At 35.8% G+C, this 72,089-nt stretch overlaps 1 long non-coding RNA gene across 1 annotated transcript; it reads left to right on the top strand.

Moving 5' to 3' along the window:
• The first annotated feature begins 42,464 nt into the window (after positions 1–42,464).
• LOC123610753 lies at positions 42,465–63,248 on the top strand. Its single transcript, XR_006718284.1, has 3 exons — positions 42,465–42,852; positions 43,068–43,130; positions 63,210–63,248. It is a non-coding gene; the product is annotated as an uncharacterized LOC123610753 (long non-coding RNA).
• Positions 63,249–72,089: the final 8,841 nt, after the last annotated feature.

Here is a 72,089-nt window from a genome sequence, read left to right as displayed (position 1 = left end):
TTAATGATATTATAAAGATAAAATATCAACATGAAGGAGGATAAACCAGCTTACTAAATATCTACCATGCTAGGCATTATGTTTGGTGCATTATTCAAGAAATATAAGTACCCTCATTTCTTACTAGCTTATAAGCATACAATTAGAGCCATAGTAACCATTAAATCTAATGCCACAAATTCCTTGTCATGCAGGAACTCAAGCCCCATGAAAAATGCCCCTTTGAGTTTCCAATAAATATTTTGGAAATATCCAAAGACTGTCTTTGTTATGTTTATAAATTAGTCCTACCTATTATGGGAAAAATCTTGCCATCTCTACTGAGCTAAGATTCTGCTGAGCAAAGGTTCTGCACACCTGGAAATCCACAACCATAACTGTAATTTAAGCTACAGATTTGCCAATGCTAGGGGGGTGGAACGCCCTGTCAGTAGCTTTCCCTTACCATTAATGCACTTGACCTTTATAGCACACAAGATAAAAAAAATCAAAAGAGGTGTCTTATACAAAAAATTCTTGAACCTGAGAAATTTTCTGGTTTACACATAGGCCATGTTAAACCAGATGACACAGAGCGGCACCAAGATGGGTCAGACCAGATTCAAGTGTGAGTCCTTTAACTGGAACCTCTACATCCTTCTGACCTATTGGCCTTCTGGCTTAGTATAGCTCATTATAAGAGAATTATTTCTTGTGACTGTATAGGTCTGTGGCATTCCATATCATATGAAAGCTTACTTCTTTGCCGACATCTTAGTGCCCCATCAGTCCACCAACCATGTGTTTGTATATTTTAATCAATCCTATGAGTGAACGTCCTTTTTGTTCCTTTACAAACATAAAGATATTCCAAGCCACCATATAAATCAAGAGAAAGAAAGAAAGAATTGATCTGTGCTTAAGAGGTTTAGGGAGAGCATTGGCAAAGAATATCACCTAAGCAAACACACCAAATGTATCTGTATCTCAAATCTCACTTAAGTGTGCTTTTTCCAATTTTATTAGCATAATAGACTTGATAGGTCTACTATAATTAATATGATAAAGGAAATGAAACTGAAGCACAAAAAGCTATAAATCATATGTTCATAGTTACATCTTATAAGAGTTAAGATTCTAACTCAGGCCAATGTAAGTTCAATGCCTGTGTTTATTACATTAGAAAATTAGAACATTATATGTACCATTTACACGTTACATACAGATGTACATATAACATTAGGCATATATCAGTTTTATTACTAGATAATTTAGGGAGCTCTAAGATTGTCTGCTCCCACTCCCCTGATTTTCCTGAGTGTTTTGAAGAGAGCGAGAGACAGAAAGAGAGAGAGAGAGCATGTGTGTATCTCCTTGGCTGTGTGTGCTCATTTGCAGCAAGGTGAGATGAGAGAGGGATGGTACCAAGGAATAGATGCTAACTCTTCAGGGAAGAGGAGAGAACATAGAGAACAGCATGGAGTGGCTCACTGCTATTCTTAGTATCTCTGACCCTCTCCCCCCACAGCCTAACTACATTAGGCAGGAGTTCAATTTAAAGCTTCTTCTCTGAAAGCTTTAACCTGAAAACATGTTACCATTTGATTTTTAAAAAGTACCTGGCCTATTTTTAAACGCACAATGTGTACTATAATAAAATTTCTTCTGAAATATGAATTTTCCCTAAAATAAAATTATTTAAAGAGAAAATAAAAAAGAATAAAGTGTTGGAGACATCTTCAAATTCAAGGGAGCCGTCAGATTATCAGTGAGACCTGTACAAATGTCTTCATTGAATCCTCAGCAGCAGAATGCAAAATTGCACAGGGTTTACATGATGTCATGATATGCGGGACCCACATCATAATAGCTGCTAAGGAGGTTTGTTACATGTGGGTCAGGGACAGTATTTGTCATAATGTTATGCCACATGTTTTTAAATAGTCAAGTGCTATACTGACTCCACATATCTAGGCTTTGACAGGCTCAGAATCCAAGCATTCCAGTGGATAATGTGATTCCCGTGGACAAACAACATAAACCCTTCTTCCTTTCAAATCTTAAGCAAGTAGACTCCATCACTCAGAGAACCAGTGACCTCTGGTTCAAAATTGGCAAGAGTGCTGTCAAACCTATTAACATATTACCATAATTTTTTCCTTTCAAGAGGCTCTGTTGTAAAGAACACTCATTCACTTTTGGACAGCTCTTTCTCCCAGTGGTCTTCAATCTTACAATTTCTACAATTATACACAACCTCAGAAATATGAAAGTAAATTTATCTGCCCAAAAGATATTTTCCCTATGTATGCTTCTTCATTAAAAATAAAATAGAACACAAAAACAATTTTAAAAAACCTAAAAATGGCTCCTGGTAATTATAAACAATATTGATTTTGTTATACTAATCAGAAAAAAAACTGAAAAAAAATTATGTCGATAGTCAAAAGACTGTTGTTCAAACAGAAATGTCCTTCCAAAGAAAAATAAATGCCACTCTCTTACGGGTCTTTCTAATTTTATATTCCTTTGTTTTTTACAAAAGTAGGATATTGGTGACAATGTACACTTTAGATTAGCAAATTCAAATCACCTGGGAACCTGTTGAAATGCTGTCCTGGTGTGAGACGTGATAATTTACATGATGTCACGCCCTTGGCCCCAGGATCGTACTTTAAGTAGTGAAATTCTAATCAAGAGTATAGAAATTGCACCTGCTCCAGACAAACAGTATCTGTCAGATCATAAATCCATGCAATTGAGATGTCTGGAAAACAGAGTTATTCTTAATCAAGAAGTACAAAATATAAAATCTTAGATTGAGGAGCAGTTTCATTACATCATGGATTTATGAAAAAAGTAGTGAAATCTCTACCCTATTCATTCTACTCCATTCATTTAATAACTCCTTACATAATATGTGTATAATTACATAATGCTTATTTATAATATAGTCCTTATATAAACTTATATAATTATTTATGCATATGTCAGGCCCTATTCCATATACTTTATGGTTATAAGCCTCTTTTCTTCCTTATAATAACCCTATAAGGTAGGCACTATTTTTTTCATTTTTTTTTTTTAACATTTATTTTTGAGAGACAGAGCATGAGTGGGGAGAGGAAGAGAGAGAGGGAGACACAGAATCCGAAGCAGGCTCCAGCCTCTGAGCTGTCAGCACAGAGTTCGATGTGGGGCTTGAACTCATGAACTGCGAGATCATGACCTGAGCTGAAGTAGGACGCTTAACCAACTGAGCCACTCAGGCGCCCCTAGGCACTATTTTTATCTTCACTTTCCTTTAGAAGAAACTGAGTGGTCAGGTGACTTATTTAATGTCACAGCCTATTAACTGTAGCATCTCAGTGGCTAAAATATTTTTAGATTTTCTTTATAAGAATGAAAATTCCACTATGCTAAAGTTTTCTTACATCATTTGCTAAAAAGTCATATTCAACTATTTTTTATTTAGTACCTACTATGTGCCTAGTGCTATGCTAGGTTTTTTCCCCTCTTTTCTTAATAACACTATGAAATATATACTGTCATCACCAGTTTGCAGGTAAAGCCAAAAGACCAAAATGAGTAAAGTAACAACAGTAGTTAGAAGTCATTGAAAGCACTGCATTCATGTCTGTAGAATCAAGCAGGCTTCTTTTTTAATGTATGTTATGTTGCCCCTTAAGTAAAAATCACCCAAGAATTCTACCAAATAATGTAAAAAATAATAGAATTCCTCCCAGGAACAGTGAAAATTTATTTAAATATATGCAATGTATGATTTAACATTTTGTATCTTACAGAATATAATTAACTTGATATTTTAACTTACACTAGTTAAATACTACATACTTCAAAGCCCAATAATTAATCTGCTGATGTTTTTTTAAAAGATAATTATTTTCTATGAATTATAAAAGATTTTAAAAATAATTTGAAAATAAAGATATTTCAAATTATTAATACAGTGGTTTGTAATAGCTAAACTAATTTTAAGTTTAACAAAATTAGGCCATTGGGAGTTAAATGGATGTTTGCTGTTTTAGGGCTCTATTCTGAATGCACTTGATATTTAGTTAATTAAATCCAGTAATATATAGCTGTATTCCTTATTAGTTATTTAATTTATCAAAGCTTTCTGGGAATTTTGAGGGGCAAGAGACACCAGGAAAAAGCAACTAAAGAAAACATGACTGGTTTGTTCTAAAAATGTAATGGAAATAAAACTGTATTCATAAACACACAAGGTAAGAGGGGACAAAATCCTGGGGAGGTCAGTGACATTAATGGATTAGCCAGAATGAGGAAGTACAGCTGCTAGATGTCTTTTACTCTGGGATAGTATTACTGGAGACAAACCAATCTGCAACTGTCAGTCAAAGACATAACCTTCACACTCACCTTTTGCAAGTTATCAGGACCACATCTTCCTAATAACGGGCACTCATGCCCACGGATAGGTGCCAGGAGTGACACCTGACTTAAAAGGTTAATCCACATTCTAAAATAAATGTCTCATACTGACATTATAAACAATGAATCGTTTTGGCTGTTACTTTTCCCTTTTTTATACTTTTTCCCAACATAGATATTGGAATTTTATCGCATTCCTTCATTTCCTTTCCTCCTCTCTCCTCCTTGTCTTTGCCACTTCTTTTTCTTTTCCCTTTTCTTTTCGTTTACCTTCCCCCAGGGCCTCGAGGCAGGAGGCAGGATTAGACCAAGACAGGAGGACACCCAAGCAAACCCATAATGTTACAGCTTCTGCGAACAGATGAACTGTCTATATTTTCCCACATTTCTGGAAATGTTGGACTTCGGAACAATTGATATTTTCTACATAAAAATTAAAAACTTTTTATTTGGGGTAGCCCATATACAGCTTGCCTCCTTATGTCCTGGATCCACCCTCCCCACCACCACCACCACCACAAAATTCTTTTAGAGAACTCAAAGAGGGAGTTTACTGAGGCTCAGTTGGTTAAGCATCTGACTTAAGCCCAGGTCATGATCTCACAGTTTGTGGGTTCAAGCCCCCATTGGGCTCTGTGCTGGCAGCTCAGAGCCTGAAACCTGGAGCTTGCTTCGGATTCTGTGTCTCCTCTCTCTGCTCCTTCCCTGCTCGTGCTCTGTCTCTATCGAAAATAAATAAACATTAAAAAAATTTTTAACTGGGTGTGTACACGCACCACTTAATATTGTTTTTAGGTATATATGCAAGCCAGTAGAGAAGAATGAAGATAAACACTGATGTAAATTCTATCAAACCATCTGGAGTACGTGTTCAGGAGGGGGTAGAGGAAGATGGAGACATTCTGGCTCCCCAAGTCTTCAAATTTTAGGAGAAGTGGTGGAATATTCTAGGTCAAATGATTTCTTTTGCAATACTCATGTTTCTGAGTACCGCATACAAGACTGCTTCTGTAATTACTGCACCTATTGGATTAAACGTCTATGTATGTATATACATACATATATCAATCCAAGTAAATGGCAAGGCTAATCTCATATTCAGTAATAAATACTGCATTTCTTTAACTGCTTTGAAGTTAGCAAGATGCACTCCCTTCTAGTGGCATCAGTGAGTCCTATTCTTATGCCAAATGTATTTGGATATCTCCTACTTTTTGAGGGAGGACTACTAGAAAAGAGAAAAGCACTCTATCACCTTTCAGTGTTTGCTCTTTTTTTTGTTTGTTTGTTTACAACAGGAAGGACTCTGGTTTGCAAATCTTAGTAAGGACTTTAAGCAATTTTTGTTGGTTATAGTCTCCAGTCTGTTGATGTGTGGGAGGGGTAGGGTGCAATGAAGGGACAGAGTGACCAATTAGTCTAATTATTTAGGCAAAATATGGCTCTATTGTTTAAATTAATATTTTTAAATTTTTATTTAAAAAAAGAGAGAGTGTGTGTGTGCAAGTGTGAGTGGGGGATGGGTCAGAGAGAGAGGGAGAGAGAGTCCCAAGCAGACTGTGCTATCAGTACAGAGCCCTGCTTGGAGCTGGAACCCACAAATTGCAAGATCATGACCTAAGCCAAAATCAAGAGTTGGACACTTAACCAACTGCGCCACCCAGGCGCCTTTAATGTTTTTAACTATAGATTATTACCAATTTTATTTTCAGTTGTGAATTTTCTCGTCATGAATTTTGCTCACCTACATATTGAGGCATTAATAATTTTCTTATCTGAGTGAATAAAATATTATATTCAGTGCATAAATTTAACCTCTCTTTTGTAGTACTTGCTACTGATCTATGTTCCTGTGCATTGATGGTCTTTGTTTTGATTTTTTTTCCCAATATATAGGCTTTTACAATTTTATAGAATCAACTCATGCCTTTACTTTGTGAATAATTCTATCATTTGTAAATTAACATAGAAAGGCAATTTAGGCTTCAGGAGAGGAGCCAAGATGGCAGAACAGCATGGAAGCTTTTTGTGTGTCTCGTGTCCATGAAATACAGCCAGACCAACACTAAACCATCTTACACACCTAGAAAACCGATTAGAAGATTAACACAACAATCTGCACAACCTGAACCACAGAATTCAGCAGGTACATGACACGAAGCGCTGAACTTGGGGAGCAAGACGGGAGCATACGGGAGCATACAGGAAAAGCACCCCTCCCAAAAGCAGCTGGAGAGAAGGTGGAAAATTGGAAACAGCCGCAGGGACTAAAATAAAAAAGGGAGAAAGGAGAAAGCAGAGGGTTTGAGTTCCATTAAGACTGTAAACAAGGGGAGTGCAAAGGCTGCAACTCTGCAGCTCCATACCTGGCGGTGCTCTGGTGGGAAGGGTGAATCCCCAGGAGCAGAGTGGGGTCCGGAAGGTTCTCGGGCCACACGGGGAAAAGCGGTTCCACTGCTGGAAGGACATTTGGTAGAGACTGTTGAAGCCACCTGGTCCCAGCAGACCCCAGAGAAGGGCCACATTCGCTGGTGCTGGAACAAGGTCATTAACTGTGAAGCCTGGTGCCAGACGGGTGTTGTGATTTTTCCATAATCCCTGAAACGCTGCTGCTACACTATCTTGTGAACTTTTTCTGGTGAGGGCTGGCACCTGGCCGCAGTCTCGGCACCAGCAGCAGCAGGGTCCAGCAAGCGTTCCTGAGTGCAGCCGACATTCAGCCATTGCTCGTTCAGCCATTGCTCGGTGAGACCCTCCTGCAGAGGGGCGGAGCGGGTCAAAGCCGCAGTCCTTTGGAAGTAAGGGGCCGTGGAAAACAGCCGCATCTGAGTCAAAACTTGGGAGAGAGGTACTGCCTGGGGCCTGGTCACGGAGAGTGGAAAAGCTGGGAGTGGATGAGAACTGAAGACAGAGGACTGGTGCGCAATTGATGATCCGGGAGAACAGACTGGGTGGCTGAGTAGCGCCATTTTTTCACCGCTCCCACGCATGCGCATGGCACCTACAAGAACCGCAACAATCCACCCCAGTAGGCTAGCAGCGCCATCTAGGGGAGAGCGGTGCTGTTACACCCAGTCCTGCACAACTGGGCCAAATTTGCTCTTCAAGAGCACAAACCTCACCTCCGGCTTAATTTCTGGACTACAAAGAGCTACATGGACTGACCTCTAGGGGGAAAACGAAGCAATTTCAGTCCTACTTCAATCTATTGAAGGTTCATTTATTCATTTTTTTTCTCTCTCTTTTTCCTTTTCTCTTTTACAATTATTTTCTTTTTCTTGAATACAGAAAAAGAAAAAACTCATTTTTATTTTCAATTTTTATTAAAAATATCTCTTTAATTTTTATTACTATATTTTTTACTTTTGTGTAAATTTTTTGAAATTCTACCTTACTTCCATCATTTTATTTTAGTCTACGTCAGTGTACTCACCTTTTCAAATTTTCAAGCAATTTTTTTTTCTTTTTCTTTTTTCTTTTTCATTTCTTTTCTTTTTCTTGAATGCAGAAAGAGAAAAACTTCATTTTTCACTTCAATTTCTTTTAAAAATATTTTTATTTAATTTTTATTACTATATTTTTTGCTTTTATGTAAATCTTTCAAATTCTCTTACTCCCATAATTTTATTTCAGTCTACTACAGTGTATTCACTTTTTCAAATTTTCAAATGATTTCTCTTTTTTTTGTCTTTTCTTTTTTCTTTTTTTTAAACCTTTTTTTCTCTTTTTTGTTTCTTTTCTTTTTTCATAAATACAGAAAATGAGGGGCGCCTGGGTGGCTCACTCGGTTAAGCAGCCGACTTCGGCTCAGGTCATGATCTCACCATCCATGAGTTCAAGCCCCACGTTGGGCTCTGTGCTGACAGCTCAGAGCCTGGAGCCTGTTTCAGATTCTGTGTCTTCCTCTCTCACCCTCCCCCGTTCATGCTCTGTCTCTCTCTGTCTCAAAAATAAATAAACGTTAAAAAAAATATTTAAATACAGAAAATGAAAAAATTCATATTTCTTTTTAATTTTTATTAAAAATATTTTTCTATAATTTTCTACTATATTCCCTACTTTTGTGTATTTTAGTCTACTTTAGTGTATTCATTTCTCCAATTTCTCAAATGATTTCCTTTTTTTCCTCTCCCCCCTTTTCTTTTGTTTTTTTGTTTTGTTTTGTTTTGTTTTTGTTTGTTTGTTTCTCTAATCTGTCAAACCACTTTTTACACCCAGACCAAAACACACATAGGATCTAGCATCACCTATTCAATTTTTTTGTGTGTATGTTTTTAATTTTTATTTTTAATATTTTTTAATTTTACTTTTTTTAATTTCAATTTTTCTACCTCATTAATTCCTTTCCTCCCTTCAAAATGACACAACGAAGGAATTCACCCCCAAAAAAGAGCATGAAGAAATGCAAGCCAGGCATTTAACCAACACAGACACAACAAGATGTCTGAACCAGAATTTAGAATCACGATAATAAAAATACTAGCTGGAGTTGAAAATAGATTAGAATCGCTTTCTGCAGATATAAAATAAGTAAAAAATAGCCAGAATGAAATTAAAAATGCTATAACTGAGCTGCAATCACAGATGGATGCAGCGGCGGCAAGGATTATTTTCAATTTTCCTTGAAAATTGAGGCAGAACAGAGAATCGGCGATATAGAGGACAAACTTATAGAGAATACAAAGTAGAAAAAAAGAGGGAGATTAAGGCAAAATAGCATGATTTAAGAATTAGAGAAATCAGTGACTCATTAAAAAGGAACAACATCAGAATCATAGGGGTCCCAGAAAAGGAAGAGAGAGAAATAGGGGTAGAAGGGTTATGTGAGCATATCATAGCAAAAAACTTTCCTAACCTGGGGAAAGACACAGACATCAAAATCCAGGAAGCATAGAGGACTCCCATTAGATTCAACAAAAACCAGCCATCAACAAGGCATATCATAGTCAAATTCACAAAATACTCAGGCAAGGAGAGCATCATGAAAGCATCAAGGGATTCCCTAACCTACAAGGGAAGACAGATCAGATTTGCAACAGACCTATCCACAGAAACTTGGTAGGCCAGAAAGGAGTGGCAGGATATATTCAGTGTGCTGAATCAGAAAAATATTCAGCCAAGAATTCTTTATCCTGCAAGGCTGTCATTCAAAATAGAAGGAGAGATAAAAAGTGTCCCAGACAAACAAAAATTAAAGGAGTTTGTGACCATTAAACCAGCCCTGCAAGAATTTTAAGGGGGACTCTCTGAGGGGACAAAAAATGAATATATATGTGTGTGTGTATATATATATACATACACATATACATATACATATATATATATATACCAAAAGCAACAAAAAATTAGAAAGGACCAGAGAACACCACCAGAAACTCCAACTGTACAAGCATCATAATGGCAATAAATTCATATCTTTCAGTACTCTAAATGTCAATGGACTCAATGCTCCAATCAAAAGACATAGGGTAACAGAATGGATAAGAAAACAAGATCCATCTATATGCTGTTTACAAAAGACCCACTTTAGACCTAAAGACACCTACAGATTGAAAATAAGGGGATGGAGAACCATCTATCATGCTAATGGTCAACAAAAGAAAGCTGGAGTAGCCATACTTATATCAGACAATCTAGACTTTAAAATAAAGACTGTATCAAGAGATGCAGAAGGGCATTATATCATAATCAAGGGGTCTATAAACCAAGACCTAACAATTGTAAACATTTATGGGCCAAATGTGGAAGAACCCAAATATATAAATCAATTAATCGCAAACATCAAGAAGCTCATTGATAGTAATACCATAATAGTAGGAGACTTCAACACTCCACTCACAGCAATGGACAGATCATCTAATCAAAAAATCAACAAGGAAACAATGGCTTTGAATGACACATTGGACCAGATGGACTTAATAGATATATTCAGAACATATCATCCTAATGCAGAATATACATTCTTCTCCAGTGCACATGGAATGTTCTCCAGAATAGAACTGTCCCATATGCTGGGACACAAATCAGCCCTAAGTAAGTACAAAAAGATAGAGATCATACCGTGCATATTTTCAGACCACAATGCTATGAAACTCGAAATCAACCACAAGAGTAAATTTGGAAAGGTAACAAATACTTGGAGACTGAAGAACATCCTACTAAAGAATGAATGGGCTAACCAAGCAGTTAAAGAAGAAATTAAAAAGTATATGGAAGTCAATGAAAATGATAGCACCACAACCCCAAACCTCTGGGATGCAGCAAAGGCAGTCATAAGAGGAAAGTATATAGCAATCCAGGCCTTCCTAAAGAAGGAAGAAAGATCTCAGATAGACAACCTAACCTTACACTTTAAGGAGCTGGAAAAAGAACAGAAAATAAAACCCAAAACCAGCAGAAGACAGGAAATGACAAAGATTAGCGCAGAAATTAATGCTATTGAAACCATAAAAATAGTAGAACAGAGCAATGAAATCAGAAGCTGGTTCTTTGAAAGAATTAACAAAATTGATAAACCACTAGACAGTTTGAACAAGAAGGAAAAGGAAAGGACCCAAATAAGTAAAATCAAGAATGAAAGAGGAGAAATCACAACCAACACAACATAAATAAAAACAATAATAAAAGAATACTATGAGCAATTACATGCCAACGAAATGGGCAATCTGGAAGAAATGGACAAATTCCTAGAAACATATACACTACCAAAACTGAAACAGGAAGAAATAGAAAATTGAACAGACCCATAACCAGTAAGGAAATCGGATTAGTAATAAAAAATCTGCCAAAAAACAAGAGTCCAGGGCCAGATGGCTCTCCAGGGAAATTATACCAAACATTTAAGGAAGAGTTAACACCTATTCTCTTGAAACTGTTCCAAAAAATAGAACTCTTTCTATGAAGCCAGCAATACCCTGATTCCAAAAACAGACAGAGACCCCACTAAAAAGGAGAACTATAGACCAATTTCCCTAATGAACATGGATGCAAAAATCCTCAACAAGATATTAGCCAACCGGATCCAACAATACATTAAAAAAATTATTCACCACGACCAAGTGGGATTTGTACCTGGGATACAGGGCTGGTTCAATCTCCACAAAACAATTAACGTGATTCATCACATCAATAAAAGAAAGGACAAGAACCATATGATCCTCTCAATAGATGCAGAGAAAGCATTTGACAAAATACAGCATCCTTTCTTGATAAAAACCCTCAAGAAAGTAGGAATAGAAGGATCATACCTCGAGATGATAAAAGCCATATACAAGCGACCCAATGTTAATATCATCCTCAATGGGGAAAAACTGAGAGCTTTCCCCCTAAGGTCAGGAACAAGACAGGGATGTCCACTCTCACCACTGTTTTCAACATAGTATTGGAAGTCTTAGCCTCTGCAATCAGACAACACAAAGAAAGAAAAGACATCCAAATCAGCCAGGAGGAGGTCAAACTTTCACTTTTCACAGATGACATGATACTCTATATGGAAAACCCAAAAGATTCCACCAAAAAACTGCTAGAATGGATTCATGAATTCAGCAAAGTTGCAGGATATAAAATCAATGCACAGAAATCGGTTGCATTCCTATACACCAACAATGAAGAGACAGAGAAATCAAGGAATCGATCCCACTTACAGTTGCACCAAAAACCATAAAATACCTAGGAAAAAATCTAACCAAAGAGCTGAAAAATCTATACACTGGAAACTATAGAAAGCTTATGAAAGAAATTGAAGAAGACACAAATAAATGGAAAAAGATTCCATGCTCCTGGATAGGAAGAACAAATATTGTTAATATGTCAATACCACCCAAAGCAATCTACATATTCAACGCAATCCCTATCAAAGTAACACCAGCATTCTTCACAGAGCTAGAACAAACAATCCTAAAATTTGTATGGAACCAGAAAAGACCCCAAATAGCCAAATAAATCTTGAAAAAGAAAACCAGAGCAGGAGGCATCACAATCCCAAACTTCAAGCTATATTACAAAGCTGTAATCATCAAGACAGTATGGTACTGGCACAAAAACAGACACTCAGATCAATGGAACAGAATAGAGAACCCAGAAATGGACCCACAAATGTATGGCCAACTAATCTTTGACAAAACAGGAAAGAATATCCAATGGAATAAAGACAGTCTCTTCAGCAAGTTGTGCTGGGAAAACTGGACAGCGACATGCAGAATAATGAACCTGGACCACTTTCTTACACCATACACCATACACAAAAATAAACTCATTGAGGATGAAAGACCTCAATGTAAGACAGGAAACCATCAAAATCCTCGAGGAGAAAGCAGGCAAAAACCTCTTTGATCTTGTCCTCAGCAATTTCTTAGTCAACACATCTCCGAAGGCAAGGGAAACAAAAGCAAAAATGAACTACTGAGACCTCATCAAAATAAAAACTTCTGCATAGTGAAGGAAACAATCAGTAAAACTAAAAGGCAACTGACAGAATGGGAGAAGATATTTGCTAAAGGGTTAGTATCCAAAATCTATAAAGAACTTATCATACTCAACACCCAAAAAACAAATACTCCAGTGAAGAAATTGGCAAAAGACATGAATAGACACTTCTCCAAAGAAGACATCCAGATGGCCAACCGACACATGAAAAAATGCTCAACATCACTCATCATCAGGGAAATACAAAACCACGTTGAGATACCACCTTACACCTGTCAGAATGGCTAACATTAATAACTCAGGCAACAACAGATGTCGATAAGGATGCAGAGAAAGAGGAGCTCTTTTGCATTGTTGGTGGGAATGCAAGCTGGTGCAGCCACTCTGGAAAACGGTATGAAGGTTTCTCAAAAAACTAAAAATAGAACTACCCTACGACCCAGCAATTGCACTACTAGGCATTTATCCAAGGGATACAGGTGTGCTGTTTCCAAGGGACACCCCCATGTTTATAGCAGCACTATCAACAATAGCCAAAGTATGGAAAGGCCCAAATGTCATCAGTGGATGAATGGATAAAGAAAATGTGTTATATATACACAATGGAGTATTACTCAGCAATAAAAAGAATGAAATCTTGCCATTTGCAACTACGTGGATGGAACTGGAGGGTATTATGCTAAGTGAAATTAGTCAGTCAGAGAAAGACAAAAATCGTATGACTTCACTCATATGAGGACTTTAAGAGACAAAACAGATGAATATAAGGAAAGGCAAACAAAAATAATAGAAAAACAGGGAGGGGGACAAAACAAAAGAGACTCATAAATATGGAGAACAAACTGAGGGTTGCTGGAGGGGTTGTGGGAGGGGAGATGGGCTAAATGGGTAAGGGACACTAAGGAATCTACTGAAATCATTGCTTCACTATATACTAATTTGGATGTAAACTTTAAAAAATAAAAAATTAAAGAAAAAAGAAAGGCAATTTAGGCTTGAAAAAATTATATTGCCAGATATTCAATTGTATTATGAGGAATTAGTGGGATTATGTACACGTCAGGTATCAGTGTATTGCTTTTCACTCTATATACACACGTCATTGTTCTGCTTTGAGAAACTTGAATGAGACTCTGAAAACATTTCTTCTTTACAAGCTGACACAGTGCTAAGGGTCATCAGTGGAAAGGAGTGGAGGGAACCTACAGGGGAGTCTTCTCTTTCTGTTTCTGATGTGCTTTCTTTCCTTGATCCTATGTCATAGATGCCAACAATAAGTACACCAGAAACCGTGAGGTTATAACTCTCCAGCAAGTTTTTTACCAGTTCTCATCCCTGGTTCCTGGTCCAAACAAGTGTTTTGTTGACAACATTTTGTTGTCCGTTTTGTCTGCAGTTAGAGATGGTCAGAAGTAAACCTCTGCATTGATTCATTGGCAGTTATTAACTGGTTGGCTGGATGATCTGAGACTTAGAAGAAACAGAAGTAGAATATTGATAACAAGAAAGTTAAGAAAACATATATGGATAAGAAATCTCTGATTGGATATTATCTATAAAGATATATGTGGTCATGCTGTAAATGTCTACCAAAGGACCTCTACTTCAGAGGGAGCTCCTAGTCATCAGGTAGAAAAGCAAGAAGTTCCATGGATGTCCATCAGCCCCTTTCTCCAGCCATCTCAGCACTTGCCTAGTGAACACATGAAGAAAAGTGACTTTAGGGCCATGGGCTCAAAACATGGATTTACCATTACCAAAACTAACACTAATGCTCAGTGCTTAATCTCTACAGGACAGACCAACTAAACCCCAATATGGCACCAGTGAGGCAATGAGATACTCCTTTTTAATTACCAAATTGTTAAAGATTTAAATCTATGAATGTAAGCAGGTTGGCAAATCTGGAGAAATAGGCTCTCATACTCTCTGCCAGTGGTTGTGTAGGTTGGTATAAACTTCTGGTGGCCAATTAGAAAAAGGCTCCCCTTTTCTAACGATCTAAGGTTCTTACAGGCAGATTTACTGTGAAGCTAAAATGATATTAAAGCTTCACAGCTTCCATACCATCCTGAATCCCTTTCAAGATTGGGAGGGTCCTAGCAAGGTAATAACATGGCCAAATGGTTTTGGGGATTTGAGAAAGAGATATTTTATATTCTTACCCATTAGGGGCGCCTGGGTGGCGCAGTCGGTTAAGCGTCCGACTTCAGCCAGGTCACGATCTCGCGGTCCGGGAGTTCGAGCCCCGCGTCAGGCTCTGGGCTAATGGCTCAGAGCCTGGAGCCTGTTTCCGATTCTGTGTCTCCCTCTCTCTCTGCCCCTACCCCGTTCATGCTCTGTCTCTCTCTGTCCCCAAAATAAATGAACGTTGAAAAAAAAAAATTAAAAAAAAAAAAAAAAATGCCCACCACACAAAACTATATCAGCTGAGGCCTCACAAAACTGGATCTGACCCAAAAGTATAAACTTATTAAAAGAAGAAGAATTAGAGGAAGAAAAGGAAAGGAAGGGAAAGGAAGGGAAAGGAAAGGAAAAGAAAGGAAAGGAAAAGAAAGGAAAGGAAAGGACAGGAAAGGAAAGGAAAGGTAAGGAAAGGAAAGGAAAAAGAAGGAAAGAAGAAAGGAAGGGAGGGAAGAAAGGGAGGGAGAGAGGAAGGAAGAAAGGAAGGAAGAAAAAGAAAAGAGAAGAGAAAAGAAAGATAAAGATTCAGTCAAAAATTCCTCAATGCAATTATGTTTAGTAGAACATTTTAATGTACATTTGAGAATGCTTCGGATTCTGTGTCTCCCTCTCTCTTTGCCCCTCCCATTCTCATGCTGTCTCTCTCTCTGTCTCTCAATAATAAATAAACGTTAAAAAAAATTTTTTTTAAAGCGTGGTGGGGTGGCTCAGTCAGCATCCAGCTTCGGCTCAGGTCATCATCTCGTGGTTTGTGAGTTTGAGCCCCGTGTCCAGCTCTGTGCTGACAGCTCGGAGCCTGGAGCCTGCTTCAGATTCTGTGTCTCCCTCTCTCTTTGCCCCTCCCATGCTCATGCTGTGTCTCTCAATAATAAATAAATGTTAAAAAAATTTTAATGTACATTTGAAGTTGTAGGGTTCTTTGGAAATATTAAATGTAGTTTTCTTTTATTTAGCTTATATTTTTTATATTTCTTTTACTATATATGCATTCATTCTTTGATTAATGTGATTCCTTTCTTAAAATTCACTGAGACTGATCTTACATGGGCTAAGTTAAAAAAAATCAATATGAAAGGGATAATCAGATATCCTGAATATATATGAAGATTCATACTTTTCTATGAAGAAATAGATATAGGATTTCTCTAAAAATCCAAATGTTAACAGCATCAGCATTCACAGAGGGACATATGATGAGAGCATAAGGATGTTTTGACTTCTGCCGAAAAATGACATTAACTACATCCATAAAAACAGAATTAATTTACCACAAATGAGTTTATGAATAGCAGGGAAAATCAATCTTGCTGTTCCAAATGCCTACACAATCTGAAAATCTCTTGAAATACTGGGCACTACAATAATATTGTAAAATAATTTTTAATCCTAGCATACAATTTTATAAAATGTTTGATCACAGTCTTATACATATTCATAAAAGTCTCTCTTGAGCTTGCCAAAATACCAGTGACTTGGTTTTTATAGCAGGTAACACGAAGCTAAGTTGGAAGTGTCAATGCAGTTGGAACTACCCTTTGGGGACAGCAGGTGAAGATGGCCTCCTGTGGAGGAGGGCTCATCCATGTCCCTGGGTCTAGAACACAGAAGAGTACTCTTCCCTTATTTTATGAGGACTTCTCAGGCTGCAGGCTGGCTTTGTGGACTTTCTTTTTTCCTTTTTCCCTCGAGATGGCACTGGATATTTTTTTTTTTTTTTAATTTTTTTTTTTAACGTTTATTTATTTTTTTGGGGACAGAGAGAGACAGAGCATGAACGGGGGAGGGGCAGAGAGAGAGGGAGACACAGAATCGGAAACAGGCTCCAGGCTCTGAGCCATCAGCCAAGAGCCTGATGTGGGGCTCGAACTCATGGACCGCGAGATCGTGACCTGGCTGAAGTCGGACGCTTAACCGACTGCGCCACCCAGGCGCCCCGGCACTGGATATTTTTAAATTAATTTTACTGGTATAATAATAATAATAAGACTGTATGTATTTTTGAGTTAGCGTTTTGATTTTCTTTGGGTAAATACCCAGAAGTGGGATTACTGAATCATATGGTATTTCTACTTTTAGTTTTCTGAGGAACTGGCATGGAGAGGGCATGGGCAAAATGGAGAAAGGGGAGTAAGAGATAGAGACCTTCAGTTGTGGAACGAACAAGTCATGTAATAAAAAGCACAGCATAGGGAAGGTAGTCAGTGGTATTGTAATGGTGTCCTACAGTGGCTGATGGTAGCTATACTTGTAACGAGCATAGTATAACATATAAACTTCTAGAATCACTATGTTGTACACCTGAAACTAATGTAACATTGGGTGTCAACTATAATCAAAATAATAATAGTAATAATAATAATAATAAAGGGTCAGAAGGAAAGAATGTGATTTATACTAGAACCTATAGCTTTTCAGAAATAGCTATAATTACAACTATAATCTCAAACAAATAGCAGGCAATGATTCCATTTTTTAGAAAGTGCAGATTGTATCCCATAATCCAAGTGGGTGGAAAAATCTTAAAAAATTGAGAGACACGTCCATGAAAGTTAATATTTTTAAATCAAACTCCTATATTGAATATATATTTTTCTTTATACAGCCCAGTTGTGTCCAGTATTTTTTAAAGTCTATTTATTTATTTTGATAGAGAGAGAGAAAGAGACAGCGTGAGTAGGGGAGGGGCAGAGAGAGAGGGAAAGAAAGAATTCCAATCAGGCTCGCACTACCAGTGCTGAGGTCGATGAAGGGCTGGAACTTAGGAACCAAGAGGTCATGACTTGAGCTGAAGTCAGACACCTAACCAACTGAGACAGTCAGGTACCCCCAGTTGTGTCCAGTATTACTTTGGTTCCTGTTATTTGCAATATTCAGGTAGATTTTGTCAACTACCTCAAAATTATCATTTTTACACATTAAATCTACAAATGAATGATGTGAAGAGATTAAACAATCCATAGAGAAAAAAACCTTGTATTTTCTTGTACATGTCTTTAATACATGTAACAAATTATCATATTTTGAAAAATATTATGCATTATAACATATGCAAAATATATTGTGTGATATTTCTAAATATTTCTAAATATATTTTGTGCAAAAATGTTAGTCAATATTTCTAAATATTTCTAAAAGTTCAGTGGAAGCATTTGATTCTTACCATGCTTGTTTGGTCAAATATTATAGCTTTTGAATAGAAAAACTTAAGAGAAAAAAAAAAGTGAATACATATTAAGCCAGTGCCTTTGCTAGATATGAAATCTGAAGTTTTGGGAATCTCCCCAGACTAAAACCTAGTAACAACTTATATTAAATTACCACAAAATAAATAATAGAAAAGCACAGCATATTATAGGATAAGAACAGTTATATTGAAAAGGATCAGATGAAAATATAATTATCTCCCAGTGAACACACACATACACAAAAGAAATATAAGTCCATATCACCTGCCAGATCATTTTTCCTTTTTATGAAACAGGAAATTTAAAACACACAATTTATTCTACCTGTGGAAGTAATGTAAATGAAGGTGGGTTTAGCCCTATGATAACTTCATTCCTCTTTAGATGTACCCAGTGGAAGGTAGGCAACTATTGGGTTTATACTATCAAATAAAGTTGACATTCAATCAAAATCTTGTAAAATATCATGTGTCATAGGAAGAAAAACATAATGCAACAACTGTAACAGCTAAATAATGAATTATGAGAGTTGGAATGTTTTAGCTTTCCTGAAGTAGGAAGGAAATATATATGTAGTTTCAGTATTTGTGGCAAGGTATATGACTTAATCACTCTAAGAGTTAGTTTCTATATCTATAAGATGGATTTACTAATATCATCTACATCGTAGGACTATTGTAAAGAAACAAAATAAAACTTATAAAGAACTTGGCTTAGTTACTAGAACTTAATATACATTTGCAAATGTTAATTGCTATTGTTTGATAAATTAGTTTGCTCAGGAACAAAGCCTGTTCTTTCTGTCCCCACATCCAAGATCTTTTGTGGCTGCTATTGGTCAGAATAAAAATATATTAAAGATATATCTGATTCTGTTTTCTTTAAAATAAGCTAATAAAAAAGTAAGCCTGAGTCTAATGAGGGTATTTCCATTATCAGATCCATCTGGAGTCGAAATAATCTGTCTTCTTCATTAATCCACTTTTTTTTTTTTGTTATTTTCACTCCCTATGCACTCTCCACTTATTGAAATACATACAAGAGATTTAGAGTTAATAATCCAGTAGGACCCTGTCCTGTCTGAAGCAAATTTTAACAGGTATATTTGTCAGTTTAGTCCAAACAGCACTATTGAAAACCTACCATCCACAAGCACTCTGTGAGGCATCACATGGCAACATTCCAAAGATCTGATAACACAGTCTGTTGGGTGAGTGTGTGGGAAACAGGCCACCCTTATTCATTACTAAGGCTAAATCTACATAAGCCCATGGAGGCCAATTTGACCAGATTCGTGGAAAATTTAAATGAAAATACCCTTTGAAAGAAAAATCAGGATTTTTTTAATGCTATAGATACTGCTGGATTGTGACATTATTTGTACTAGCAGACATGGAACATACTAAACATATATCAGTAAGGAAGAAGATATCTAAATTATATTACAACCATGTAATTGAATATAAGGCAGCTATAAAAAAAAGGTACATTGTAAGTAGTAATAGGAAAATCTCTCTAAGGAACAGCTTCGTCACTAACTATTGTGAAAATAAATAAATAAAAACATATAAGAAGTCCACATTTGCATTTTCCAATAAATTCAAAAACTAAATTTTGAATAATACGCAAGATGTAAGAAGGAGGATATCAAATAAGAAGGGGAGTAGGAACTAGATTAATGAAAGATAGGCTTCTTACTGTAACTGGAATAGGGTCAATATTTTACCTTTTCAAAATAAATCTAAACAGCAACTGCTCAGGCTGCTTCTGGCTGCTGCTGGAGAATAAACCGTGAGAGAATAAAGCAGGAAGCACAGAGAGCAATTAGGATACTATTGCAATAGTCCAGATAACAGATGGTAGGGTTGATTCTGAATATATTGCAAAGAAAAAGCAGAAAGGGTTTGGTGATTACTGGATGTGACTTTAAAAAGAGAAGAGGTAAGTAACACATAATGGATGAGGGGCGCCTGGGTGGCTCAGTTGGTTAAGCATCCAACTCTCGATTTCAGCTCAGGTCATGATCTCATTCCCATGAGTTTGAGCCCCGCATTGGGCTCTGTGCTGACAGCCCAGAACCTGCTTGGGATTCTTTCTCACCCTTTCTCCCTATCCCTCCCCCACTTGCTCTCTTGCTCTCAAAGTAAATAAATAAAACCTAAAAAAAATAGACATAATTGATGATATCACCAAAGACCACTGGAGAAACAAAATTGTAAGAAAAATTCCAAGACGTTTGTATTTTGTACATGTGATGCTAAGAATTAAAAAAAAAAAAATGAATTGAAGATGACACCAGTGTGTAGTAAGAATTATTTCAGAGACTAAACATAGAACAATTGAAGATTATTTTATTCAATGATTTATAATTATTGTACCCTTAATTAGACTGGAAGAAGTTGCAATGGAAAGGAAATAATTAAATGAAGGGAAAATACATTTCAAGATATTATAGAATTAACTGTTTGCTTAACTATCCATTTATATATTTATTTATTGTAGTTTTTTGCTTACTTGTTGTCACATTCTTTGAGGAAAGTATTAAATGCTTCCACAGTTTGAATTTGTCTCAGGGATGTTGTTTGTTGGTTGCTTTGGAGTTTTAATATAGTAGAATAATTTGTAATAATTTTGATTCCTTTTGGGTAGGAAAGCACCCTTGAGTCCCCGGGGCCTTCCTTTTTTCATTTTCTTAGACAGCTTATGTTTGTACACAGATGTCCTCTCCATCTGTGAGCAATTTGCACTCTGCCTTTCCCCAAGGATTAGGAGATAGATAGATATAGATATAGATATAGATATAGATATAGATATAGATATAGATATAGATATAGATGATATAGATGATATAGATGATATAGATGATATAGATGATATAGATATATATATAGAGAGAGAGAGAGATTTTTTGAGAAAGAGAGCGAGGGAGAGAGAGAGAAAGAGCATGAGTGGAGGAGAGGGGCAGAGGGACAGAGACATTGAGAGGGAGAAAGAGAGGGAGAATCCCAAGCAGGCTCCATGCAGAGCCAGACATGGGGCTAGATCCCACAACCCTGGGATCATGACCTGAGATGAAAACAACAGTCTTACACTCAACTGTCTGAACCACCCAGGTGCCCCAAGGATTAGGACATCTTAGAATGATAATACATACATACATACACACATACATACATACATATTCTGTAATTTTAAAAAGATTAAGGAAAATTAAAAGAGAAGAGTGGACATTTCTATGAGGTTTTATTCTGAGAATACATTCCATATGGCAGAATACAAATTTGGCTTTGAGCTTGCCAGTTACCAGTGTAGGAAAGAAATACATGATTCACAGTGCCTAGAGGATAAAACATTGCTATGGAAAAACTAATTAAGAAAAATAACCCAAGATATAAGGAAACCAGCAGAAAAAAAAAAACCCAGTTTTTCTGAAAATAAGATATTTAGGTATTTCTCCAATGAGTCTTTATAAATATCATCAATAACATCTCTTCCATGAATGCAATAAAACATCTGGATGAGCATAGTTCTTAAGATATCTTTTAATATAGAGATGCTAAAATTCAATTTTCCAAAGGAAATTATGTAAAGGCTCAGAATAATAGGTCATAATAAGCAGGTTTTGGTGTTTTAAATAAAACTGTGGACTAGAAAGTCTTCAGATATTCATCAATAGAAATTATTTATTAAAATTGCACTTCTATAAAGTTTTAGAATGCGAAATCTTTGAAAGTTGTCTGAAAATATTTATCTTCAGATTAAGGGCAGATTTAAGTTGATAGATTCCATGATAGATGAAAATTAAGTGCTGGAGATAAGAGAGAAACCTTTTCATAAAAGTACCAAAGTCCATGTCACCTCTGCAGGAAATGACTGGAGAAAATAATTAGAGTTTGCTTCAATTTACTGAAAAATCTAATGGTAATTAAGGTTCCCAAACTCCAACTAATATAGCTGCATTACTCAAAATGTTGGCATGATATGATGTATTCCTATTAATTTTAAGGTATAAGTAATTTGTTAAAATATAAAGTGCAAAAGCTTGTGAATACTTGATGAAAAGAGTGAATTTTTACATAATTTATGGATAAATGTAAGCTAACACTTCAGTAGAGTTTCCTAGCTCAAGTTTTCAAATGGCATATTTCCAATTCCCCATTCTACCCACAAATCCTATTGTTTCACTTGAAGCCAAGTTGCTTGCCTTTTATTATAGTGGTTTCATTATTTTTTCTCTTAAAACAAGGAACTCTTGAGGTGCCTGGGTGGCTCAGCCAGTTAAGGGTTCAACTCTTTTTATAAAAATTTTTTTTGTTTAATGTTTATTTATTTTTGAGAGAGAGACAGACAGAGACAGAGACAGAGAGACAGAGCGTGAGTGGGGAGTGGGGGAAGGGCAGAGAGAGGGAGAAACACAGAATTCAAAGCAGGCTCCAGGCTCTGGGTTCAGCACAGAGCCTGACACAGGGCCTGAACTCATAAGCCATGAGATCACGACTGGAGTCGAAGTCAGACACTTAACCAACTGATCCACCCAGGTGCCCCAAGCCTCTGGCTCTTGATTTCAACTCAGGATATGATCTTATGGTTTCGTTTGTGAGTTCAAGCCCCATGTCAGGTTCTGCACAGTGCAGACCTTCCTTGGGATTCTTTCTTTCTCCCTCTCTCTCTGCCCACCTCCTGCTCACATGCACACATGCATGCTCTCTCTCTCAAAATAAATAAACATTAAAAAATAGGGAACTCTGATCAATCCTTAGGTTTCTATTAAAAGAGGGAAAACAAGATGGCAGTAGAAATTCAATAAGAATGAACTCAGCATACTTTTTTTTAGTTTCAGTTTCATGTATATGTACTGAAGGATCTTCACTCATTTGTATTGCCTACTTGGTTCCCACCGGCATTTGAAACTGTCTACACCCCTTCCAGATAAGGGATAGAAGCAGCCAGAAAGAATGCCATGTGGCTAGACATTAAAGGATAAGGGTGAGAGGTATCGAGAAGACAAAAGGAAATGTAATCTCTGGCTTTTGAACCATAGTATTTGTTTACCAAAACATGCAACACAAATTAACTGGGACTGAAGATTACACAGGACTTCCAAAAAGGACTTCAGAAAGAAGGTACCCTGGATACTCCTTATAGAGCCTAAAGCTTTTGGTACATCCAGAATCAAAATGACCTCCAGGTGCTGAAGATTGGAGTAGCCAGTTAGCAGCTTGTATTAGTCATGGTCCTCTGGAGAAACAGAACCAATGGGATGCATAGTTATATACAGAAAGATATGTGTTTTAAGGCATTGACTCATAGGGTTATGGAGGCTGGCAAGTCCAAAATCTGCAGGGTGAGCCAACAAGCTGGAAACCGAGGATGAGCTGATGTTGCAATTGAAATCTGAAGCCTGGCTGCCGGGAGAATTTCCTTTTGCTTAGGGCAGGTCAGTCTGTTCTAGTTAGGCCTTCAGTTGACTGGATGACACCTACCCACATTATGAAGCACAATCTGCTTTATTTATTTATTTTTTTTTTTTTCAACTTTTTATTTATTTATTTTGGGACAGAGAGAGACAGAGCATGAACGGGGGGAGGGGCAGAGAGAGAGGGAGACACAGAATCGGAAACAGGCTCCAGGCTCTGAGCCATCAGACCAGAGCCTGACGCGGGGCTCGAACTCACGGACCGCGAGATCGTGACCTGGCTGAAGTCGGACGCTTAACCGACTGCGCCACCCAGGCGCCCCAGCACAATCTGCTTTAAATGTCCAAAGTCCACTGATTTAAATGTTAATCTCATTCAAAAACATCTTCACAAAAAAATCCAGAATAATGTTTGACCACATATCTGGGCACCATAGTCCAGCCAAGTTGGCATATAAATTTAGGCATCACATCTTAGTGAATTCTCTACCAGCCAATAGTTATACTCTAACAAAAATTCCCACATTTTCTTTATGTAGAATTCAGTTAATTTTTTTTCTTTTATTCTGTGTTTTTTTTCTTCAGGAAATGTGAACAAAAACATTCAGCATAGAAAATTGTCAACCATCCAGAAATAGTTAATTTGGACCTCCTCTGAAAACTTGAAGAAATACAGACATTTGTTAATTTATTTAGCTGTTTCTGATTTGCAACGTTAAGAGCTTAGTGAACTACAAAATAACAGTAACTTATGAATTTATTATTGCCAGTAATATTTACCTTTGTGAGAATGTCCAAGAGAATTAGTTATAAATTGTATCTGCATATCTAATTATAACGATAGTTATAGTATGTTTTCCTGGTCCCGCTACTAACGTGAAAGATTTTCCAGTGGTTTGAAATCAGCATCTATACAAACCAAATCAATTTTAATGTGTGTTTTTGTTTTGGAGATGTTAGCATTTCCATCAGTAGCAATTGTGTTTTAAAGCTTAATCATGCTTACAAATATCTACCTTATACAGTGTGGCAATCATTAGTTCTGATAACTTTAGACTATGTCACTTGAGCAAAACGGTTACTCTTTTATGTAGATCCAATTTTATTTGGATCTAGTGGATGACTTGCCTCCAATTTTCAGAAGTTTGGGATGTGCTGGCAAGAGTGAGTGTGTCTAGTTACTTTGGAATATAGTACGAAATGCTTCAAAACAACATTATTTAGAATGGCAATATTACTAAAAAGAATGCTATCATTCTTTTCATTTTTAGAGATGACTGAGATTTCTTAAAGAATATTATATGTTAGGGGCGCCTGGGTGGCGCAGTCGGTTAAGCGTCCGACTTCAGCCAGGTCACGATCTCGAGGTCCGTGAGTTCGAGCCCCGCGTCGGGCTCTGGGCTGATGGCTCAGAGCCTGGAGCCTGTTTCCGATTCTGTGTCTCCCTCTCTCTCTGCCCCTCCCCCGTTCATGCTCTGTCTCTCTCTGTCCCAAAAATAAATAAACGTTGAAAAAAAATTTTTTTTAAATAAATAAATAAAAAGAATATTATATGTTAGATCTTATGGCAGATTCAGTTAATTTTGTATATAGAAAAAACACATTTTAAAAAATATTCAGTGAAGAAAGGATATTAAGTGAGTAAATTTTACAACAGGCTAGTATAAAGGGGATCTCCAAAAGTACTTTAAAGGGTTATTTAATATGCCCACCAGGATGTATAATTATTAGTAGTAGTTTCTACAAAGAGAAAGAGAGAGAGAGAGAAAGGGAAACTGCTATTGCCAATTGCTATTTTTGTATGGATGTATTCACATAAAAGGATTTTAAGACAGTAAATCACTTAACTATTTTCTAATATATTTTTCCATATGTTTGCCTCCTTTTAAGGTTGTCCTGCTATGAGCAATTTAATAGGATATTATGGATTTATGAGCATCACATAAAAATCTTTGGGAGCATGTTAATACAAGGTTTGAGTCTCCTGTGTATAACCTTTCTCACAAAGAGCTGCTGTCTTTAATATAATAATAAACTTTCCCCTCTAGTTTTTTATTTTAAAAATCAGATTCGTAATTAAATTAAAACAGTCCCTCTTTTATCTAGTTAGCCCCCCATGTTAGAATACTTATGGAAATATTTTTATTAGCCAAGTTATCAATTCAGATTTTCATAATTATATAAATATTATGTGGTCTAAGCAAATACAGGAAGAAGTTAGAAGTATGTACTTATCCAATTTAGTTGGCTCTATTATATCCAAAAGGAATAAAAATGATACTTCACTAGAGAAATCTTATTTCTCTTGCTGGTGTGTGATTGATGTTTCATCCTATTATTCTCTTCAATCAATCAGTCATTCATAATTCAAACAATCACCATCCAAAGGCTGAATATCCAAAAATAAGACAAGAGGTTGGCTAGGTAAAAATGTCCTAAATATTTTCAAAGCTGAAGAAAAAATAACTGCTGTCTGTGAAAGTAATATTAAAACTCAACATATTGCAAAACAGGAATACTAACCAAATACTAACCAAGTGAACTTCAAATAAAAGTCATTTTCATATTTCATTGCTCAACCCAGTGGGTATTTTAAACTGATTTTCAAAGTGCATATGTATTTGCCTATTTGTCTCTTAGTATTAGACTTCCTTTCAGGTAAATTTTTCTTTGACTTAATTATTTAGCACATAATTAAATTTTTGCATGTAACTATTTAAAGCAGTGATTTGATTAACATACTTGGATAGCTTTAATACCTGTCATCTTTTGTATCAATGAGCAGCCCAGTTTGTTCAGATTAATTAGTATGTAATTTTCCTCATAAAAACTGTATATAATAATTTTGTTTTTTAAGTTTACCAAGAATTTACTAGAAGCTTGCATTACAGAGACTCCAAATTTCTTTTAAAAAGTGACACTCCTGATGTCAAAATGCTCATTGCTTATAATACCTGAGCTCTGTCTAATTAAAGATTCCCCATGTGAATCATTCATGTTGTTGGTCTGATGAAGCCAGTGAGAACCAAATAATGACATGGAGATTAACAGTCTAGTGTATTTTGTCAGATGCACATTTTTAATTGAATGTTCAAGGTCATATGAATTACCAATTTGACTAATTTCTTTTATACAAGTATGGGGAAAATTAAACATGCATCAAATGTATATGGATGAAGTAACAATGCTCATTATAAAGCATGTTAAAATTCTTAAGTCATGACTTTTCCCATGAAAATGTACTTCCAAACATATGGAGAAGCCATTAGAAAATAGGAGTCAATATCTCAAACATTTTAAAGTATCTTTCATACAAAGTATCTTTATATGAAGCATAACATATATTTTAAGTAAAAATGTATTTATAGTGAAAAACATAATTTCACTTGATTCAAATTACATTTGATGTTTTCAAAAACCAAAAAATATGTTAACTAAAGAAAATAATAAAAGGTATGTGTGTGGGGGCCGGTGCATGATGAGCAAGTAAACAAGTAAAAAGATACATGGAGCAATATATGTTTCAGAAATATAATAAAAATACTCTAAAAATTGAAATTGAGATAAAGACGAATATTTCTGTATATTGACACAACTAAAACATTAACATTTGAAGAAACTGAAATGCTGGGGTGCCTGGGTGGCGCAGTCGGTTAAGCGTCCGACTTCAGCCAGGTCACGATCTCGCAGTCCATGAGTTCGAGCCCCACGTCGGGCTCTGGGCTGATGGCTCAGAGCCTGGAGCCTGTTTCCGATTCTGTGTCTCCCTCTCTCTCTGCCCCTCCCCCGTTCATGCGCTGTCTCTCTCTGTCCCAAAAATAAATAAACGTTGAAAAAAAAAAAAAAAAAGAAACTGAAATGCTAAATAATACTTCAACATACCACCTCCTGACCAACAAAATAATAGTAACACAATTTTATCAGAAAGTTTTACCAAACTTTAAATCAACAAATAATTCTTACTTTTATAATATTTTCAAAGACAATAGCATTCATTGATGACAGGCTATTACAGACTTGGTACTGAAATTTGATAAAGAAATTAAATAAATGAAAAATAATATCATTTATAAACAAGGTTGCAAAATTTAAATATAGTCAACCAAATATTTTAATGTATTAAACTATAATTAATCATGTCAAATAGAATTTATGTCAGAAATTAAAGAATGGTTTAAGATAATAGAAATAAATTAAAAATATTTATCTTATTTTGGGAAAAAAAAGAAAATTTGTATATAGAAATTAAATATGGAGACAACATTAGCTTTTTTGACTGTCTACACCTATGGATGATAAAATATTATAAAACATCAAAATGATACAGAACTCTCTTAGCCTGTAAATTCAATTTCATAAAAATGTACAGCAAGGGGCGCCTGGGTGGCGCAGTCGGTTAAGCGTCCGACTTCAGCCAGGTCATGATCTCGCGGTCCGTGAGTTCAAGCCCCGCGTCAGGCTCTGGGCTGATGGCTCAGAGCCTGGAGCCTGTTTCTGATTCTGTGTCTCCCTCTCTCTCTGCCCTTCCCCCGTTCATGCTCTGTCTCTCTCTGTCCCAAAAATAAATAAACGTTGAAAAAAAAAATTAAAAAAAAAAATGTACAGCAAATATACACTTAATATAATTCTTAATTTTAAAAGCATTTCTTTAAGATTGGGACTATAACAAAAATATCTACCATATGTATGAGTATTTAACTTAGAACTAAAGGGCTGGCCAAGGTAATAACACATTAAGAAACAGATAACAAAAATACTGGAAGAGAGAAGCAAAATCTTCATTATCATCTGATATACAATATTTTACAAGAATACACAAAGAAATGGTCAATTAGAAATAGTCAATTAAAAAATATAATAGACAAGAAGATATCATTGGGTACAATTTATAATCACTACAGAAAATAAAATATACATAGGATCGACATAATCACAAAAGCATGAAACTTATGTAGAACACCTCAAAATATTTTTATAAGGCACAAAAAAGATTTGCATAAATAACATATAGCATTATTATTTGATTGAAAACTCTAAGATTATAAATATATAATAAGGAAATCAATTAATAAATTTTATTTTAATTCTAATAAAAAGTTCCACACTATTTTTGGGTATTTGGATGGCATAGTTATAAAATATATACAAAAATCCTTAATAGCTAAGATAATTTTTGAAATATTAAAAAAATGTTGATTTGGTGTCACTTTATCAATTTGAAAAGAAAATGAGCTTAATAGCAATAGATATAGGCAGAAGAACAGATAAACAGAGTCTTCAAACAGGCAATAGAACCTGTGATAATAGGATATGTGTGGATGGTGTATGAAAGAAATAGTATCAAAAATCAGAATGAAATTTACTAAATGGGAGAAGATATTTGCAAATGACATATCCAAAATATATAAAGACCTTATACAACTCAACACCCCAAAATGAATAACCCAATTAAAAAATAGGCAGAAAACATGAACAGACATTTCTCTAAAGAAGACATTCAGATGGACAACAGACACATGAAAAGAAGCTCACCATCACTCATCATCAAAATAAGATTTTACCTCACACCTGTCAGAATGGCTAAAATCCAAAACACAACAAACAAGTATTGGCTAGGATGTGGAGAAAAAGGTAAACTTGTGCACTGTTGGTGGGAATGCAACTGGTAAAGCCACTGTACAAAACAGTTTTTCTGATTTGTAAGTTCCTTAAAAACTTAAAAATTGAACTACCTTATGATCCAGTAATCACACTACTGGGTATTTACCCTCAAAATACAGAAACACTGATTCAAAAGGATACATGCAGCCCTATGTTTATTGCAGCATTTTTTTACAAAATACTGTAATTTACATTATTTATAATAATAAAAGTATTATATTTACAAAATACATTATTAACAATAAGAAAATTATTATTTACAAAATACTGTAAAATACATTATTTACAATAGCCAAAGTGTCCATCAATAGATGAAAGGATAAAGAAGATATGGTATGTGTGTGTGTGTGTGTATAATGGAATATTATTCATCCATAAAGAAGAATGAAATCTTGCCATTTGCAACAACATGGATAGAGCTAGAGAATAAAATGCTAAGTGAAGTAAGTTAATCAAAGAAAACAAACACCAAATGAGTTCACTCATATGTAGAATTTAAGAAAGAAAACAAATGAACAAAGGAGAAAAAAGAGAGGCAGACCAAGAAACAGACTCTTAACTATAGAGAACGAATTGATGGTTACTAGAGGGGAGGTGAGTGTCTAAATTGGTTAAATAGGTGATAGAGATTAAAGAGTACACTTATTATAATGAGCACTGAGTAATGTATAGAATTTTTGAATCACTATATTGTATACCTGAAATTAATGTAATGGTATGTTAACTATACTAGAATTAAAATATAAACTTAAAAAAAAACAGAATAGAAACAATAAATCATCTAATATAAAGTTGTAGAAAACTGGCTTGTTTTATGGGGAAAAAATAAAAGTATACCTAATGTACAAAAAAACTCTAGGTGGCTTAAACATCTACTTATAAAAGGCTATTTTTAAAAATTATTTGAGAAAATATGTGAACAAGTATTTATGGCATTTGTATAAAAACATTGTTCTTTAAAAAGAAGAAAAAATGAAATGGTAGGAAGAGACAGAGGGAGGGAGAGAAAAGAAGGGACAGAAGAAGAAGAAGAAGAAGAGGAAGATGGAGAAGGAGAAGGAGATGAAGGAGAAGAAAAGAAGGAGAGGGAGGAGGAGGAAAGAGGGGGAGAGAAGGAAGTAGTAAACAGAAGAGGAGGAGAAAAGATGGGAAGGTAGGAAGGAAGGAAGAAAGGAAGGAAGGAAGGAAGGAAGGAAGGAAGGAAGGAAGGAAGGATGAGCTAAGCCCAAAGTTAGTAGAAGGAAAAAAATAACAAAGATCAGAGTAGAAATATATGAAATAGAAAATAGAAAAATAGTAGAAAGGAACAACAAAACTAAGAGCTGACTTTTTTGAGATTAACAAAATTGACAAAGCTTTAACTAGACTAAGAAAAAAAAAACTCAAGTAAAATCAGAAATGAACTAGAAGATATTACAACTGATACCACAGAAAAACAAAGAATCATATGAGAATACTATAAACAATTATATACCAAAAAATGTGGTAACCTAGAAGAAATAAAGAAATTCCTAGAAACATATAACCTACAAAACTGAATCATGGAGAACTAGAAAATCTGAACAGACAAATAACTAGTAAGGAGAATGAATTAGTAATGAAAAATCTCTCAACAAGGAAAAGTCCAGGCCCAGATGGCTTCACTGGTGAAGTCACCCAAACATTTAAAGAATTAATACCAATCCTTCTCAAATGCTTCCAAAACAAACTGAGGAGGAAGGAACACTTCCAATCTAATTTTATGAGGCCTGCATTATTCTGATACCAAAGCCAGACAGAAACTACAAGAGAAGAAAATCACAGGCCAATATCCTTGATGAACAGAGATGCAAAAATATTTAACAAAATAACAAATTAAATTCAAATGCACATTAGAAAAAATCATATGCCATTATTAAGTAGGATTTATCACTGGAATGCAAGGATAGTTGAACCTATGCAAATCAATAAACAGGATTCATTCACCACATTAACAAAATGAAGGATAAAATCATTATCATATCAATAGATGCAGAAAAATCATTTGACAAAATTGACAATCTTTTCATGATAAAAACTCAACAAACTGGGTATAAAAGGAACACAACTCTACTTAAAAAGGCCATATGTGACCAACCCATAGCTGACAGCATATTCAATGATTAAAAGCTGAAAGCTTTTCCTCTAAGATCAAAAACGAAACAAGGATGTCCACTCACCATTTTTATCCAACATAGCACTGGAAGTCCTAAGCAGAAAACAGTTAATCAAGAAAAATAAAATAAAAGGCATTCCAACTGAAAAGGAAGAAGTAGAATCATTTCTGTTTGCTAATGACATGATCTTGTATATAGAAAATCCTAAGGACTCCACCAAAAACTATCAGACCTAATAAACAAATTAAAGAAAGTTTCCAGTTACAAAACCAATATACAAATATGGGTTGCATTTCTATACCCTAACAATGAATTACTGGAAAGAGAAATTAAGAAAAAAACAATCCCATTTACAATAGCATCAAAAAGAATAAAATACCAAGGAATAAATTTAACCATGGAGATAAAATACATGTATACTGAAAACCATAGACATTGATTAAGGAAACTGAAGAAAACACAAATGAATGAAAAAATATTCTGTTCACACATTGAGAAGAATTACTGTTGTTAAAATGTTTATACTACCCAAAATAATCTACAGATTCACTGTAAAATAAACACTACAGCCCACTAATTCTGCTCCCACATTATACTTTAACATTCTTTTGTCTGCCTTGTTGAGTAGACAGAGAATGAGCTTTGCTGCATTATTTGAGTAGTGAAGAGTTGGGATTAGAACAAAGAAGTGTTTCTATAAATGTGGGACTTGCATATATAAAAACTTGTAAGACAATAAAATAAGAATATATAAGAATAACTATTCATCAGTCTGGAGGAATTTGAAAAACCTAATAATGAAGGAAGATGATACAGAATATTTAGAATTTATGTAAATTTTATTAGGGAGAGAGAAAAATGAGTCCAAAAGTAAAACAAAATAAAAACACAAAAGGAGTAATGTATAGTTAACAGTGTTTCATAAGCTAACCTTTTTCTCATTAATCCTTCTAGAAATATATTGCTCAATATATCATCAGATGATATTTCATATAATGTTTTGTGACCTTTTTTTTTTAGACATCTTATGGATAGCTTCCTCTAACTGAACATAGAGTACCATAGCATTTTTGGTGGGAAGGTATATTGTAATCAATTATATAGATGAATCAAAACTTATTTAATAAATCGCCATAATGGTAGAAATTTAAATTATTTCAAATTTGTTCCTATTTAAAATAATTGTACTATGACTATTTTATATTTTTGCAAAAATGGTTATAATTACCCTACTTACATAATTTTAACTGTAGAATCAATGCCTAAACACTGAATTACTGAGTTGAGGATTATGTGAATTTTAATTTTGGAAGACATTACCAAATTCTTCCTTTGGTTTTATATTAAACTCAGAAAGACCTTTCCATTTCAAATTTTTAAACAAAACACTCTATTTTTAACACATTTATGGTTTCTTTTTTATATTTAAGTCGCTGAACCATCTGGAATTTATCCTAGCATAAAAAGAAAAGTAGGGATATAGTTTTACTCGGTTAACCAGTGGCTCCAATCCTAGGTACTAAAAAAAAAAAAAAAAAAAAATCAACATTTTCCCACATTTACTATTAGCCATATCTTTCTTTTTTTAAGTTTATTTATTCATTTTGAGAGGGAGAGGGAGGGAGTCACGAGTGGGGGAGGGGCAGAGAAACAGTGGGAGGGAGAAAATCCCAAGCAGCAGGCTCTGCACTGAGCCCCATGCAGGGCTCAATCCCATGAATATGAGATCATGACCTAAGCCAAAATCAAGAGTCGGACGCTCAACTGACTGAGCCACCCAGGTGCACCCCACATCTTTCTCTGGATTTAAGTCTCTCATTGAACATCCTTTCTTTTCCCCTGACAACACAAAATTTACTACAGCTTTAAACTGTGTTTTTAAATGTGATTGTTCTACTTCCCTCTCAAATATTATTTTGAGTAGTTTACCTTGATATTTTCTTATAGTGGTTTTTCTAGATGAGTATAATGTAATTTTATCACATTTGAAAAAAAAATGTGTTATATTTTTCTGTGGATTACGTTCCACTAATCCATTACTATATGAAAAATTGAAACTCTAAAAATACTGAGTATTTTTATATAAGAACAATACATATCCTAAATATAATAAGTCTTCTTTTACATCCAGGAACAGCTATAAAATTTCTTCATATAAATGTTTTAAATTTCTCATCAAGTTTATTATTATATCTTTTATCTATAAACTACTTCAGTATATGACATTGTTCTAAAATATTACTGATTTTTTTTCATTGCAAAGCATAACCTCTTTGACATCAGCTGTAGCAACTTCTTCCTAGATTTGTCTCCTGAGGGAAGAGAAACAAAAGCAAAAATGCACTACTGGGACTTCATCAAAATTAAAAGCTTCTGCATAGCAAAGGAAACTATCATCAAAACTAACAGGCAACCAATGGAATGGGAGAAGATATTTGCAAATGACATATCCAAAAAGGGGTTAGTATCCAAAATATATAAAGGACTTATAACACTCAACACCCAAAACACAAATAATCCAGTTAAGAAATGAGAAGAAGACATGAATAGGCATTTTTCCAAAAAAGACATACAGATGGCTAGTAGACACATGAAAAGATGCTCAACATCACTCATCATCAGGGAAATACAAATCAAAAGTCCAACGAGATATCACCTCACACTAGTCAGAATGGCTAAAATCAACATGGCAGGAAACAGCAGGTGTTGTTGAGGATGCAGAAAAAGAAGAACTCTCTTACACTGTTGATGGGAATGCAAACTGGTGAAGCCACTCTGGAAAACAGTATGGAGGGTCCTCAAAAAGTTAAAAATCCAATTCCTGGATCATACCCTATGATCCAGTAATTGCACTACTAGGTATTTACCCAAAATATACAAAAAAATTAATCTGAAGGGATACATGCACCCCAATGTTTATAGAAGCATTATCAATAATAGCCAAATTATGAAAAGAGCCCAAATGCCCATTGATTGATGAATGGATAAAGAAGTGGTATATAGAAGATGGCGGCTTAGGAGGAAGCTGGGCTCACTGCATCCTGCTGATCAGTTAGATTCCACCCACATCTGCCTAAATAACCCAGAAAACTGCCAAAAGACTAGCAGAATGGGCTCTCCAGAGCCAAGTGTAGACAAGAGGTCCACGGAAGAAGGTAGAAAGGGCAAAGGGGCGGTGCGCACTACACGGACTGGAGGGAGGGAGCCGGGGAGGTGGAGGGGCAGCCCTTCCAGCAAGGCAGAACCCCCGAATCTGGCCTGCAAAAGTGGAGGGGCCAGACTGCATGAGTTCTGACAGCCAGCAGGACTTACATCTGGAATGTTAAAAGTCAACAGCTTTGCTCTCAGAGAACAGGGAGGGCGAGAGGACACAGGGAGAGTTGTTGAGCCCCAGGAGACAGAGCTCAGCTTGGCAGGGGAACAAAGGCACTGGCAAGTGCCATCTCCCTCTCCCATCCCCCAGCTGAAATTCCAAAGAGAACCAGTTCCCCTCACTGAATGTGCTTGCACCACGCAAACACCCAACACTGTGCTTCTGTGGATCCATCCCTCTGATGTGTCTGCCTCCCTCCCAGCGCTGCAGGGCCCCTCATACAGGGGACCACTGCCGGCAAAGCAAGCTGAGCCTGCCCCTCCCCCCTTCCCCCCCCCACCCGTGCACCTTGTGGATCCACCCTGGCTAATAGGACAGATCCCATTGAAGCAGCACCACAAGCCTAGCAGTGTGCAAATAGCCCAGACAGGGGCGACACCACTCCACAGTGTGTCCTGCCCCAGGGAGAGGGGGAGATAAGGTATACAACAGTCTGACTGTGGCCCCAGCGGTGGGCTGGGCAGACATCTGGTCTGACTGCAGCCCCACCCACCAACACAAGTTACTCCTGACAGTACAGGAGAAGTGTCCTGTAGTTTGGAGCCACCCCAGGGAATACCCAAAATGACAAAACGGAAGAATTCTCTTCAAAAGAAACTCCAGGAAGTAGCAACAGCTAACTAATTGATCTAAAATGATTTAAGTAATATAACAGAACAAGAATTTAGAATAACAGTCATAAAATTAATCGCTGGGCTTGAAAAAAGTATAGAGGACAGCAGAGAATCTATTGCTACAGAGATCAAGGGACTAAGAAATAGTCATGAAGAGCTAAAAATGCTATAAATGAGGTGCAAAATAAAATGGAGGCAACCACAGCACGGATTGAAGATGCAGAGGAGAGAATAGGTGAGTTAGAAGATAAAATTTTGGAAAAAGAAGAAGCTGAGAAAAAGAGAGATAAAAAAAATCAGGAGTATGAAGGGAGAATTAGAGAACTAAGTGATGCAACCAAACGGAACAATATCTGTATAATAGGAATTCCAGGAGAGGAAGACAGAGAGAAAGGGGCTGAAGGTGTCTTGAACAAATCATAGCTGAGAACTTCCCCGATCTGGGGAAGGATACGGGCATTGAAATCCAAGAGGCACAGAGAACTCCCTTCATGCGTAACTTGAATTGATCTTCTGCATGACATATCATAGTGAAACTGGCAAAATACAAGATAAAGAGAAAATGCTGAAAGCAGCGAGGGATAAACAGGTTCTAACCTACAAAGGGAGGCCCATTAGACTAGTGGCAGACCTATCTACTGAAACTTGGCAGGCCAGAAAGGGATGTCAGGAAATCTTCAATGTGATGAACAGGAAAAATATGCAGCTGAGAATCCTTTATCCAGCAAGTCTGTCATTCAGAATAGAAGGAGAAATAAAAGTCTTCCCAAACAAACAAAAACTGAAGGAATTCATCACCACTAAACCAGCCCTACAAGAGATCGTAAAGGGGGTTCTGTGAGTGAAATGTTGCAAGGACCACAATGTACCAGAGACATCACTGCAAGCATGAAACCTACAGACATCACAATGACTCTAAACCCATATCTTTCAATAATAACACTAAATGTAAATGGACTAAGTGCTCCAACCAAAAGACATAGGGTATCAGAATGGATAAAAAAACAAGACCCATCTATTTGCTGTCTACGAGAGACTCATTTTAGACCCGAGAACACCTTCAGATTGAAAGTGAGGGGATGCAGAACTGTCTATCATGCTACTGGAAGTCAAAAGAAAGCTGGAGTAGACATACTTATATCAAACAAACTAGACTTTAAATTAAAGGTTGTAACAAGAGATGAAGAAGGGCATTATATAATAATGACAGGGACTATCCATCAGGAAGAGCTAACAATTATAAATGTCTATGCACCGAATACGGGAGCCCCCAAATATATGAAACAATTAACCACAAAAATAAGCAACCTTATTGATAAGAATGTGGTAATTGCAGGGGACTTTAACACCACACTTACAGAAATGAATAGATCATCTAGACACAGGATCAATAAAGAAACAAAGGCCCCAAATGATACATTGGATCAGATGGACTTGATAGATATATTTAGAACTCTGCATCCCAAAGCAACAGAATATAATTTCTTCTCGAGTGCACATGGAACATTCTCCAACAAGGATCACATACTGGGTCACAAAACAGCCCTTCATAAGTATAAAAGAATTGAGATCATACCATGCACACTTTCAGACCACAATGCTATGAAACTTGAAATCAACCACAGGAAAAGGTCTGGAAAACCTCCAAAAGCTTGGAAGTTAAAGAACACCCGACTAAAGAATGAATGGGTCAATCAGGCAATTAGAGAAGAAATTTGAAAATATACAGAAACAAATGAAGATGAAAGTACAACAATCCAAACGCTTTGGGATGCAGCAAGGGCAGTCCTAAGAGGAAAATACATTGCAATCCAGGCCTATCTCAAGAAACAAGAAAGATCCCAAATACAAAATCTAACAGCACACCTAAAGGAAATAGAAGCAGAACAGCAAAGACATCCCAAACCCATCAGAAGAGAAACAATAAAGATCAGAGCAGAAATAAACAATATAGAACCTAAAAAAACTGTAGAGCAGATCAATGAAACCAAGAGTTGTTTTTTTGAAAAAAATAAACAAAATTGATAAACCTCTAGCCAGGCTTCTCAAAAAGAAAAGGGAGATGACCCAAACAGATAAAATCATGATTGAAAGTGGAATTATTACAACCAATCCCTCATATACACAAACAATTATCATGAAATACTATAAAAAATTATATGCCAATAAACTGGACAACCTGGAAGGAATGGACAAATTCCTAAGCACCCATACACTTCCAAAACTCAAACAGGAAGAAATAGAAAACTTGAACAGACCCATAACCCGAGAGAAATTGAATCAGCTATCAAAAATCTCCCAACAAATAAGAGTCCAGGACCAGATGGCTTCCCTGGGGAATTCTACCAGACATTTAAAGCAGAGATAATACCTATCCTTCTCAAGCTGTTCCAAAAAAATAGAAATGGAAGTAAAACTTCCAGACTCATTCTATGAAGCCAGCATTACTTTGATTCCTAAACCAGAGACCCAGCAAAAAAAGAGAACTACAGGTCAATATCCCTGATGAATATGGATGCAAAAATTCTCAACAAGATACTAGCAAATCGAATTCAACAGCATATAAAAAGAATTATTCACCATGATCAAGTAGGATTCATTCCTGGGATGCAGGGCTGGTTCAATATTGACAAATCAATCAATGTGATACATCACATTAATAATAGAAAAGATAAGAACCATATGATCCTGTCAATCGATGCAGAAAAAGCATTTGACAAAATTCAGCATCCTTTCTTAATAAAAATTCTCAAGAAGGTCAGGATAGAAGGAACATACTTAAACATCATAAAAGCCATTTATGAAAAGCCCATAGCTAATATCATCCTGAATGGGGAAACTGAAAGCTTTCCCCCTGAGATTAGGAACACAACAGGGATGTCCACTCTCACTGCTGTTGTTTAACATAGTGTTGGAAGTTCTAGCATCAGCAATCAGACAACAAAAGGAAATCAAAGGCATAAAAATTGGCAAAGATGAAGTCAAGCTTTCACTTTTTGCTCATGACATGATATTATACATGGAAAACCCAATAGACTCCACCAAAAGTCTACTAGAACTTACACATGAATTCAGCAATGTCGCAGGATACAAAAATCAATGTACAGAAATCAGTTGCATTCTTATACACTAATAATGAATCCACAGAAAGACAAATAAAGAAACTGATCCCATTCGTAATTGCACCAAGAATCATAAAATACCTAGGAATAAACCTAACCAAAGATGTAAAAGATCTGTATGGTGAAAACTATAGAAAGCATATGAAGGAAATTGAAGAAGACACAAAGCAATGGAAAAACATTCCATGCTCATGGATTGGAAGAATAAATATTGTTAAAATGTCAATACTACCCAATGCTATCTACACATTCAATGCAATCCCAATCAAAATTGCACCAGCATTCTTCTCGAAACTAGAACAAGCAATGCCAGAATTTGTATGGAACCACAAAAGACTCTGAATAGCCAAAGCAATATTGAAGAAGACCAAAGTGGCAGACATCACAATCCCAGACTTTAGCCTCTACTACAAAGCTGTCATCATCAAGACAGCATGGTATTGGCACAAAAACAGACACATAGACCAATGGAATTGGACCCACAAAAGTATGGTCAACTAGTCTTAGACAAAGCAGGAAAGAATTTCCAATGGAAAAAAAAGACAGTCTCTTTAACAAATGGTGCTGGGAGAACTGGACAGCAACATGCAGAAGAATGAAACTAGACCACTTTTTCACACCATTTACAAAAATAAACTCAAAATGGATAAAGGACCTGAATGTGAGACAGGAAACCATCAAAACCCTAGAGGAGAAAGCAGGAAAAGACCTCTCTGACCTCAGCTGCAGCAATTTCTTACTTGACACATCTCCAAAGCCAAGGGAATTAAAAGCAAAAATGAACTATTGGGACCTCATGAAGATAAAAAGCTTCTGCACTGAAAAGGAAACAATCAACAAAACTAAAAGGCAACTGACGGAATGGGAAAAGATATTTGCAAATGACATATTGAACAAAGGGCTAATATCCAAAATCTATAAAGAACTCACCAAACTCCACACCCAAAAACCAAATAATCCAGTGAGGAAATGGGCAGAAAACATGAATAGACACTTCTCTAAAGAAGACATCTGGATGGCCAACAGGCATATGAAAAGATGCTCAACGTCACTCCTTATCAGGGATATACAAATCAAAACCACACTCAGATACCACCTCATGCCTGTCAGAGTGGCCAAAATGAACAAATCAGGAGACTATAGATGCTGGCGAGGATGTGGAGAAACGGGAACCCTCTTGCACTGTTGGTGGGAATGCAAATTGGTGCAGCCACTCTGGAAAACAGTGTGGAAGTTCCTCAGAAAATTAAAAATAGACCTACCCTATGACCCAGCAATAGCACTGCTAGGAATTTACCCAAGAGATACAGGAGTACTGATGCATAGGGGCACCTGTACCCCAATGTTTATAGCAGCACTCTCAACAATAGCCAAATTATGGAAAGAGCCTAAATGTCCATCAACTGATGAATGGATAAAGAAATTGTGGTTTATATACACAACGGAATACCAGGTGGCAATGAGAAAGAATGAAACATGGCCTTTTGTAGTAACATGGATGGAACTGGAGAGTGTTATGCTAAGTGAAACAAGTCATACAGAGAAAGACAGATACCATATGGTTTCACTCTTATGTGGATCCTGAGAAACTTAACAGAAGACCATGGGAGAGGGGAAGGAAAAAAAATGGTTAGAGAGGGAGGGAGCCAAAACATAAAAGACTCTTAAAAACAGAACAATCTGAAAACAAAACAAAACAAAACAAAACAAAAAAAACAACAGAACAATCTGAGGGTTGATGGGGGGGGTAGGGAGGGGAGGGTGGGTTATGGGTATTGAGGAGGGCACCTGTTGGGATGAGCACTGCGTGTTATATGGAAACCAATTTGACAATAAATTTCTTAAAAATAAATAAATAAATAAAATATAAAACCTAAAAAAAAAAAAGTGTGGTGTGGTACACACATACAATGGAATATTACTTAGCCATAAAAAATGAAATCTTGCCATTTGCAATGACGTAGATCTAGAGAGTATTATGCTAAGTAAAATAAGTCAGTCAAAGAAAGAGAAATACCATATGATTTCACTCATATGTGGAATTTAAGAAACAAAGCAAATGAACATGAGAGGGGGGGGAAAAGGAAGGCAAATCAAGAAACAGATTCTTAACCAAAGAGAACAATCTGAGGGTTACTGGAGGGGAGATGGGAGGGGGAGATGGGTTCAGTGGGTGATGGATATTAAGGAGGGCACTTGCTGTGATAGTACCAGGTGTTGTGTGTAACTGATGAATCACTAAATCTACACCTGAAACTAACATCACACTGTATTTTAAGTATCTCCAATTTAAATAAAAACTCGGAGAAGAAAAATGAAATAAAGCTAACACAAAGCTAACAAATTTTGTATATTAATTTTGAGAACAAGTAGCTTAGCAAATACTTATCATTTCTCTTGAATTTTCCAATCGCAAATTATACCATATTTAATAAGAATGATAATTGTGCATGCCCCTTCCCATTCTAATATGTATTCTTTCTGTTGACAATTTTTATTGGCAAGAATTTTTAAAACAATATTAAGTAATAATGCTGACCTGACGGTATTCCAGTTATTTGTTGCTATGTAACAGACCACCCCACACTTTAGTGACTTAAAAAAAAACACCATTTATTTTCTCTTACAGTTCTTCAGGTTTTCTGAACTTCCCTGGCAAGTTCTTCTGCTGGTCTTATTTGATGTTTCTCAGGCAGTAGCTCTCAGACACCAGCTGGAGTAAGAGTCATCTGTAAACCTGATTGGGACACCGTAACAATGTGGCTTGTCTTATTTTCATGTATTCTCAGATTTTCCAACATATTCTCTTCTGCACTATAATTATGCTTCTTAAATGCAAGTTCAGAGCTCCCCAAAAGTGCAGAAGTGAAAGAAACAAAGATCTGCTTAAGTCTTAAACCTGCAACTAGCTCAGAATTACTTGCCACCTGCTATTGCTTAAGCAGTCACAGAGACAACCCAGATTCAAGGGATAATGAAAATACTTCACTTCTCAATGGAGAAGTGAAGAATATGCTGTCATCTTTAATTTCTCACAGTCTTCCTTTGGCCCTCAAACTATTTATACTCCTCTTCCATTTAAAGTACCCTGGGGCGCCTGGGTGGCGCAGTCGGTTAAGCGTCCGACTTCAGCCAGGTCACGATCTCGTGGTCCGTGAGTTCGAGCCCCGCATCGGGCTCTGGGCTGATGGCTCAGAGCCTGGAGCCTGCTTCCGATTCTGTGTCTCCCTCTCTCTCTGCTCCTCCCCCGTTCATGCTCTGTCTCTCTCTGTCCCAAAAATAAATAAACGTTGAAAAAAAATTAAAAAAAATAAAATTAAAAAAATAAAGTACCCTAACACCCTTCCAGGACTCAAACAAATTTCATCCTAAGTTTTAAATTCAGGGAATCATCTAAATCAGGTCCAAATGTGGTTCAATTTCCTTAGGAGTAATATTTTTTAACTAAAAATCTTAGAATTAAGAAACAAGTTTTACTTGCACATACTCAGCATACAATGATAAGGTAACCTAAACCTATGCTTTCATTCATAAGATTGAAAAATGGAAAAAGGCACATAGTAGTCACTGATCCATAGTAATTCTGAAATGTAAGTAGGTGCATGTAACCAATCCCTTGATTACAGCCTAATCTTACTCCTTAGGTAGGAGTGGTTCTCTTTTACTAATAGTTCTAATATCAGGACTCTTGGCTTTATTATAGAGTTTTCCTTTATTTTTACAAGAAATGGCCCAGGGTGTCTGGTGGCTCAGTTGGTTAAGCATCTGACTTTGGCCCAGGTCATAATCTCACAGTTCATGAGTTTCAATCCCACATCAGGGCTGTGCCTCTGACAGGACAGAGCCGGCTTGGGATTCTCTCCTTCTCTCTGCCACTCCTCTGTGCTCTCTCTTTCAAAATAAATAAGTAATCACTAGAAAGAAAGAAAGAAAGAAAGAAAGAAAGAAAGAAAGAAAGAAAGAAAGAAAGAAAGAAAGAAAGAAAGAAAGAAAGAAAGAGGCTCATGTAAGCAACTGGCTAGCTTAGTTTTTCAGTCTGCTTCCTGCTTGTAAGAAATTTTTGGCCCAAATGCCTCTTTTGTTTTTGTCCCCTTCAGAGCACACAATTAAAATTCCCTTAAAAACTATGCAGGTTTCCTGTGTATCAGTTAAAATCTACTCCAATAGATTAAAGTGACACCCACATATCTTTTCAATTCAGGCCCCTCTCTAACCTTGGACTGAGAACCAAAGGACTATGCAACAATACCTTTAAGAACCTTAGAATCCTATAGTCTAGCAAAGAGGGTCTAGGAGGCAACATCTTAAATCCATCTGACATCTTAACAGAGAATCTTATAGCTGTAAGTTTCGATATCTTGATCCTGAAGTCATATATACATGTTTTGCAGCATTGTGGATTCAATCTTTATCCTGAGACTATTCCTTACATCAAGAATCTTTTTGTGCCTAGAGAATCTGGGAATAAGAAACAGTATTATTTTCCGAAAAGCAAACCCTAGGTTTAAAATATTTCTTTAAGGTCTGCCTAAAAACTATTTTTCTTTATTATACCTAGGTAAATGAATTAGTCACTACTGACATTCTATCTGGAAATCTCCTTATTCCAGCCCACAGATAGGTATGTACATATAAATCAATTTTCATTATTTGCAGTACTTATGTTCAATAAAATGCCCATGAATACTGAATTAGCAAATACTGAATCATTGCCTCTAAAGGAAATACGGGGTAGATTCCTATGAGCCTCTGATCACATTTCCATCAGCAGATCAGTCCATAATTTTGATGTATGTATGTTTCTATTTAAGTACAATTTACTATACATTATAATGCATTAACATTGAACTTGCAGCCAACAGTCCTATAACTCATGTCTGAACTAAGTTTATCTAATATACATTTTCCCCATAAAGCATACTGCACACTTCTTCCACCTAAGGACACTAGGCACCATGGGAATATAATGCTTCTGACCATTTTAAAATGGTAAAATCACCAACAAGCAAGCAAAAAATGTGAAAATAGTGGTACTAAATAGATGGCAAAAAGGACACCTGTTTACAACACGAGAGCTGAAACAAAAAGGCAGAATGTTGCTGTGTTCGTACTTCAGTTGGGACCATGTCTGTCCTGGGTGATTCAAAATTTGCACTACTCCGGGTAGGTTCACAAATGATTGCAAAACTGTCATGCTATTTTATATGTAATATATTAAAATACATGCCTAATTTTTCACATTACATTGGGAGATCCCAATGCCAAACTTTCCAGAACTCATATCACAGGTTGCCTTTTCCCAGTTTCCAATGACAATTGTTTCTTTGTCCTTTCCAGCCTTTACTAACAGTCTCCTTGAGACCCTTCTGATTTCTGCTCATGACCAGGGCCCAAAGCCAATGCAACATGTGTTTTTTGTTACAAGAGCAACTTCTAAGTACCAATTGTTTGTCAGCTGTTTTTTGCTGAAAACAGTAGAAGCAGATTCTAACCATCTACTTCAAATCATAAAGGCTTAAAACAAAGACCATCGTCTATATCTTACATATCTGTCAGTTGCCATGGATCAACTCAGCAGTTCATCTACTGGTTTTGCCAAGGGTCTCTCCTGTAATTGCAGTTAAGATGGCAACAGTGGAGACTGTAGTCATTCAGAGTCTTGCCTGGGATGCTGGGATAGTGCCTCCACGCAGTCTCAAAGCCTTTCCTCCAAGTTTCTCCACTTAATCTCTTTATGTGATTTCTTCAGCAGGTTGGTCATATTCTCACAGGACTGCACTTCGCAGCCCAAAAAAGTACAAAACAGAAATTGCCAGACCTTTTTGAAGCCTTATAGTGGAACTAGCATACTGTCACCTCACAGTCTTCTATTAACTAAACAGTCACAGAGCTGGTCCAGAAAAAAAAAGAAATAAGCTTTACCTCTTAATGGTGGAGTGAAGAAGAAAAAAAATGCAACAATCTTTAATCCAACAAAGAGCATATCCCTGCTTTATTTCTCACTTCAGTAGAAATCTGTTTTTTCAGTATTAAGCAGAATGTTTTCTTTGTTTTGAGTTAAAGAGGTTTTTTTTCTTTTAATCGGGTTAAGAATTATCCAAAGGGAATTATCACATTTTAAAAATAATATATATTTAAATAATATCTTTTCTCTTTTGATGTATTAGAATGGTAAATTTGGGGCGCCTGGGTGGCGCAGTCGGTTAAGCGTCCGACTTCAGCCAGGTCACGATCTCGCAGTCCGGGAGTTCGAGCCCCGCGTCAGGTTCTGGGCTGATGGCTCAGAGCCTGGAGCCTGTTTCCGATTCTGTGTCTCCCTCTCTCTCTGCCCCTCCCCCGTTCATGCTCTGTCTCTCTCTGTCCCAAAAATAAATAAAAACGTTGAAAAAAAAATTAAAAAAAAAAATTATGGTAAATTTATAAATGGATGCCCTTAATCTGAACCATCCTTGCATTTCTAGAGTAAAACTCTTATGATTAATAAATAAAATTTTTGGGGGTATTATGGATTTTAAAATTGCTTACTTAAGATTTCTAATCAATAACTGAACATGAGGTCACTCTGTAGGTGTGCTGTGGACATGAGTGATCTTTCTCAAGTTTTGGTAGAACTGTTATTCTAGCTTTGTGCAAAGTATTTTGGAAAACTTCCTTATTTTTTCCCTCTGATCTCAAAGAATTTAAATTACATTCTGATTATTCCTTGGAATTGTGAAAGAGATCGTCTGTGAACCCATCTGGGCCTGCCTAGTATTTTTTACATACTTAACTGTCAAAAATTTCTCATTTCATCCCATAGTTCTCTCTCTGACTGGTTTTTTTTAATTTGCACTGGATCGATTTGCTCATTTTTATGAAAATATACACATAAACATTAAAAAGGTTATTAAAATGTTTATAGGACTGAGCAAAATTCTTCTAATCTCTCTGCCTTAATAAATTTACCCATTCTAAGCTATAATTTTGTGTATTTTGGCATTCTCCCAATTTTTATTAGATTAGGAAACAATTTATAGGAGAATCTCATCATTTGTGATTTTATAAGGTAAAAATCTGGAATAGGAAATTTTACCCTGGAAAAAGCTTTTGGGAATGTTTCACTGGAAGCCCAATATATCATTTCCCAATAAATACAAGAGATCAAATTTTCCTCAAGCATTGGAAGAAATTTCTTTTCTTTTTTTTTTTTTTTTTTTAGTACAAGATGAAATATTGGCTTATATTTAGAGGTCACGCAGTATGGAAAGTGCGTATGTTTAAATCCTAGAATCATAATTACATGCAGTGGACCAAGATGCTCACATTATAAAAGGTAGAAGAGAGGTGTGATTAAGTGAACAAAATTCTTCTAACCCATCCCATGCTCACATCAAGGCATATTCGTGGGCCAGAGTGGAGAAATAGAAACTGTAAACCTTCAAGGTTTCGGACTTACAAAAAAGTTTTAGCCTAAGATCCAAAGAGAAGACTGTTTATTCTGGATATTTTTTCTCATTTTGGCTCAAATTTCATGTACTTGGCACATACCCTTCATAGTTTAGGATCAGAGGTTATAGATACTTCTTTGTTTTATTGAAGACTAGTCTATTACTTTTATTTGTTTTCTACTGTCTTTTATGAGTTTTGGAAGACAAAAAATCAAGTTAAAATGCTTTATTCCTTCACATTCAGTCAAGTTTATCATTCAATTTTATTTTTGTTTTAAGATTATCTAACATCTTATTTTATCATAAAGTATATTGTATTAGTAAATTCAACCTATTGAGTTATAACTCTAGCTCCCTACTGTTCTAATATTAATTTTCCAACTGTTCTTTTACATTTGATTTTTAAAGTTTAATTTATTTCAACTTTAGATATCTGCAATTTAATGAAATTTTGGCTTTTAAAATGTTGGTATATCAAAATAATGAACAAAGTAAATTTCAACTTTACTGTTTTATTTCAAAAATATTAACAATATTTAAAGCATTTAATGCAATACTTGCTAAAACAAGCATGATGATTTAACTACATTAATTAAATAAGAAAAATATGAGAAACCCAGAGTTCAAATACATACATCTGTTCTCAAGTCTATAATCATGCCAAAATCTATTGCTGGTTTTATTTAAATTACTATGGTAGAAACTCTTCCTTCTGTCATATGCAGTCACCCTAACTTAGTTTTCCAATTAATTTCTATATTTACTCATGTTTGTAATGAGGACAAGGATTTGAATGTAAAAGAGGAGGACTTATAAAAATACTTCCTTAAAGGTATGTTTATTTGTCATTTAACATTTTCCCTTAGTTTCTTAGAATATTTTTCATTTCTTTATTCATTCAGCTCTTTATGTGTAAATGAGAACTTAGCTTGCGCTAAAATCTGTGCTCATTTGCTGTAAATACAATGTAGAGCAAAATGAATACAGTCTGTCCCTGTAAGGAAATTAAAATATAGTAAGAAAGTTATAATAAGCTAAACTTAAAATTATAATGTAGTTTGATAAAGGGTGTAATAGAGGAAGTACAGTTTCTAAGACATATAGGAAGAGCCTCTACCCAGAGTTGGGGAGTCAGAGACAATAAAAAATAAGGAATAGTTTATGAACAAATTATTTTTGCATAAGGAATTATTTTAGGTTTTTCTTTTCCATATAGTTCTAAGAATTTAGTGCAATTTCTGGACAAAGCTTATGCTTTAATTGTGAACCCTGATGAATTGCGAATTTACTGAGTAGTAAACTCTCTATTTCTTTTATTCCCATTATTTTTGTACGTTAAAACAATTGTTTCCTCATAAAACAAAGTTAATGTAAGAGATAAAGCATTAGAATCAGCCGAAGTTGAATGAAGAAACCACAACATTATTAAATATGAAATCACTGTTTCTCCAAATGGGATCCTAGTTTTAAGGTCCATGTCTGTACTCATGGGAATCCACTAGTTTTTTTTATTTTTTTAATATTGAAAAAAAACCAAGCATGTTTTATTAATAAGACTTTATAGACTAACTCCAACATCAAATTTCTGACTTTCCATTTCTGGACCTTTTGCAAAATTAGTGCTGGTGTTTTGATTAATGGAAAAGGAGAACAGTAACTCAATTTTAAAAATCTAGGGAGAGGTAGTTTCAAAACACAAGGTTCTATGGTAAATAATAAATGGAATAATAAATAATAAAATAATAACTCTTTATTCATATTCTAATTCAGTTTAACAATCAGATTAATATTCTTAGAATTGCCTAAATTTGAAAAACAATAATCTCGGGGCGCCTGGGTGGCGCAGTCGGTTAAGCGTCCGACTTCAGCCAGGTCACGATCTCGCGGTCCGTGAGTTCGAGCCCCGCGTCAGGCTCTGGGCTGATGGCTCGGAGCCTGGAGCCTGTTTCCGATTCTGTGTCTCCCTCTCTCTGCCCCTCCCCCATTCATGCTCTGTCTCTCTCTGTCCCAAAAATAAATAAACGTTGAAAAAAAATAATCTCTATAGACATAGATATTAGAAATAAATGTAACACATTTTCTTTAAATCATACATTCTTTGTAAAAACAACTGTTTTCTAGTTCTCTATGAAGATAAACTTTTTTTTTTTTTTTTTGAGAGAGCGGAGCAGAGGTAGAGAGAGAAAGAATCTTTTTTTAAATCTTTTTTAACATTTATTTATTTTTGAGAGACAGCGCATGAACAGGGAGGGGCAGAGAGAGAAAAAGAGAGAAGGAGACACAAAATCTGAAACAGGCTGTAGGCTCTGAGCAAGATGTCAGCACAGAGCCTGATACAGGGCTCGAACCCATAAACTGTGAGATCATGACCTGAGCCAAAGTCAGATGCTCAACCGACTGAGCCACCCAGGCACCTCATGGAGAGAGAGAGAATCTTAAGCAGGCTCCATGCTCAGCACGTTGCCCAATGTGGGGCATGATTCCACGACCCTGGAATCATGACCTGAGCCAAAATCAAGAGGTAGGCACTCAGCCAACTGAGCTACCCATGCATCCTGAGAATGAACAATTTAAAGTCAAGTTGCTTATCTCATATATGTGCAATAGGCTAGTTCTATTATTTGTGTCTTTTACATTTTCTAGATAACGTTTCTAGGTAAATAGTTTGTGCTACTAACATAATGTTGCTACTAAGTAAACAATTATGATTCTAAATTTCAGAAATCAAGTAGAATAGCATTATTCACCAACATGCTCACCATATCTCAAATATATCTCAAAAGGCTATGATAACAGTCTACGATAAAAACATGTTTTCTCGGGAAGAATTTGACATTTCACAACAGCCTCACCAGCACAAAACTCTACTTAGTGCAGATAACTGGCCCAAAGACATCAAAACTAACCTTATTTTTTATTCTATATACCAACCTACTTTACTAGATTGTTTTGAAGATCAAATGAGAAGACATGTGTAACAGTATTTTTCAAAGTAAAAGTACATGGCAATATAACTGGTTTATTAAAAAGTTTAAACTCATAATAATATACTAAATATTTTTCTAATTATTGATTTTTTCTTTTTTAATTTTTTTTAACGTTTATTTATTTTTGAGACAGAGAGAGACAGAGCATGAACAGGGGAGGGGCAGAGAGAGAGGGAGACACAGAATCAGAAGTAGGCTCCAGGCTCTGAGCCATCAGCCCAGAGCCTGACGCAGGGCTCGAACTCACGGACCACGAGATCGTGACCTGGGCTGAAGTTGGACGTCTAACCGACTGAGCCACCCAGGCGACCCTTGATTTTCTTTTCTTAACAGAGATATTCTCTTTTGTTTTTTGGGTTTTTTTTTGTTTGTTTTGTTTTGTTTCAGGAGTAGAATTTAGTGATTCATCACTTACATATAACACCCAAGGCTTATCACAAGTGCCCTCCTTAGAGCCTTAGAGCTGTCACCCATAGAACCTATGTCCCTACACCCCTCTCCTCCAGCAACCCTCACTTTGTTCTCCATAGTTCTCTTATGGTTTGCCTCCCTCTCTGTTTTTGTTTTATTTTTCCTTCCCTTCCCCTATGTTCATCTGTTTTGTTTCTTAAATTCCACACATGAGTGAAATCATATGGTATTTATCTTTCTCTGACTTATTTTGCTTAGCATAATACAGTCTAGTTCCATCCATGTCATTACAAATGACAAGATTTCATTCTTTTTTGTGGCTGAGTAATATTATATTCTCTCTCTCTCTCTCTCTCTCCCTTCCTCTCTCTCTCTCCTCTTTCTCTCTCTCTCCCCATATACATATATACCACCACTTCTTTATCTATTCATCAGTTGATGAACATTTGGGTTCTTTCCATAATTTAGCTATTGTTGATAGCATTATCAACAAACATCGGGGTGCATGTGCCCCTTTGAGTCAGTATTTGTATATCCTTTAGATAAATGCCCACTAGTGTAATGGCTGGGTTGGTTGTAGGGTACTCCTATTTTTAACTTTCTGAGGAACCTCCACATTGTTTTCTAGAGTGGCTTCACAAGTTTGCATTCCCACCAACAGTGTAAGAGGGTTCACCTTTTTTCTGCATCCTCACCAACATTTGTTGTTTCCTGCATTGTTAACTTAAGCCATTCTGACAAGTGTGAGGTGGTATCTTGTTATGGTTTTGATTTGTATTTCCCTGATGATGAAGGATGTTGAGCATGGTTTCATGTGTCTGCTAGCCATTTGGAGGTCTTCTTTGGAGTAGTGGATTATTTATTTTTTGGTTGTTGAGTCTCATAAGTTCTTTACAGACTTTGAATACTAGTCTTTTTATCCAATGTGTCATTTGCAAATAAAAACTTCTCCCATTCCATAGGTTGCCTTTAGGTTTTGTTGATTGTTTCTTTCACTGTGCAGAAGCTGTTTATCTTGATGAAGTCCCAATAGTTCACTTTTGCTTTTGTTTACCTTACCTCTGGAGAAGTGTCTAGTTAGAAGTTGCTACAGCTGAGGTCAAAGAGATTGCTGACTGTGTTCTCCTCTAGAATTTTAATGGTTTCCTCTTCACATTTAGGTCTTTCGTTCATTTTGAATTTATTTCTTGTATGGTGTAAGAAAGTGGCTCAGTTTCTTTTTTCTGCATGACACTGTCCAGTTTTCCTAATACCATTTGTTGAAGACTATCTTTTTTCCATTGGATATTCTTTCCTGCTTTGTCAAAGATTAGTTGACCATATAGTTGTGGGTCCATTTTTGGGTTCTCTATCCTGTTCTATGGATCTATGTGTCTGTTTTTGTGCCAGTACCATACTGTCTTGATGATTACAACATTTGAATACAGCTTGAAGTCTGGAATTGTGATGCCTCCAGCTTTGGCTTTCTTTTTCAACATTACTTTGGGTATTTGAGGCCTTTTCTAGTTTCATACAAATTTTAAAATCATTTGTTCTAGCTCTGTGGAGAATGTTGGTGTTATTTTGATAGGGATTGCTATGAATATGTAGATTGATTTGGGTAGTAGTGACATTTTAACAATATTTGCTCTTCCAATCCATGAGCATGGAATGTTTTTCCAATTCTTTGTATATTCTTCAATTTCTTTCGTAAGTGTTTTATAGTTTTCAGAGTATAGATCTTTTACCTCTTTGACTAGGTTTAGTCCTAGTTATCTCATCGTTTTTGGTGTAATGGTAAATGGAATTGATTCCTTGATTTCTCTTTCACCTGCTTCATTATTGATGTATAGAAATGCCATAGATTTCTTTACATTGATTTCATATCTGTGACTTTGATGAATTCATGAATCAGTTCTAGCAGTGTTTTGGTGGACTCTTCTAGGTTTTCCACATACAGTATCATATCGTCTGTGAAGAGTGAAAGTTTGATCTCTTTCTTGCCAATTTGTATGCTTTTATTTCTTTTTGTTGTCTGATTGCTGAGGCTAGGACTTCCAGTATTATGTTGAACAACAGTTGTGACAGTGGACATCCTTGTCTTGTTCCTGACCTTAGGAGAAAAGCTCCAAGACTTTTCCCATTGAGGATGATATTTGTTGTGGGTCTTTCATATATGTCCATTATGATGTTGAGTCATGTTCCTTCTGTCCCTACTTTCTTGAGGGTTTTTTTTTTTTTCATCAAGAAAAGATGCTGTATTTTGTCAAATTCTTCTCTGCATCTATTGAGAGGATCATATGGCTCTTGCCCTTTCTTTTATTAATGCAGTGTATCACATTGGTTGATTTGCAGATACTGAACTACCCCTCCATCCCAAGAATAAATCCCACTTGATCGTGGTGAATAATTCTTTAATGTACTGTTGGATTCAATTTGCTAGTATGTTGTTGAGAATTTGTGTATCCATGTTCATTAGGGATGTTAGTCTGTAATTCTCCTTTTTAGTGGGATCTTTGGAATCTTTAGTGGGACCTTGGAATCAAGGTCATGCTGGCCTCATAGAATGAGTTTGGAAGTTTTCTTTCCATTTCCATTTCCTCTGGAGCACGATTGGGATACAAAACTCCAAATCTTAAAGGATCCAGCTAGGCATGGACCTACTCCTCTCCTCCAGAGGAGAGCCTTGCAGCACTGAGCCTGGCTCCATTCTGTCCCAGAAAAGGGATGGTCATGCAGGTGCCTAGAGTTTATGGTGAAGCATAGCAAAAAGCTCCACCCAAGTTATCTGCCCTCTGCATATACCTCTGTCCCCTGCTGTTGAGAGGCTGCTCAGAGGCACCAGCCAGGTCTTTTGTCCTTGGGTAGGCAATATACCCTCTTCCAAATGCACTCCAGGAAGGGGAATGTTCTTTCCCAGTGCAACCCAGGGAATCCCCAAGTCACACTCTCCACGGTGTGCTCCCAGGGTCTCAGCCTCCTTCTCCCCAGGAACATCACTGCCTGTCTGGATTGACTCCTGCAAATGGCACTAATTTCCAAAACTTCAGAATTTGAGCTCCACTGCTTGCAAAAACTTGCAATAGTCCATTCCTCTCAATTCCTCAGTCAGTGGTTTTGGGGGAATGCTTTTTTGTGCAAACCTGACACAATGCTCTCTCTCCCCATCTCTCCTCCTCTCCATGAAAGGGCTCTCTACCATCCATAGCACTGCAGCTTTTCCGTCTCCCAATTCTCATCCCTGCATCTATCTGATATCTGCCAGATTCTCTCTCTCAAATTATGCAGGTTGCTCTCTTAATCCTCAGAATGATTTCCTAGGTGTTCAAAATGCTTTGATGTTGATCTAGCTGTATTCAAGAGATGAGACAAGCCCAGGGTCCCCTTACAACTCTGCCATCTTAACTCCTCCTTCCAATTATTGATTTTCAACTATGATTGATATTTTTTTCCTCATTTTTGTCATCTTGAAAATTGTCTACAATACTTTGAGTTCTTAAAGTTATTTAAATTTTAGTCCCATTTAAAATTTCAATTTCAAACTCAGCTTAAGTCTTGCAATGACTCATAACTGCTTTGATATGGATATCATGATATCACTTAATTCTACCTTCTCCCTTTAAGACTATACTTCCCATAATAGAGGATTATTTTTACCTTCTGTGCTGGTCATTGCTGCTTCTTGAACTCTGACCTGCCCTCTAATACCCTTTGTGAATGTCAGACAACCAAAACAAGGTGGTTGTCCCATTTGTGAGTTATCTGTGAGCAACCCAAATGAGACTCAACCTCTTTGACTCCACTCAGTTGTACATTATCTGCTGGGTTCCCTTTACCCAAGAAGTAGTACTATATTGTGGGGTATAGTTATGGGAAGTCAAGTTGGATATCTTGGTTGTTGTTCCTTGATCCTGAGGGAAGTCTCACATGCTGGCCTTAACAAATGGTGAGGATGTGGGCTGCTCACATGTTTGTCTCTCAACCCTGCCACCCCTCTCTAATTCTTTTCTCTCCTACTCACATAGCATAATATGATCTTCAGGACTTTGCCTAAGCAGACATCCGACTGGAGCATGGATGCAAGTCTATAGTTTTGAAAGACATCCTCACCCCTTCTAGTAATTCTCTTGGAGTTTTCCTTTCATTTGGCAAGAGGAATATTCTAAGTAGATGGGGAACAAATATGGATCTGATCATTGAAGCTACAGACATGGATTGCATTTCTCAAAGACAGCTAACTGATTTTTCATTTACCGAGTAACTCATCAAGGGTCAACTCTGGGACAATAAAAATACCAGGATCTAAGGGTAAAGTAAGTAAAATTAGACATGGTTGCTATCATAAAATCAATAGTATATGGGTGAGTAGATTGCAGATATTGACCAAATCATACAATAAAAGCAAAATTACACCTAGGTCATTTTATTTCTTCTAATGGTGAATTAAATGGCATCATTAAATAAAATAATTTTGTTATATCAACAAAAACGATAAATGTAATAAACATAATTCTGAGAAAAAATAAAGCCAGACAGAAAAAATATGAACATAGGGAAAACTACCTAAAGCATGAGAAGTAAGATGGTAATTTCCTTTGGGAGGAGAATAGATGGATTGAGAAGAAGCTAAGGGGGCATCTGAGATTCAGGGTAATGTTCTAATTTTCAGCAGGCTTTTGGTTTTCTGGATATACTTCTTTTATCATAGCATGTCAAATTGCCCTCTGCTTCATGCATTATTTAATATGTATGTTTGCATATGGAGAAGTGCTATGGACTAAACTCTGTCCCCTCCCCCCCAAATTCACATGTTAAAACTCTAACTCCAATGGGACTATATTTGGAGGTAGGGCCTATAAGGAGGTAATTAAGGTTAAATGAGGCCATAGGGTAGGGTCCTAACCTAATAGGATTAGTGGTATTATAAAAAGAGGAATAGGGAAAAAATTCTCTTTCTATGAGCACACAGTGAGATGGCAACCACCTATAAGGCAAAAAGAAAAGACCTCAGCATGAAATTTACCTTGATGGCACCTTGATATTGGGCTTTCCAGCCTATAAAACTGTGAAAAATAAATTTCTGTTGTTTAAGCCACCCGATCTCTAGTATTTCAGTATAGCAAACAAAGCTGACTAAGATAGATGGTGATCATGAGTTTGGTTTTGCACATATTAAGTTTAGGCTGGCTTTAAACTAAGAAAAGTTGTCTAGTAGGAAGTTGAAGGTAGAATTCAGAGATGTTGACATGTACAAATCTATTTAAAAATATATGTTTTTGAGTTAACTTTGACAATGTGGTAGTTGAAGAGATGTTAATAAGATTACAAGGGAAGTAGTAGAAAGTGAGAAATTTACTAAGAAACAGGCCTCCTCAAGAAATGATAACATTTAAAGTTGCATAAAGGCTGAGACTAGAAAAGAGATGAAGAAGCACTTGCCAGAAAGTTCAGTAGACCAAGAAGTGCTAGTTATGTCAAGAAAGAGAAGATACATATGACCTAGTCAAAAGCTAATTTTAGTACAGAGCAATAGCAAGGTGTCAGATTAGAACAGGCCAAGAAGTGGCTTGGAAGCAAGGAAATGGAGACACCACACAGAGACAAATATTTCTAGAAAAAAAAATTTAATATTTAGGAGATTAGCAAGAAAGAGCTGAAGGGAAGAGCCCAATGTATTCTATACAATAAAAAGTGTAATCTTTTGTGTGAATTTCCTGCATCAAAGTTAAGACGCCAAACACCAGTGGAAGCATCACTCTTAGATAAAAGGGGGACATTGCCTTGTCAGTAGCAGGAGAAGCATAGGATACGGACAGACAAAAGTCATTTTTTAATGTTTATTATCATGAGGTTGAAGGAGGTCCCCTCTTTACAAATTCTTTTTTTTGGTGAATCATAGGGGAATCATAACCACTGGGCAGGGAAGATGGAAGGTCAGAAATTTTGGTAGAGTGGAAATGGTTTGAAAAGGGCATTGCTTAAATAGATGAATGTATGTTTTTCAAAGACATACAGCAAGATTTCTGAGCAGTGTTGAAGGACCCGCTAAAGGGCAGTGCCCATGAATTTACAGTGAAACCAGAAGACCCATTTGGATAATTCTTGCCATAGTGCATGACTAGCTGGGTTTAGGTGCAGAGATATTGGGTGTTTGGTTTCTTCCAGAACTGGGATTTTGTCAAATGAATGCAAGTAAAACAGAATCAAGAACGTTGATGGTGCTGGAAAACTTATTTTTTGAATAATAACTAATTAATCTAAGCTAAATCACAAGAAAATGAAAAAAGAGAAGGCCAATGTATTAGGGTAAAGAAGAAAAGTCAATGGGCTAGCGTCTGACTGCAATAAAAGTTAATTAAATAATTTATTAAATAAATATTTAGATAAACTAAGTATGAGAGAACTTTATGACCAGAGTGAAATACTGAAGAAACTTCGAGAGGTAGATGGAGTAGGAGGTTGTAAGGGAATAAATGTGGATGACTCTGGAGATAAGAATGTCAAGAACTACGTATGATGATGGATAAATCACTTGAGTGCTGAAGTGACCTAGAAAGATGACAACTTCTGTTCTTTAGGAGGTCTGTTACATATATGTCAAATTCTTTGAAAGATCAGAAATAATGGTCTGGAAGCCATCAAATGACAACAGGAAGGGATTAAGTGATTTATACGAAAGACTTAAACAATTTTTTATATTTAGTTTTACAAAAAAGTTAATGATAATCTGGGTGGATGGAACAACAAGGAGGAGGAGTAACTCCAATCTTACCTAATGTATGTGACATTTGAAAAAGTTGTTACTTCTTGAAAATATTCTTCTAGACAAATGTTTTCATGAGAGAGGGAGCTTCACTTAAAACAAGGAAATTAAGAAAACACTCATAGAAGGGTTTGCAAAGTGAAGGGAGTTTACTAATTATGAAGCTTGATTCTAGTGGGTACAAAAAAAGGATTTGAAGAGAGGGGCAGTAGGTTGGGTGTGGAGCTGTGTCAGATATGATAAAGATTTTAGGTTATGGTTTTTAAAGAATCTATGATGGAAGGATTAAATGTTTTTGCTGACTGATGAAGACAGAGATAGAGAAAATATATGAATTTAGTCTGGAAAGTTGCTTGAAGGAGAGTGGACACTGAACCTAGAAGCTGGTGAACATGTCATCTGAAATGATTAGGAACACAGGAGCCACATTCCTTCCACCAGCACCCTTGCTGTTAGACCCAGAATTCAGATTCACATTCTAAGTGGACTGGATTGTCAATGGTGAATTCAAACACTATCAATGGCATCAGTATCCATAGTACAGCAATCATAAAAAAAGAATGAGATCTTGCTATTAGCAACAGCATGGATGGATCTAGAGGGTATTAAGCTAAGTGAAATAAATCAGACTGAGAAAGACAAATACCATATTATTTGACACATGTGTGGAATCTAAAAAATATGGGGCACCTGGATGGTTTAGGCCGTTAAGCATAAGAATTCACCACAGGTCATGATCCTTCATGAGCCTGAATATGCGGGACTTGAACCCACAAAACTGGAAGAGTATTTTTGTCCTCCCATCTGGCTCTTGCTACCAGCCTTCAATGCAGCCTAATGGCTAGAACTCTAGTGGCCACTTTAGATCAGAAGGTGGTCTTGAGGAACAACATGGAAAAATAGGATTCTAGATCCTCAATCGTATCCTGGAACTGCCATTATTTTAGTATTTTTCTATTAAATGCAATTGATCATCACTTAAAGCCAAGAAAGCACGCTGTCCAGGGGCGCCTGGGTGGCTCAGTCGGTTGAGCATCCGACTTCGGCTCAGGTCATGATCTCGGTTGGTGAGTTTGGGCTCCGCATTGGTCTCTGCATTGGGCTCCGGGCTGAGAGCTCAGGGCCTGGAGCCTGCTTCCGATTCTGTGTCTCCCTCTCTCTCTGCCCCTCCCCCACACATGCTCTGTCTCTTTCTGCCTCTCAAAAATAAAGAAAATTAAAAAAAATTTAAGAAAGTATGCTGTCCAGAACCCAGTGAGAGAAATTATTTCACAAGTGAGGGAAATGTTAAGTACTTTCTTAGAGATGAAGTCAGTTGATAAACTGAAATGTGCTTATTGATTAAGCAAAGCAGGCCATTGATGAACTTAACAAAAGAAGTTTCATGACCAGTGGCACCTAAAGTAAAGATAATAGCAAATTGAAAAGAAATAGAAAATGAGAAAATGCAGACAATCTGAATATATAATGTAGTAGAAGCTTGTCTCTGAAGAGGAGTATAAGGTTAGGAACAACAACTGGAGGGAGCATAGCACTCAAATGTGTCGATGTTTTTCGGTTTGTTGGTTTTGTTTTGTTGTAAGAGGGAAATAATTAGAAATGCTTGATTTACTTTATTCATTAAAATCTTGTGTATTTTCCAGAGAACAAACTGAGGGTTGCTGGAGGGGTGTTGCATGGGGAAACGGGCTAAGTGGGTGATGGGCATTAGCAGGGTACTTGTTGGGATGAGCACTGGTTGTTCTATGTAAGTGATCAAACACTGAATTCTACTCTTGAAACCATTATTACACTATGTGTTAACTACCTTGGATTTAAATAAAGTTTTAAAACAAGAGATGAAAAAAAATCTTAGTATTTTCTTTTGGCATTGGGGAATTTTATCTGTCTGTCGATATCTATCTATCTATCTATCTATCATCTATCCATCCAGAGATAGAAGCATTTTTTAAATGGTGTGAATTTTTACTTATGTGTGATGCCATAAGTGAAATTTCTAAATAAAGTAAATCAATTTAAGGCAGTTATAAAATAAATAGTCATGGGGATTTAATGTACAGCATGGGGAATATAATTAATAATATTGTAATAACATTGTGTGGTGACAGCTGGTAACTAGACTTACCTTGGGGATCATCTTGTAATGTATAAAAATATTGAATCACTATGATGTACACCTGAAACTAATTGGACATTTTATGTCATTATACTTCAATAAAACATTTAAGGATCTTTCAAATGAAATAAATAAACATAACAATTAAACAGAGACAAGTGCCACACTTTATGGCACAGAATATAAAATAAATTTACACCTGTATAGCCTTACTTTATAAACTCTCGATAGTTATTGCTAATTGTATCAGAATATTTTTAACAATAAATATATTTAGCCTTAGGATCAGACTCACTTTAAAGTTTCACTTGGAGTCCAGCTTTGAAATGAGAGTTATCCTAAGAGAATATTTTAGTAGTGAAATATCTGAAATTAAAACCGAGAACTTCATGGTGAATTTGAGAAGGAAGATTTCAGGAAGACTTCTATGGCAAATTGTTTATGTGCCAATAAATTCTATAATAGACATTTTCACCAGTCTGCTAAAATTTCATCCAAGAAAAATAGTATAAGGAATGAATTTATCTCATGTTCTGTTCCCTCTCAAAACAGTAATTATATATATATATATATATATATATATATATATATATATATATATATATTTAAAAACCTACAATTTATACCATATGCTTCCCAGAACATCTTTATACCTAAGACTCTGGATAAGTATAAAACCTTCATTGAGGAGAGACAAACAATCTACACATTAAGGTCTCTGCAGAATTAAATGTATGTATTTGTATTTTGAAATCATGTGAAAAATACATAAACCATTATATATTTACGCCCTAATGGGTATATCCAGAGGACGATAATAACCAGAAACATGATTTTCTATACTTGAAGATTATGACTAAAATGCTTTAAAGTATGAAATAGTTTGGGAGGAAACAAATCACTCTTCCTTATCACTGATTCTATCAACTTGCAAACAACAAAACCCTTCAATAAAATTGCTGGAGGCCCCTCTAACACTGTAGTATTGTGCATGCGCATGAAGAGAGAATGTGAGACATCAGGCCTATTCTCTGTTATGGCCTTGTTAATGCTCATCCATCTATCCCATTAAGCTCACTAAATAAAATAAAAATGGACAAAGAATACACCACAGTGATTTCCAAATTTAGATACAATTTCAATTTTTCTGATATCCACATACATTTCCACTTTCAAAAAAGATTACTCCAAAAATAATGTTTCAGTATGAAGAAAGATTTTATGTGAAATTTTGTGTCATGGATTTTTCCAAAAGGCATTTTCACCCAACTCTAAAACTGTTACATGAACGCAGATATTTCTCTTTTTTGTACATTATTAAAATTGTTAATATCTTAAAATTACACCCAATTATCACCAACACGTAAGAGCTGAAGTCACATTAGATTTCTAAGTAGGTATGTATTTATATATTTATTTCAATAGATAATATATGTAATATGATTTCAAGGTAATAGAAATGTTGCAAATGAGACTGTAAGGAAAAGTCTATTTCTCATACCCCAGTCCTTGATTTTCTGAGAGACAATCACTGTTACTCGTTGATTATCTTTCTATAGGTAATTTGTGAAAATATATATTAATCAATATGGATATAGAACCTGATTTTTAATAAATGCGAGTAGCATATTTCTATGCAAGTTTCTAAAGATATGTCTAAGACATATATTCTAGAATATATTCTAGAATATTTAATTTAATATTTAAATCTAAATATTAAGTTTAAACTAAATACTCTAGAATATTTAGAATATATAGTCATCTTACTGTATTTAATCAAAATGTTATTCCAAAACTTTAGATAAAACATTTATGCCCACCCCACCTCCCTACTGTACCCTTCCACTCCCTGTCCCCTATCAAAGCAGCACCCATACCCACTTCTGGTTACTCTTTACTGAATTTTTCTGTTCTATCTTTTCTACAGAAATTCTCATTATTTGAGATTATCTTCTAAATTAATTGATTTATTTACATTTTTGTTGCTTATCTTCTACTATTAGAATGAAAGCTACTTGAGGGGAGGAACTCTTGCTTTTCAATATTTAAAATTCCTTGTACTGGGAACAGTGCACACCAGATAATAAGGCCTAATGCTTTTCTACCTTGTGCCCCTCACTAAACAATGTCTCAAACATCATTCAGTCCCATAGAAAATACTTTTACTTTTACCACGACATGTCATTGCACAAATATACCAGTTTACTTGACTAGTTACCTAATAATGGACATCTAGGTTGTTCACATTATTTTGATAAGACAAACAATTCTGCAGTGAATATACTGACTACATGTATATATTCATTTTTTGTTCACATATGCAAATATAACTGTTGGATAAATTTCTAGAGTAGATTTGCTGAACTGAAGGGCGCACATATTTTTACATTGATGCATTTTGCCAAATTATACTCTCAAGAGATTGTTCCAATTTAAATTCTCTACAACAATGTATGAGAATGAGTGCTTTCAAAAATTCTCATTAATACAGTGTGGTGTTATTTTAATTTTTTTTCTTATTATGACTGAGTTTGAGCATATTTTTGAGTATATTTTTACATATATAAAAATCAATGTATTTTCTATTGCCAAATTGTCCTCTACACATAATTTTTTCAGGAGTTTGTTGATTTATGGACTTTCATTAATATAAAAGTGAATAAAATAGCTCATGTTTTTTATTTGGACTGGATTTTAGTCTTTTTCTATACATCCACAATTTTAATTTTTGCACACTCCCATCAGTCACTTTTTTCTTTTGACTGTTAAGTTTACTTCTGTGTTTAGAGAACCATTTTTAAGACCATAAAAAGTATCATATGTTTTCCATTATGTATTTTGTGACTTCATATTTTTTTTACTATAATTGTGGATCATCTGAAATTTATCTCCCTGTAAGAGAAGATGTTAGAATTCAAGTGTTTTTCCCTTACAGGTAGCCCATTATCCCAGTTCTATTTATTACATGATACTTCTTTTCCAATCAATGTGGAATATCATTTTAATTCTGAACTGAACAATTAGGTTCAATACCTAAATTCTCTATTTTGTTCTATCTTTTTTATGTCTACATATGATAAGATGACCATGGTTACATAATATTTTTCAGTTTCTCATAAAGTTGATCCCCTCTCATACTTTTTTAACATTTTCCCAATGATTTTTGTGATTTTGAGCGTAAGAAACAACTTGTCTGTATCCAAGAATATCTTATTGCTATTTAATTTGGATATATTTAAATATACAGATTAATTTCCATAACAAAGCAAATATTACAATAAAGCAAATGTCACAATAAGGTGAGTCAAATGAATTTCTTGGTTTCCCAGTGTATATAAAAGTTTTGTATATACTATACTGTACTATATTAAGTGTGCAATATTATGTCTAAAAAAACAATGTACACAGTTTAATGTAAAAATATGTTATTGCTAAAAAATGCTAACCATCATCTGAGCTTTCAGTAAGTCAATCTTTTTGCTAGAGGAGCGCCTTGTGTCTGTGTTGATGGCTACTAACTGATCAGAGTGGTGGTTGCTGAAGGCTGCAGTGGCTGTGGCAATTTCTTAAAATAAGACAACAACGAAGTTTGCTGCATTGATTGATTTCCTTTCACCAACGATTTCTCTGTAGCATGCCATGCAGTTTGACAGCACTTTACTTACAGTAGAACTTCTTGCATAATCGGAGTCAATCCTCTCAAACTCTGCCACTGCTTTATCAACTAAGTTTACATAATATTTTAAGTCCTCTGTTGTTATTTCAACAATCTTCGCAGCATCTTCACCAGGAGTAGATTCCATCTTAAGAAACCACTTTTCTTTGCTCATCCAAAAGAAGCAACTCCTCATCTGTTCCAGTTTATTGCAGAAATTCAGTCACCTCTTCAGGCTCCTCTTCTAATTCTCATTCTCTCGTTGTTTCCACCACATCTGCAGTTACTTCTTCCACTGAAGCTGAAATCCTTCGAAGTCATCCATGAGGATTAGAAACAACTGTTTCCAACTGCTGTTAAATTAGATGTTTTTACATCTTCCCATGAATTATGAATGTTCTTTCTGGCATCTAGGATGATGAACCGTTTAAGGAGGGTGTTCAATTGACTTTGCCCAGATCCCTGGGAGGAATTGCTATCTATGGTAGCCAAAGCCTTACAAAACATATTTCTTAACACAATAAAACTTGAAAGTCAAAATTACCCCTTGATCTATGGGCTGCGGAATGTATGTTGTGTCAATAAGCATGACAACAACATTAATCTTGTATATTTCCATCAGAGCTCTTGGGTAACTGGGTGCATTGTCATTAAGCAGTAATATTTTGAAAGGAATCTTTTTTTCTGAGCAGTAGGTCTCAAGAGTGGGCTTAAAATATTCAGTAAACCATGTTGCAAACAGATGCACTGTCATCTAGAATTGTAGAGCACAGAGTAGATTTAGCATAATTCTTAAAGACCCTAGGATTTTTTAAATGGTAAAAGAACATTGGCTTCAAATGAAAGTCACAGACTGCATTAATCCTAAGAAGAAAGTGAACTTGTCCTTTGAATATTTGAAGCCAGCCATTGACTTCTCCCCGCTAGCTATGAAAGTCCTAGATGGTACCTTCTTCCAATATAAGGCTATTTTGTGTACACTTGAAATCTGTTTTTTAGCATAGCTGCCTTCATTAATGGTCTTAACTACATCTTCTGGATAAACTGCTGCAGCTTCTACATAAGCATTTGCTGCCTCACTTTGCACTTTTACGTTATAGAGAAGGCTTCTTTCCTTAAACTTTAAGAGTCAACCTCTCTAGCTTCAAAATTTTCTCCTGCAGCTTTTTCACTTCTCTCACCTTTCATAGCCTTAAAGAGAGTTAGGGCCTTGCTCTAAATTAGGCTTTAGTTTAAGAGAATGTTGTGGTTGGTCTGATCTTCTATCCAGACTATTTAATTTTTCTCCATCTCAGCAATAAGACTGTTTCACTTTCTTTTTTTTTTTTTTTTTTTTAATGTTTATTTATTTTTGAGAGACAGAGAGACACAGAGTGTGAGCAGGGAGGGGCAGAGAGAGAGTGAGACACAGAATCCCAAGCAGGCTCCAGGTCCTGAGCTGTCAGCACAGAGCCCAACGTGGGGCTTGAACCCACGAGCTGTGAGATCATGACCTGAGCCGAAGTCGGACACCCAACCGACTAAGCCACCCAGGCGCCCTGAGACTGTTTCACATTCTTATCATTTATGTGTTCACTGGAGTACCACTTCTAATTTCCTTCAACAACTTTTCCTTTGTATTCATAAGTTAGTTTAACTGTTTGACACAAAAAGCGTAGCTTTCAGCCTATCTCAGATTTCAACATGCCTTCCTCCCTTAGGTTTACTCATTTCTAGCCTTTGATTTCAAGTGAGAGACATGAAACTTTTCGAGTTTCATTTGAACGCTTCGATGCCATTGTAGTGCTAATAACTGGCCTAATTTCAATATTACTGTTAAGTTCACTATCTTATTCGAGTGCAGTTCATTGTGCCCCAAAACAATTACAATAGTAACATCAAAAAGCACCGATCACAGATCATCATAGCAAATATAATAATGATGAAAAAGTTTCAGACATTGTGAGAATTACCAAAATGTGACACAGAGACATTAAATGAGCAAATGTGTGGTTGGAAAAATGGCATCAATTGACTTGCTTGATGCAGGATTGCCATAAACTTTTCAATTTGTAAAAAAAAAAAAAAACAACAATATCTGCAAAGCACAAAAAAAGAGGTATGCTTGTATTTAACCAAATCCCTATTGAACACCGCTAGAGTTAATGGATTAATTCAATTAATACTTGACTCAATGTATGAATGCAGAAGTTTTTATCTACTATTCTCCTGTTGTATATTTAGCTTTTTCTAATATTTTTCTATTGCTTAAAAAATGTGTTAAATTCTATTAAAAACTAGAATGGATTTTCAAAAATTAGATATGCCCCCATATTTTACTTTCTGTTTTTTTAAATTTTTCTTATATACTTCACCTGTAATATCTGCAAAGCACAAGAAAGAACAGTAAAGAAAAAAAAAAAGGTATGCCTGTACATAACCAAAGATACAATATTTGTTTATGATTATCATGATTCCACCCTAGTCCAGTATCCACTTGGACAGCCATTTTGGTAGAGTAAGGTAGACAAGAACTGCCTAAATATTTGCATTTATTAACCAAATATATACGCATTTTTGTGATTTTGGTCTTATTATCTCTGCCTGGGGTTTGATCTGTAGCAGTTGAATACAAACTTTTATCAATTCCTTTTACCAAAACTATATTTTTGCTCTCTGCTCAGCCAATGACCTATGATATTGACACACGGTTTTGTTTTGGAAACTTGTTCAGGAAACACTTCATTATTCTGAACCTATAAAAATATTAGGTGGTAATTTCTTTAAAATTCAATGCTAACATCTTGCTTTTTATATTTTAGTATTTAATGACACTTGAATTATTTTGCATATTTATGACATAAGGCAGGAATCTAATTTTATTTTATTTTTCCCATCTGGAGAGCCAACTACATAGAAACATTTATTAACATGTTCATTACTTAAAAACTAATCTGTTTTGGCATTTCTATCATTTGTTAAGTTTTCATAAATATACGTGTCTGTTCTTGTCTATAACCCTGCAACAATACTAAACAATATTACTAAATTAATAAACAGTAAATTAAACACAAATACTAAACCCAGCTAAGGTACTGTTCTTTAGAATTAACTTTAAATAAATATTGATACTTCATAAGTGATGCTGCTACAATTTCTTATTTTTCTTCAAAATTTTCATTTATTGTTGACCCTAATTCTTTGATATAAATTTATTAAGTTGATTGCTCCTATAAGGCCTCAAATTAAATTGGATTTCTAGATTCATGTCCTCAAAACTAATATCTGTATGAAGTGCTTCATTTTGTATGATGTTTTCTTAGATATCTTTTATGATATCAATGTCCCCTTTAATTCTAGTTTGCTAGGAATACATATAAATTTCTACATGATTTAATAATTTTTTTTCATTAACCCTATTGGTTCTTATTTTAGTTCTGTATTTATTTATTCATTTATTCATTTATTAAATTCAAGTTAGTTAACATACAGTGTAGTTTGGTTTCAGGAGTAGAACCCAGTGATTTATCACTCATATCTAACACCCAGTGCTCATCCCAACAACTGCCCTCCTTAATGCCAATCACCCATTTAGCCCATCCCCCCCTCACCTCTCCTCCAGCAACCCTGTTTGTTCTCTTTATTTAAAAGTCTCTACGTTTTTTTATCCTATTTTTCCTTCCCTTATGTTCATCTGTTTTGTTTCTTAAATTTCACATATGAGTGGAATCATATGATATTTGTCTCTGATGGACTTATTTCACTTAGCATAACACTCTCTAGTTCCATCCATAATTCTGTATCTTTTCTTTCATGAATTCTTGTTCTATTTCATGGATGTTATTCCTTCAGTCACCACTTCAAACTCTAAGCATTCTTATTCTAAAGATATTTTCAAGTTGCTCATTTTTTTAATCCTTTCTAGGGTGAAGTCATATTTTTATGATATGTTTTTACTCATTTTTAAATGATTCATTCTATTCCCGTGCTTTAAAATTAATTATACTGGCATACTCATCTTGAATAGCATAATTTTAGCTTTTCTCTGACATGGTTAAAATTGCATTTTGCTGTGAGGGACACCTGGGTGGCTCAGTCAGTTGAGTGTCTAACTCTTAATTTCAGCTCAAGTCACGATCTCAGTGCCATAGGATCAAACCCCACATCAGGCTCTGAGAATAAAACCTGCTTAAGATTCTCCCTCCCTCTCTCTCTCTCTCTCTCTCCCCCCACCCTGCTCCCTCCCCTGCTCACTCTTTTTCTCTCTAAAAAAGAAAAAAAGTAAAATAAATTGCATTTTGCTGTGAATGAAGAAGAAAACAACTGAAACAACTGAAGGGTTTGTTTTTCTCACATAACAAGATGTATGGAGGCGACCACCTCTGGTTTTTAAACCACCACTGGTATAAAGCCCACGATGTCATCTAGAAAGCTGGTTCTATCCATCTTTATGCTCTGTCATCCATGATGTGTGGTTTCATCCTTATGGTTCCTAGACAACAACTGCACCTCCAGATAGCATGTTACTTTTTCAGGGAGAAATAATAGAATTGTCCCAACGATTTTCCTTTAACAAGATTGTTTGGGCCAAAAAGCATTCAGCCATAACTAACACTTCAACATCAATGACTAGAAAGGCATCATAATCTAGCTTTAAAGGAGTCTGAAAATTCAAATATTCTTATATAAAATTATATAACTGGTAGAAAAGAAAGTTAAGGAGAAAAAGTTTAGAGTGGCTGTTAAAGAATTCAGCCTAGGGATGCCTGGATGGCACAGTTATTTAAGCACCTGACTCTTGATTTCAGCTCATTATCTCATGGTTCATGAGATCAAGCACAACATGGGGCTCCATGCTGACAGCATGGAGCCTGTTTGGAATTCAGTCTCTCTCACTTTCTCTATATCTCTCTAATAGGTAAAATTTTTAAAAATAATCTTTTTATCTCTTTTCTCTGCTTCCTTATTTCACTGACTGGATTCATTGTCTTACTCATATGAAGCATTACTCTTTCCCATGACCCTGTGTTAGCCACCTAGACCTATTTCTAGACTCAGAGCTCAGTAGGCCTGTGGTTCAGCTCTCTTAACCACTTCTCTTTTCTAGCTTTGATCCAGGAGGAGATTTTTATATTTTGGGAAGTTGATGTTACAATTTGTGTAATTTTTATATTTTACCTCTCATTTTAATAGGCTTAGAGTGATGAGAACGGTTGTTGAATGTTCTTATTGTACCAGCTTAACTAGAAGCACACTGTCTTTTTTTGAGATAATTTAGTCATATATAATACATCCAAAAACAGTATGCCTTTTATCCGGCTTTTCCTTATGTTAATATTGTACAGAATCATAATTATCATCAATAATAAATTAGCCTTGAAGAAACACCATTAAACCATAGAATTTCTTTGAATTTCATCTTTTTCTCACTAATGTCCCTCTTCTGTTCCAAGATTCAAGATTTCACATTGCCTTCTTGTATCTCTTCAGTCTCTTTAAACCTTAACAGTTCTTCAGTCTTTCCCTGTCTTTGACAAGGATATTTGTCAGTTATTTTGTAGAATGGCTCTCAAATTGGGCTTGTCTGGTGTTTTCTTATTTTTAGATTGAAGTCATGTATTATCAGGAAAAATACCACAGAGGTGACGTGCTGTCTTCGGTGCACGATTTCTAGACATACAATGTCCATGGGCATTAGTGGTATTAGTGGTAATGTTAACCTTAATCACATGGTTAAAGTGGTACCTGCCAGAATTATTCCCTGTAAAGTAACTATTTTCCCCGTACTGATTACTGAAGATTTAGGGAGAGCTACTTCTAGACTACACAAATATCCTTTTTCTGTTTAACTCCTGCCCCCTAATTTTAACATCGGTCAATGGATCTCGTCTGCAGCTACTATGGTGTCTTAGTGGTGATTTTCTATTTCTCTCATTCTATCAACATTTTTGAATTGAAATTCTCTATCAGGAAGAGCTATCTCTACTCCCCACTTGTTTATTCAGTTATTTATAAGTGTATTGATTCTTCTTCTTTTTTTTTTTTTTTTTTAATTTGAGGTTTAATTCAGGACAACAGTTATTCTGTTGCTCAAGTTGTTTCAGTTTTGGCCATTGAGAGCTCTTCCATATGGGATCCTGAACTCCCTTCTCTCTCTCTCTCTCTCTCTCTCTCACACACACACACACACACACACACACACACACACATACATACTGTCTCTCTCTGCCCTCCTCCCCCCCAGCACTTCTTTATTTTCTGGAGCCACGAAAAGCTCCAGTTACATCTTGCACTTTTCCTGTCTCAGTCCTGGGGTCCTTCTAGATCTCTAAGAAGCCTTGTGTACTTGCACTGGAGAAAGGTATTCAGAAACCAGGTTCTAGGTGCTAGAAATGCTAATCATTACTTGGGTGTCACTGCTTCTACTTCTTGTTAGTGGATAGAGCTAGAAAATATGTTTCTGTAGATTAATCCATCCACATGCTCACTCACACACACATGCACACATCTGCAGTTATCTCTGTATCTATTTGTATGTATAATTTTTAAAACAGTCTGTATTAATAGCTCTGACTCTAATCCAGCGCCATAGAGTCTTTTAATAGCCTTTCCCCTTATTTGAAATTTCTTTCTCAGACCATGAAAAACCTGGCTCTCATTATCTATTTGTTGGTTTAACCTTAGGATACAGTCAAAGCAGTTTCAGATTTGCCAACACATATCCCTGTGAGAAACAAATTTACCAATTAGAGTACATTATTTGTGTATAATGTCCAGTAGCCTTAGAGTAGTCACTGAAAACAATTACAAAGTCACTTAAGTCAGCTTCTTTCTTTCCCATTCCTTTCAGTGTGATTATGTAGTTCATTTCTAATACAGTTAGATTCATTTGGGGCAGTTAGTATTTTACCACTCCTGTATCATCCTAGTTTGTCTCTTTTGAAATTTATTCAGCACAACCCACTCTTTATGATGTGAAGTTCTATAGAGTTTTGACAAATGCATAGAATTAAATATCTAAAACCACAGTTTCATACAGAACATTTCCAAACCTCCCCCAAACTCTTTTCCTTCATAGAAATCACTGCCCCAACCCTCATCCCCTGGCAACCTTTTTCCTGTTTTCCAAGTCTACATTTCTGCCTCTTCCAGAGTGTCAGCTAAATGAAATCATAAAATATGTAGCCTGTGGGTTTGGCAAAATGCATTTAAGATTTATTCCCATTGTCGTATAAATCAGTGTTTTATTTCTTTATACTCTGAGTAGTATTCCATTCTATAGATGGAGCACAATTTCTTTACCCATACATCGATTGAATGACATCTGGATTATACCCAATTTGGGGAGTATGTAAATAAAGGTATTATATTCATACATAGACTTCTGTGTGAACATAGCTTCTTATGTATCTTATGTATATATCCAGAAGAGGGATGGCTAGATATATGATAGATGTAGGTTTATATAAGAAACTGCCAATCTATTTTTGCAAATAGCTATACCATTATACCAACATAGCAGAGCGTTTTAGATTCTCCATGTCTATCTTCTCCATATCTTAGCCAGTAATGAGTATTAAAAAAATTAATTAATTTATTTTCATTTAAATTAACTTAGTTTTCATTTTTGTTGTTTTTAGTTTTAGCAATGTCAAAAAATGTGAAGTCATATATGTATACCATGAGCTTGGACTTTGGTCTACTATTCCCCGGTGTTATGACCTTGAGCAGGTCATGTAGTCTATTTCAGTATCCTGACTGTCAAGAAGGATTAATAATAGCTCATCCCTCATAGATTTTTGCAAATTAAACGAGATAATGAACATAAAGTCCTTAATATTGTCTGATACCTATGCCACAAAAAATTAATTCTTCCCCTTCCTTTCTCTTCTTAATGTCTTTACATTTACTCTCTAAGTCATCAAGTTTGCCAAACATTTAACATTGGACAAAAATAGCATTTTCAAGTAAAGGAAATGATTTTTGTCTGTACTCATAGGTTTTTTAGGCTTTGTACACTTGAAATTGTTGGTTCCTTCTTGCTTAACATCACTATATTTGATATCACTAGATTTGATAGAATCTCTTGTCTTTTTCTAAAATATCTTTTTTTTTTTTTTGCCTTTCACTCTAATTATAAGTTCCAAGTCCAACTCTACCTCTCCTCTTCTGATATATTCCAAGCTTAGATTGTGCCTTTCTCTAAACTATTTTATTTAGGATCAAAATTGATGGAAATCTTTTCAGAATCATCTTGAGAACCTTTTCAAAATAGATATGCTTACTCCTGATTTCTATTGTAGCCTCTGGTGATCAGTGTAGAGATTTTTTTTCAATTAATTAATTTTTTAATGTTTATTTATCTATTTTTGAAAGGGGGGTGGGAAGAGAGAGAGAAAGACAGAGAATCCCAAGCAGGTTCAGAGTCCAGAGTCTAACACGGGGCTTGAACTCCTGAACCACAAGATCATGACCTAAGCCAAAATCAAGAATCAGATGCTTAACCTACTGAACCACACAGGCACCCCAAGATTTTTTTTTAATTTTTGTTTTTGAGAGAGAGAGAGTGAGAGAAGGGGAGGGGCAGAGAGGGTGAGAGAGAATCCCAAGCAGGCTCCATGTTGTCAGCATAGAACCCAATGCAAGACTCAATTTCATGAACCACAAGATCATGACCTGAGCTGAAATCAAGAGTCAGACACTTAACCAACCAAGCCACACAGACACCCCTAGAGATTTGTTTTTAAAATAACCAATTGACACAATGTCCCTTCCCTTACTTCCCTTTCAACCAACTCACAAACCATGATTTAGGATGTGAATGTCTTAATAAACACTATTGCATTCTAGTTCTTTTCATATCTAAACATAAAATGCAGTGACCTTTTTTCCTCAAGACTATTTTATGCTAGCTTTAGCAATTCTGGAAGATATATTTTCAAGCTACTTTTTAAAATTCCTAAATGATCTGGAAATTATGACTTTCCATGTGAGTTTGAAATGTATTACTAGAGAGTTTGAAATATATTTCTGGTGGCCTCTAATTTATCTGACCCTGATAAAATTAAGGGGAAGGAAATGTTTACTATCCTATGTAATCTCTTGGAGCCACCCACAAAGCAACAAGATAATTTAAATATTTTACTTTTTCTTTAAGAAAGATGTATTTAAGGACAAACAAGAGAGTAGGTCCCTTGATTGGATAGTTTTTCTAAGAAATTTGATTCACGTAATTAAATCAACAGAAGTGCTTCTAAATTGTCAGCATGGGGCAACTGGGTGGCTCAGTCAGCTAAGCAGTTAAGCATCTAACTTCAGCTCAGATCATGATCTCGTGTTTCATGAGTTTGAACCCCTTGTCGGGCTCTGTGCTGACAGCTCAGAGCCTGGAGCCTGCTTCTAATTCTGTGTTTCCCTCTCTCTCTCTGCCCCTCCCCCATTCATGCTCTGTCTCTCTCTCTCTCTCTCTCTCTCTCTCTCTCTGTCTCAAAAATAAATAAAATAAACATTAAAAAATTAAAATAGTCAAGAAACAAAATTAGTCTTGACTAAAATTGTTTAAATAATCTTAAGAATAACCTTACACATCATGATTTGAATATAAAATTGGGAAGTTGCTAGCACTCCACAAATAATCTGGAAGAAGAGAGTTGCTCTTTACTGATATGGGGAAGATTTCTGAAGGAACAAGTTTTGGATTACAGCAGAGATGTAAGAACAGAGATAAGGAGTTTGGTTTGCAATCCATTAAGTTTTAAATGACTATTACCATTGAATAAGTAGTTTGGAGTTATGATATCTGGAATGGAGTTTCAAGTTCAGAATTATCACCTAATATGTAGTAATGAAAGCCTCTCTGTGAAAATGAGTGGAGAAAGAAAACAGATCCAAGGACTGAATTTGGGGGCACTATAGTATTTAGATCTAGGGTACTGATGTGGAAAGTAACAACTGCAATGAGAAGGAAAGGAAGAAAACCAGGAGCATTTGGTACTGTGAATTCAAATAAGAACATGTTTTAGGAGAGGCACCTGGGTGGTTCAGTCAGTTAAGTGTCCAACTCTTGATCTCAGCTTAGATCTTGCTCTCAGGGTCATGAGTTCAAGCCCCATGTTGGGTGTGAAGCCTACTTTAAAAAACGAGTTTGAGGGAATATAGGTTAATAAATTTATTAATGAAGTGCTATGGAAAATTCCACTTAAATGAAGATCAGGAGTTGTATTTAGCAATTTAAAGGGTTATAATTACCTAGACAGTAGTGAT

Source organism: Leopardus geoffroyi, chromosome C2 (assembly GCF_018350155.1).
Source record: "Leopardus geoffroyi isolate Oge1 chromosome C2, O.geoffroyi_Oge1_pat1.0, whole genome shotgun sequence".
NCBI classification, from domain to species: domain Eukaryota; kingdom Metazoa; phylum Chordata; class Mammalia; order Carnivora; family Felidae; genus Leopardus; species Leopardus geoffroyi.
The sequence above is the reverse complement of the archived record's forward strand: the minus strand, read 5'-3'. Positions and strand labels throughout refer to the sequence as shown.